Source organism: Phalacrocorax carbo, chromosome Z, assembly GCF_963921805.1.
Source record: "Phalacrocorax carbo chromosome Z, bPhaCar2.1, whole genome shotgun sequence".
In the NCBI taxonomy this organism is placed as follows: domain Eukaryota; kingdom Metazoa; phylum Chordata; class Aves; order Suliformes; family Phalacrocoracidae; genus Phalacrocorax; species Phalacrocorax carbo.
Genome location: NC_087548.1, coordinates 16,915,554 through 16,987,642, shown reverse-complemented (window position 1 = coordinate 16,987,642; position 72,089 = coordinate 16,915,554). Strand labels below are relative to the sequence as shown.

At 39.3% G+C, this 72,089-nt stretch overlaps 1 long non-coding RNA gene across 1 annotated transcript; it reads right to left on the bottom strand.

Moving 5' to 3' along the window:
• Positions 1–16,063: 16,063 nt before the first annotated feature.
• Positions 16,064–65,820, bottom strand: LOC135310595 (uncharacterized). Its single transcript, XR_010370672.1, has 3 exons — positions 65,699–65,820; positions 55,265–55,375; positions 16,064–16,313 (listed from the first exon to the last, which is right to left on the bottom strand). It is a non-coding gene; the product is annotated as an uncharacterized LOC135310595 (long non-coding RNA).
• Between the last annotated feature and the right edge of the window lie 6,269 nt (positions 65,821–72,089).

Genomic DNA, 72,089 nt, shown 5'->3' with positions numbered 1-72,089 from the left:
TCTGCAGACAGCAAGCCCCAAAATATCTGACATAATTTTACAGAAAATATATGGAATGTTTCAACCCCTCCCCCAGACCTCAAAATTTGTATCAGTTCACAAAGGAAGTCCACAAAATCTGGGACCCCTGCAATAGTAGTGAAGAATTCCCAAATTAAATATGCCCTGATAAACCTGTTGTACAGACCTTATTCTATACAATAGGCAAAGAGGAAAAAAGTGGAAGCAAACCCCAGATTCAATAATCCTTGCCTTTTGGACCTGGGGAAAACTTAGGAATTAAGAACAAATCTGATAACTGTTCTAAGCAGGATAAGCAGAGAAAAGTGAGCCAGGTTGCGAGGTATCTCAGCAGCACCATTACAAACACAAACATATCCCTCCCACTACCTCCAGGTACAGCCCCAGTTTTCCTACATGTCTGAACGGGAGAATCCCCTTCCTCCCTCTCTCCAGAGAAACATGTGAAGGGAATTTCTTCCAAAATCCAGATAGACAATCTCTGCCTATAGTGCTCTTGCACAAAGCTGCAAATGAGAGATGAAAATTTATCCCCCTACAAACTATATCAGAACAGTCTTAGGTGCCATCAGCTGGAAAAGACAAACAACAAACCTCTTTATGCTGAGTCACTGATTTAACATCTTCCATTTGCAAATACTTCTGTATTTTGGGTTAGTTTACAAGCATCAGCAGAAGTTTGCAAATAAACTCCCCAGTCATACTATCTGTACATATATGATGAGACCCAAATTTAAGAGACTAATTTATATAGATTTTATTTGGGTTTTTTTTTTTTTTCTTTCAACTGATATCTAACTAAAGTACAGTTGCAAAGAACTTACTGCAGGTTAACCTAAATATGATTAATTCCTTGTTCCTGTTCTACAAGTCATTATACTTATTTATTTGTTACAAAGGACAACCTAAAATGTTCCTGAACATTTGCATTTTAGTTGTATGCTGTCTACAGTACAGCTATGGTGTTGAGATTTTTCTCCCTCTAATTGTGCATTGAAGTAGCTCTGGGGGTTATAATAGAAAAACAAGTGGCATCAAATTGGTCTATCAAAACCAATGTTCCAGATTAAAGTCAACTTTTCATGCCTCACATGTCATTTACAATTCTCTCCAAGAATGCACTGAAACTTCTATCTATTTGGATGCTTTTTCAGTTTACTCTTAAAAAAACAATAACCAAATGAAACTTCACCCAGGAAACAAAAGAAGCTGTCAATGAGTGCATATGAGCATGTGGTTAATTCTGCACTAAAGCAGCTGCTAACACAGAGTTAGAAAAGTAATTAATTTAATGCACAGTGTAAGAATCTTACATGAAGTTTAGCATGGCCCAGATTAGAAGAGAGCTTTCATAATGTGAACTTATTTTTTTTCCAAGTGAAGAATTCACACCCTCTCTAATGAAGGACCAGGTCGGAGGGCTAATAAGCAGTCAACTGTGAAGAGTGGAAGAAGCAAGGGAAAAAGAAAGAACTGGGAAAAGGAATTCATACACATCTCTCTCCCTTCAGACAAGACTATAGGAGAAAATGGTTGCATCTGATGTGTAAAACATTCTGGATATTTCTTTCTTCTGGAGGGCACAAAAAAGTCCTGGGCACAAGCAAGACCCTGAAGAGTGGCAGAACATTGGAAGCACTAAGCAGTCACATCAACCTTTGTCACCAACTGCTTCAGTTTCAGTGAAGTAAAAGTCCACTTGTTTACTGGAATGAAGAAACAAATATGGAAAACCTGCATTACATTGTATTAATGGCATATTTCTTGATTTAAATATAGCCTCCTGGAGTAATCCTGCTTTGGGAAAATCAAAACATTTCATTTTAAAACAGATTCCAGACCAGCTTCTGCAAAGGAATTAATGTGTGAGCAATACCATGGAAGAAAAAAGAAAAACAGGGCCAACTATGATTTTTATTTTAATATTTGCTTGTTTCTTTTAAAGCCTGACTCATTTTTTTTCATGATGCAAGTCTGGTCCAGCATGTTCCTGTCTCTTGATTACTTTGCAGGTACGTAGCAAGGGTGGACAGAAAATACAATTTTCTCTTGGGAAAGAACAAAAACACAGCTGGGAAAATATGTCCAGGTAGAAAAACAAAACAAAACAAAATGAAACAAAACAAAACACACACACAAAAAAACCCAAAACCACAAACCTACAACCCAAACAAAAAAACCCAAAAAACCAAAAAAACCTACAACCAAAAATGGTGGCAGGAAGATTCTGAGAGAGTAAGAAATTCATTTATTGTGGCAGGAAGATTCTGAGAGAGTAAGAAATTAATTTATTGGCCTGCTTCCACATTATTTGACTCTGTACACAGCAAATAATCCAGGGTGTTTATGGGTAACTGAGCAACAGGAGATCAGACAGGGAAACTGGCCCTTCTGTTAGTTGGCGTGAATTGATGTGTAGATATTAATGTTCTCCAGAGTCTTTCAACAGAAAACAAGCCCATTAGAAAATATGTGACCCACTCTGCTACATAGTGAACAACTTTCTTTAGGAGCCTTGAAAACTAACCTAGACGAAAATCAGTTTATTAACTGGTAATAAGCAAAATTCATGGATCCACTCCAGTGTTTAAATGCAAGACATGTTCAACTCTTGACCCCAGTCAGGGTTTCTTCCCTCACAGATTATGCTCTCTGTCTGTATGTACACACGTGAGATGTTTGAGTATATAGCATAAGCTAAATTTCATGTGATTTTTAGAAGTTCATGTGCTTGTTAGAAGATATGTATGTATGTGTATACGTATATGTACATACGTACATAAGTATGTATCTACGTGTATATAGTATGTACATACCCATGTGTACATCATGTGGGTAACAATAGTTATCTCACAGCAACATTCACTGAAACCAAAACAATCCATCACCCAAGCAAAACAATAGGAAATGTTTAGAAGGTGATGATTTGACCACCCAGAGCAGACCAGGCTGCAGAGTATCCTAATGAAACTCCAAACAAATGGCCGGATCCTTGAAAAGCAGATCATATGGAGCAAAGTATGGACATCCTAGCAGACTTGGACACACCCTGAAGATATGATTCTCCTACTGCCCATCCCACAGGTTGTGTGTGGATCTCTACGCTGCATTACACTGTTTTCTGGTCTTTCCCCACACTGTAAGCTTCAATGTCCCAACCTCCAGCCTAGAATTAAGTAACCAAGGAAACTCTTCCTCATATAATAGAGTAGGAAGTGGTTGACAGTCCCATTCTGGTCAATAGGCTTTAGTTAGACACCTTCACAGGGTGTAGATAGCTGGGTCCACATTCTCCCACTGCCTGGGTGGATCTAATGCTGATAACCTCATGACGACTTTATTTGCCCCGCTATTGTGGCAGAACTGTGGCAGAACTGGGTTCCTCCTACCTGTTCTGTCGAACTTGTTCCTTCCTCCACCTAGAAAACCAATTTGTATTGAGCCAAAATAAAAAAAGAATTACTATATCACGGTTGTAAAGGCATTCATGTAAAGAAAAAATGGTTGGATTTGAATCCATAGTAAGAGGAGAAATGAGCAGTAGCTTGCAGCCAGGTATCCCATACCCTGGAGATCTGGCTAGCTTTCCTGCAAGTAGATGGTCCCTCAGCATCAGAGGTCTTCAGCACCTAGGTCTCTGGACAGAAAGAGCATTTGGAAGAGGAATAAAATAGCATCTAAGCAGAAATCACTGAACAGCCCTGCTGTAAAGAATGGAGGTGAGGAGTTTGCAAACACCGGCCAGCTACAAAGTGTAGGAGAAGTGGAATTTGTCAGCACTCCCTGTCAGCCCCAGAGATCCTGCATGTAGTTTTGGCTGAGAGTGTGGGAGACTATCCACTGTCACTTCTAAGACTTTTTCAGAGGCAGACCTTTCCAGGATCCTGTTCTCCATGAAATAAACAAATCATCAGCAGCTGTGAAGCTCCATATTGACTCCTGAGTGTATGATGGGTGGTACAAGTTGCTGCCTGGTTGTACACAATGCTCAACCTAGTCAAATTATCTGTAACATACTGTATTATGTACTCATGAAAGGATCTAGGTAAGGCTGAGGGAAAAATCTGGATCTTTTCCAGCCCTCACATGGTTCTTGGTGCTTCCCAAAACCTGTAATATTTATACACTTTCAAAGTTTCATGGTTGCTGAATGGTATTTTCCGAATCTAGATTTTTTTCCCTGGGCACCACAGGGACAAGTGGGTGTTAAAGCCTTTTGCGTAACCTACAAATACATGTTCATCAAATGCTGTCTTGTTCAGTCTGTAAGTACTTGCATAACCTGAAATGTTCCAGGCTAGGATCCATTACAAGTACCTGGATAAACAGAGCAGTCCTCTGGCTCTAACGAACCAGCAAACAACAGCATTAGAGATTATGGAACTGCCCCGTTGGTGCCAACCACAGTGTTGGAGGTTCATGCCCAATCTTGTACTTCATTTAATGCATTGATGAATGATTGGTCACAAGGGAAAGAAGAAACATTATGCTGTCCTTCAGCTGACAAAGACTAATGTAATGTTTCAGAAATAAGTGGTACACGTAGTAGGAACAATATATTCAACCAGATACACCGAAGCGTAAACCATTCTTTCCCCTTGTCCCTGCCAGTTCAGCTCTTTCCTGGTACAGTCTCTTCCAAATGACTGAAACACTTTCTGTGCATGGCAATATGGTGCATGTCTGCTGTAATTGGGATCAGTGAGCCATTGAGCTGGAGCAGTCCTTCTCCTTATATCTTTCTGTTAGATTTTTGCCTATTTTTAAACCATTCACTCAGGAAAGATTTTGGTTCAGATTAACCCTAAAGGTAATTTATACTTTATATCAGTGGGCTTGTAAGTAGAGAGCCCCTTTACAATGCCAAAGTGAAGCTCTCCTGATCTTGATGAGTCTCTTCAAACACAAGCATCAGTGCTTACAGACCTGCATGCAGCAGGGATCCTGCCATAAGGTTTCAGATGCCTGGGTAAATCTTCAGTTAGATTTGCCTAACTGCTAACACTGTGGCTAAGTTAATACCAGTAAATTAAGCAGAAAACTACAGGAGGTTCCCAGGCAGTGGAACTTATTACCCAGACAATTAAATAATTCTGGCACAGTTCTGGGAGAGGTAAAGGTTACCCTCTTAGATGATCCCCAGATACTGGTCAGTAGCTAATATAGAGTCTGACCCTATACACACAGTTTGGATGTAGGTACCATGTGCTGGAGTTTAGTAATACAGACAGAGTCTATGCAGTTGGTATTGATGCTAGACAAAAGTTCTGGATGTGTTTAATTTATTCATTTAGATGAGAGAAACAAGCCACAAAGAACGTATCTCTGTACTCTGCCTTATAAATTATTCTGTTCTCATCAAGTTCTTATGAGGCCCAGAGCTAACTGGCCACGTATACATCCAGGAGGGGCTGTCAATGCATTTGAGGACAGAATTAGAAAGCAAAACGACTTTGGTAAATTAGAGTAATATGTCCTGAGAAAATAAAATTGGATATAACAAACTTAAATATAAGACTTCCTTTGTCAAGGACAATCAACTGTACCAGGTCAAGGTGGAGTACAGTGGTCTAGAGAACAGTTTAGAAGAAAAGGGTCTGGGCCTTACAAAAGATCATAAACAGACATAAATCAACAATGTCATGCTTCTGTGAAAAAGGCAAACAGTGTCTCGATGAACAGGAAGACTGTAAGACTGACAAAGTAATTTTACTTGGATGTGGTAAAACTCCACCTCAAATATCTTCTCTGTATTGGGGAAATCGAGGGAATTTCCTTCTTCCTCCTGTTTCCTCCCCCTTTCAATCAACTGTGGAGCAAGTGAAGAGTCCAGAGAAGAAAAAAGTCTAGAAAAAACAAACATAAATCTAGAGATATGACCTATGTGCAGAAATTAAAAATGTCAAGAGTATTCCATCTAGAATTGAGAACACCAGAGGACTAAGTTATAATAGTATTCAGATATAGAAAAAGCCAGCAGGATGGGAATAATCTATTTTCCACATTGACTTTGGATAGGATCAAGCACCACAAACCCCTTGCAGTGCTGAAGCGTGTTATCTATGGAGGTTGAGGATGTGCTGAGGAGAGGAGGGTGCCCACATTATGAGCAGGTTGGACAGTAGCTGTAGGGAGCAGTATGAGCAAACTGGTTTGGGTTTGGAAGTGGTAACCTCTTGAGAGATCATGACTTAATTTCTATTATTTCCATAGGTACTTCCACCTCATTTGTGTATGCCTGGGATAATGCTAGAAATAACATCTGACACCCTGTAGTCCCACTTGGACCATCTCTCTACTCTGTGGTGATTTCTTAACAAAATTTTTTTGACACTTTCAGTTAGTTAATTCCTTGAACATTTAGTATTCACTTTTTCTGATACTGCATAGTGTGTGTTTCAAATCACACACATTACAAAACCTCTAGCATATAATATCCATTCAGTGACACCTCTGTTAGACATTTGGCTTCCCCAGATAGTGCAGTCAGGTCTACAGAAAAGATTCTTATTCTTTGATCCTTCAGTAATCAAAAGTTTTTCTTCCTCATGGCAGTTTAAAACTTGTTCTCTGCACAGTGCTTAGAAAGTTGCCTATGTATAGCATGGCCCTAATCCGCCAGGGATATATCAACTGCCATTGACAGGTAAAAAGGTTTCAAATAGGGTGAGAACATCCTGAATACTGAAGCGTAAGAATAGCAACAGCATGTTGGGCATTGTTGTAACCCTGTTATTTAACACAGTAAACCAAGACATTGTCATTCAAATACAGAGAACAATTCTTAACCCAGGATTTCTATTACATTTTCCCCAGAGGAGAGGTAAACCTGATGGGTTGTCCAGGCTCTTCACAGGTCTGGTTTCAATTTTAGTTTCATATAAAAGAATGGAAGGGACTGAGAATACAAGGTGGCGGGAGGGAAGGAGAGATGGAGGGAAAGGGAGAGAGGGAGGGAAGGAGTCAGGAGGGAGGGAGAGAGTTATATTATCTATAACTATATATCTATAAACATATACCTATAACTATATGTAACTATATATATATGTGACTACACATACATATGTATTTCATTAGAAATGGAGTCGTGAGCTGTCAGTTACAGACTGAGCTGCACAGACTTCAGCTGTTCCTCAGGAGGAAGCTCGTGTGCCCCTTGCTCTGAAATTTTTGTCAAGCACAGAACCGGTAAGTCGTGTGCTAGGGTCTTTGGAAACCACTGGGAAACAAGTGAACTCCAAATAACAACTTTTACTAACCATACCACATTTGGTCATACTTGTTGCTATTCTGACTGACACTGACAGCTTCTAAAAATAAACTGTTAGTATATAAACCGATAAAGCTGCAGAGTGCTCATATACAGACTAGCTGGCAGATAGAGATCTGATGTGGATCAGTCTCCGGTGCAGGAAACTCATTGCATATCAGATACAGTGGCTCACTTTGCATTTCCTTGCATCTCACTGCCCACTTTATGGCTTTCATGAGAAATTATGGTCTTTTTTCAAGAGCACTTTGTGCTATTACAGCCTGTTCCAAGTAAACTTTTTGCACTGAGGAAAAGCAGAATGAGTGATTTACGCCAAAGCACTGGGGACTGATAGCAAGGCTCTCAGAGCCTGCTTCTTGATCACTTTCAGATATGCTGTGTGAGTTTGGCTAGATCACATAATCTGTGATATATGTAAAACAGGAATATTATTAAATCTTTTGCCCAAGTGGATTTGTGGGGATAAATTTATTAGCATGATGAAGTTCTGAGACACAACAGGACTCATAATATTAAATAAATATCTAAACAGAAATTTTGCAACAGAAGCTGTCCGATTCCCCATGCAAATCTATTCTTGTATGAACTAAAGGGCAGAATCATCTTTTATGTTGCCATAGAAACAATGGCCTTTTAAGTCAAGCAGCAACAAAGTTCAAAGTTTTTGCTAACTTCTATTTCTTCCTTTATTCTCTCCAACTTCTAGGTCAGCCGACAAGTTTATCCACCTTTCTTTGGACTTGCTTTCAGAAACTAATTCTAGTGAAAAGGCGGGAAGTATTTTGCACAAAACAAAAATTTTCCTTTGTTAAGTGTGCTGTTAATTAGGCTAAAATAACAGCCTTGGTGTTCAGTCAGAAAGGAACTATTCTCAACAAAACCCACAAATCTCTGAAAACAACATTTTTTGGTCAGCGTGCCTGATTCCAGTATTATCTGATCAAAAATTACAGATGCAGGAAACCACAGGAAAGCTTTTAAAGTCATCTATCTTTACTTTGCAAGTACTTTCAGTATAAAAAAGAGAATTTTTACCGAGTCTCATCATCATCATATCACTGCTACTTTCTCTCATACCTTCTCCCAACAGAAGTCTCACTCACCACTTCCTTACACCTCCTTCAACATGTAAAGCAAAATGAGGGAGTATCAATCAATGGCTGAGGTATGCCTTTCTCAAAAGCAGCTTGACAACATTTAACAGTAGAAGAAGCTGGACTGATGTGAGGAATGCAACCCCAAGGTGGTTCCACTAAGCACTAAATGGGTCAAAGGGAGTTTTTGACAAAAGCCTAACAGGAACAGGATGGAGATTGCCAAGGTCACTTCATACAAGTCATTGCACAATCTACGTTGCACATGGTAGCTACTTCAAGTATATCCTCAATGTAATAGGAGAACATCAGACATCTGAGACTCTGATAAACAGATCTCACCACATCCTGATTTGTATCCAAACTCTAGAGTTAAGCTCTATTCATTGCTTTTTGCTGTGGTTCCTTTATATGGTTCTTGGAGGAAAAAAATGTTGTTCAACTGACCTGATATTTTGCAAGTCAAGCCCCCAAATTACAAGAAGTTGAGCAATGTTTTGGCACAGTTTTTGGCATTTTATTTCCTTCTTTCCTGCATTTATCTTAGGCCAAAGCAGATCTTCTCCATGATTTCCTTGTCTGCACAAACTACTGTTTTCTGAAGGAGTCTTCACCTTCTTTTAACCCTTCCTGAACTTTGCAGCTTGATTTTTGTTTATAGTCTCTCTTCTAGCCAATGCTTTTTTTTTTTTTTTTTTTTTTCCCCAATGATTTTCTGCTGCTTTTCTGGAGCTGTTTCCCCCCCCCCCCCCCCTTTTTTTTTTTTTCTCAATACCTGTCGCAGCTCCTCCATTCCTCTAAAGGCTTTAGCATTTATTTTTTTTATTCTTTTTCCTGCTTAGAGTGTCTCCTAAGACAGACTGTTCTAATAAGAAGACAAGCAAGTGTGGAGAAGACACTCCTAACTAAAACCAGAAACAAGATTCCAATTTTTTCATGTAAATAGTCTGTGTTTCTGTGTAGTTCTGAGAGTGCAAGAGGTGATTTCCATATCCACCATCCTTTGAGAATTACATCAGTGAACAGCAATCTGAATTCCTCAGAAACCCTGTGGGAGCAATGCTAATAGAGGCAGGAGTAAGAATATCAGTTATTCTCGTCCTGGCCAGTACAAGATAAAATGCTCTGGGGTGAATTCATGCCACGGAAAATGGAAGTCATTCAGTGACACCTGAGTATAAAGAACAGACCCACACACTGAGATCTCTTTTTCAGCATGTTTGGACAATGTGAATAATGACCAATGTTGAAAATCAAACTGAAAAGAAAAGAACACACTCACTTTTCCAAAGTAGCTAACGAGCTCTCTTCCATTTCCAGCAGGAAAGGAGTAACATCTGACATGCTGTTTGAAATAGAGAGCAAGCTGAAAGGGTTGGTAACCAGGTTTGTAGAAACGAAGCAGATATCTTTGTTTGAGATTAATGTCAAACAAAGTGCCACACTTCTGTAAGAATCATTTGTATGTGCAGATATGCACGTCCACACACACACTTTGGAACATATCTATCTTCAGCTGGATATCAGGAGTCTGGGCAACACTGCTCAGAAACTTGCTGGTATTTTGATAATCTGGCTTCATATCAAATATGCTTAACAAGAAGTTACTAGGCAGACTGCAATTGTTTTTTATTATATCAGGCAGACACATTGACTGCTAACATTTAGTTTGGCAAGATCATAAATCTTAGAGGTTTGATATGTTCCTTATACTTACCTTTAACCAGATGATATATGCTGAAACATCTGTTCTGTAGACTGGAGGCAGTTTAAACTGCCATTATTTCTGCATCACAACAATGGTTTTTGGTATAATGTAAAAAATCTTGATTAATTATTTCTCTAGACAGCTATTTACCTGTGATAGATTACAGATGATACTACTATAATTCAGTCTATTTATTCTTCTTCCAAGCCTTTGTGGTAAGTTTTAAAAACAAGACCATGACATGAGTAAACAATTCCAAGTGCTCTTATGTTATTTTGTTTAAAAATTTGACTTAATTTGACTATATGTGTTTTAAATATTCTTTCACTAGAAAATATGAAATCAAGTGTTTTCATTGTTTGTTGAATTTTCCATGGAAGCAACCCAAAATAGCGCTTGGAATAATCAGAAGTAGCAGTAAAATCAAAATCATGTGCTTTGACCTTATTGAAACAGTAAGTTTCAGCAATTTTTTTAAAAATACTTCTTCGAAACATTGCTATTTATACCCATTTGAATCAGGATGGAATTTCTTATTCCAAGATTTGGCTATTTGTTATCAGCCAGTACCCTACTAGCACCCTATAAATACTTAGAAATCCCATATTTCAAAAGCCTGTAGTACACAGCAGCTTGGATGATATGATTCAGGGGGAGTTCCATGGCTGTTTTACCCTTGCATTTATCTTCCTGAAATACAGTGCATCCTATGCAAGGCCTTAAAAAATGTCGCTAGGGATTTACACCAAATACAAATTTTTGATGGTACGTTCTGCACGTCAATACCTCATGGCTAAGAGCTGCAAGACGCACAGTGTAGCACACAGTGTACACCCTGAGGAATCAAAAAGGGAAGCACTGGTGGTGATGAGAATTGATAACAGTCCTCCTGGGTATTATACTACTAAGCCAGGGTTGGGCTAAATGGGAACAAAGGCATTTTAGCAGCCCTATTTACTTGGTTTTTTCCACAGCAAGGGGTATGGATTACATGATAGTCCCTGAGGAAGCACTGCCTCCTGATGCTTAAGGGTTTCCTAATACATAAAAATTGTATTTAATCTGCTTATAAGCCATAAACGTTGGCCCCAGTAAGTATGCTCTGACAGTGCCTATATCTACTTGTATGCACACACACAAATGTTCTGCCATGTGTGGAGTTGTAGAGTCTGAGTTATTAGGCAACAGGACTGAACAGCTACAGAAGAGCCCCAGGACTCATGAAAAGTCCTGATTTATGTCTGGAGTAGTGTTCAGCCAACAGGAGACTCCCCACAGAAAGTCTTTCTTACAAAAACCCATCAATACCCCTCTGTAAATCCACAGAGCTTGCTCTGTTTGCTGGAAGACAACAACTGCATGTTATTTGTCTCTGGGAGCTTCTCTTCACTTGTCATTAATATTTGTATATGGTATTTTAACCTACTACCTAGTAAACGAACTGAAAATCACAAACCACTTTACTGCAGGGCATTCTTTTCCCAGAGTGGAGAGACAAGAAGGACAGTGTGCCTGAGAAGTGTCACTGATCATCCCACCAGGTGATAGTTATAATCTCTTAATACACTGCCACTCAACAGAAAACATGACTATTCTTTTAACCTAACCTCAGTTCTAACATGCAGTCTGACTGCCATGCAATATCCTTTCTAAAGCTCAGAGTCTGTCACGTAACAAAAGCAGTCTTTATCATCAATACCTGTTGTTCAAACATGTGCAGAGAGAAAAAAAGGAACATTCTCATAATGAGATATAAATTCGTAGAAGAAAAAGGTGATATAGTTTGCTGCTTGCTTTTTTTTTTTATCTTTACCCCCTGAATCTCAGTTCTGTTAGCTCTTTTCCTTGCCAAAGATTGGACATAAGATACCAAGAGAAATTACCCAGCCTGCATAATGCATTAACTGATTACAGATCCTTTTCTTTTATACATATATATATATATATGTTTTTTATGCTTTGCTGCTATGCCTGCTTGGAGTCTGGGGAAAACCTTCAGCTGGAAAATCGCATACCTTTGCTTTTAGAGTGAAAGGCTACTTTTTTCCTTCTGCCTCTGCACCTTAGGAGAAGTATCTACACTGGCTAGAAGTATCACTGCATCATGCCTCCTCACCTTTTACTTTTTTCCAGAGTAACAGGTTGGTTGAAACAAGCACCAGCACAGAAGGCAATACTATCCAAAGTATAGAGTGTAAAGAAATGATCCTTAACAAGCCCACACAGAGCAAGCCTGGATTCTACTTATCCTTACAGCTTCAACATCCCTCAACAAACAACAAAAGAAAGAGCAAGAGGCCATGGTTACAAATGGCAGCATGGGAAATTCCAACCAGGTATAAGGAAAAAATATTTCACAGTAAAAGGGATTCAGCACTGGAACCAGCTTCCCACAGAAAGTTGCAGACACTCTATACCCTGAGATTTTCAAAACTAAACAGGGCCCTAAACAGACCCATTTGACTGAAGTGGGCTCTGCTCTGAACAACAGGTTGGATTAGAGCCCTCCAGAGCCCTCCTTTCCCACCTGAATTACTCTTTGATCTATTATTTCAGAACAAATCTGTGCAGGTGAACAGAATGGATTGCAGAGCTAAAGCAAGGACTGAGTGAGAACAGGTATGCAAAAACAGGGCAGGTATGGTCAAGACATGACAACTGCTACTGTAGCGTGAGAGGTAGTATTGCAAAAGAGACTTGAGACTGGAGAGAGTTTGGGGTGGGGGAAGGTGGATGGAGAAAAGAAGAAAGCAAATAGTCTTCCTACCACTTTGTCTAAATCTCCAGGGCAACAGACCCCAGCATGGGGAAAGCAAGACGAATGCCAATAGAGATCCACACCACTGCAGGAACCATCATGCATACTAATTACATGTATACACTAATTACATGTATAAAGCTAGCTCTATCTCAAGACCTCTAGAGCTTGGTGGTTTCTTGACAAAATTAAGCATGGAAGTGCAAACTACCAATCACAGAGAAAATATGGGAAGCATAGTAAGAGACCATCTCTCTACCTAATGCTCAGGATAAAGAATACATCAGCATACAGTATGTAGAAAAACCAGAGGACGTATTTCAAGAAATAGTTCAAGCATGTGAGGATACCATCAAGCACAAGCTATTTAAAGGGCCAGTAGGAAATTTCTGTGATCAGTGTAATCATTTTTGGTAAGAAGAAAGTCAGAAGGGAAAGCTAACAACAGTGAACACAACAAAGGCCAGTGTATATTGTGCCTTCAGTAAGAAGACTGACAGGGTAAGAAAGCTGATACAATTAAGATGAGTGACTAAGGGTGAAAAAGTCAGCCTGGATCAGGAAAAGAAGATGCTGTTTATATGGGCTACATGCTTGAACTGGGGTGGGTGGGAGTGAAATCATCTCAGGGCACTCAGGGAACATTTTATGACTGGGTAAAGTTCCACATGATGGAAAAGAGCAAATGAATGGCCGGTTTTCAAAAATGGGATGGGAGCAGCTAGGAGACTGGTGACTGGTCAGTCTAACCTAAATTCTTTGTAAACGCTAAAATAAAAAAATCAACCCCTTATAAGTATCCCAAAGATAACACAGAAATAAATAACAGCTAGTGCTGATCTGTCAAGAACAGCCAAGCAGACCTTATTTGTATCTATGACAAAATAACAGCTTTTTAGAAAAGGAGAAGTGTGCACCACACTAACTTGTAGAGGACCTCTTCTGTCCACACCACCTACATTAGTAAAAAGCTTAGATTCAATATTTGTTAGGCAAGGGGTGGTGTTATCTGGAAAGCCCAGAGCTTAGTTATTGAGGACTTACTGTCACACTGTGTAGTTTTAGATGATGTAGGATTTGAAGAGTCTGTCTGGGATTTAATACCAGCCAGTGTTTCTGTTACTTTGAGAATCAGGATTCAAAATAAACATGTTTTCTGAAAAATGGATAGATGTGACTAAGTTAAAAAATACTATGCTTCAGTAGAAATAATTGGAAATTAATGGTAAGCTGCAGGTTTTTCAGCAAGACACTGGTTGTTAAAACTAATCATAAATTGTGCACAAAGCAGAAAAAAAAAAAGCCCAGACTTACTGACATGTCCAAACAGAAGTTTCGTATTTAAGGCAGAGGGAATAATCCTTTCACTTCATGGGCTGCAGGCAATTTCTCAGCTGTTTCCCAAGAGAAATGCAGATGAAGTGGAGAGAGTGTGGAGGAGAGCTACAAATGGGTCAGAGGTCTACAGAACATGACCCGTGAGGAAAGAACAGTATTTGTTTATCCTTAAAGAGAAGAAAGACTGTGGGGAGACATGATAACAGCCTTCAAATATGCAAAAGGCTGTTGCAAAAGGGGAGGTAATAATGTCTACTGTGCATAAAGCAAAAAATAATGGGCTTAAATTGCCAGCTAGTACATCTAAGTTAGACAGAAAGACACATTCTGAAACAGTGAAGAAACAGGTTATCTCAGGAGTTTGCCAAACTTCTCTGTCAACAACTGTAAGAATAGAGCCATGGATGTTTTACGACTACATCAGGAATGGTTTAGAAATAGCTGATCCTGCCTAAGGACAGAAAGATGACCTCTTGAAATCTTCCTCAGCCCTCTCTTCACACCTTTGCTTTCTCTTACTCTATGAGAATCATACAATTAGTGATAAACATCTTGAACAGACACTTTGATTTGTTAAACAGATAATAATGAGAGGGAACAAAGGCAGGTGATTATTTGTCTGAGGCCTGAGTCTGTAAAAAAATGAAATGCAAAAGGCTTTACTTGCCTAAAATACTAGAATATCTTTCAGGAATTATCTCTTCTTGGGTAATCCCTCAATCTCTTGTAATTGTGAGATGAGTCATATGTCTGGGTATACCCTACATTTATGAGCAGCTGTCAGATTTTGTATAGCCAAGGATATGATCATTTATTCATGACACAGTTAACCCCCTTTATTGTATTGTCAGGTATCAGAAAAGAGATAATCATCTGGCCAGTTTGTCCTTGTACAAGTTGCTTCATTTCTCTGAGTGTCTTTTCACCCAACTTATCAGCAGGGATATTATGCTTAATGCCTCCAAAATTTGTGTCATCAGCTAAAAGATAGAAATATTGCTTTCACCTCTAAGAAGAAGAAATAAGAGAGTTCTTAGAAGCTGTGTAGCCTTTGGTCTGAGGAAATATTAAAACCCTAGTCACCTTCCTTCTACAGTAGAAAGTTACCCTGTAAACACTGTTGTTTTGTTTCAAAAGGGTAATTTTAAAAGTAAATACCTTCAGATTTACAGCTGAACACAGTGGGTAACAAACTGTGTCTTTAATGAGTTCACTTAATAGGGGCTTCTCTACCATGGAAAAATACCCTGCATGTCTGTGTTGAACTATTAAAACTGTAATTTAAAATCAAATAACTGACTGCTTGCAGGGTTATCTTTGAGCACAATATCAAGGCTTTTCCTGAGCCCACTTGTGTGCATACTGATAAGCATATCTTGCAAACACTTGCAGAATTGTGGCCAATGTAAGGAAACATGATTGTTAGGTGTAGCATAGAGATTGTCAGAGTTTAGAAGGATGTATTTGATAATAAGTACTGGTTAACACAAAAACCGCTGTCAACTCTGCAAGTATTTTCTGGGTCAGTAATTCATTGATACGAACCGTGGTCTGTGGTTTTTACTGATTTTTTTTAAAATTGTGCAGAGATCTCATTTTGCAGGCAAGAGAAATAAGAGACATCCTGTTTTCTCTGACAGTTTTGAAAGTAGAAGGCAACTTAGCTCAGTTTGTAAGGCCGAAAAACAATCAATACCATAGAAATAAAGCCTGTCGTTTTAAGAGTGGGACTTTATGAGTCTGCTATGTTGTAGTGGAGTAATTGTTGAAGACAGTAAATTGGTGCCTTCAAATGTCTCCCCCAGCCACAGCTTTAGTTAGTAACTGAATTGCAGTTAGTATAAATAATAGCTGGTTAGAGACCTATGGAAGGAGGAGTTGGAGCTGTGTCCTGGCCTTCCTCCACAAAGGAAGGCACCTGCAGACAGAGAAAAACATGTACCTTTTGGGAGAATGAGCAAAGACAAGCAACGGGTCTAAGTATCTCCTTCCTCCTGCAGCCTTGAGCACACACCTTCTGCAAAGCCTGAGAGGACAGGCGATTAGCCTAAGGGCTACAGTCACTGTTCTGTTGAAGCCAAAAGGAAATGCTCATGGACATCAAAGAGAGAAGGCTGAGCCCTATAAATAAACAAATAAACAGACATTGTCTTTTTTTTTTTTTTCTTTTTTTTTTTTTTGTGATAGAAGTGTTTACACTTTATATAAATGGGATTACTGGGGGGACGACCATGTAGGTTGAAGGAATTACCAGATAGCCGGGGTCCATACTTCGGAGGAAACCTCCTTAATGGTTTTAGAAATAAACATTTTTTTAAAGTTTTCCTTAAAAATAAATTAAATAATAATTACATAATTTTCAACTGCTATCTGATTACTCCTTTTGAAGAACTTTTCCTAGATGAGCAGACAGGTGGAAGTTTTCTTGGAGTGGGAGAAAGTGAAAGAAGAATCCAGTTCTCTTCTTGGTAGGGCTATACCAAGATCATACAGCTTTTAGTCTGGGGTTTCACTGAGTCCTACAGCACTTACCAGCAGTTCTACTCTCTCCCTGTGTTGCTCTACATAGAACGTGGTCTATTGTTACTCCAGGACAGTTCAACCTTTGTAGTAGCTTAGGTCTGGAGGTCCCACTCCAAACCCCAGAACACTGGCCAATGTAACGGTTGTTTCATACAAAGAAACCTTCTGACTAATTCAATGTGTAATGCCAAGATGCAAGAAACCTACTATTCACAAGTAATGTGCTGCAAGCAGTGCCCTTCAGCGCGCCAGAGAAACTGCTCTGATTGCTATTGTCATCACTTTCAAGGAGGACCCTGCTAATTTGAACACCTCTTTGCAAAGCAGCTACAGCAAGGGGAGGTAGAGAGCTTCAATTTTTTATCCCTTTCATTTCCAAGTCTGTCACCTGTGCTTGAAGAGGGCACCTGGCCCTTTTAACAAGGAAACATTTTAAAATGTGACGTGTTACTATTTAAAGTAAGACCCTGTTAAACACTGCAGCAACTGTTCTGAAAAATGTTACTCTGTTTAGTTCTGAGGTTTGATTAACTTTGCAGGTGAGTGTTTACAAACTTTCATTATATCAAAACCAGAGCAGAAGCAGGCAAAGAATGTTTCCTGACTCATCCTCGTATATAGAATCCTTTGCCCTTCTAAAGTTTCTCCTTTCTCAGTGTCTCAGAGCATTTTATAAACAAGTATTAATATATCTTTAACGCAGCTCCTGTATTAGTTATGTAAGCTCTTTACATTATCCTGTGTAATCACACTACAAGAAGAAATAAATGTTCTTCAGCACTGAGTATATGCATTAAAGATGGAAACTCTCTGCTAAGAAGCTGCTAAGCCATCTAGTTCATTGCCTTGGCCCAAAAGCATCTATTCCTCAAACATAGTATAGTTTCTAGTTGCAACCTAGCCCAATTTTCCACAGCTCTGTGAGTAACACTGCCATTGTATCATCTGTGACACTCTACAAACAAACTCCCAATTTTTTGTTTCACAAATTTCTACTAAAATACTTTGTAGTAGAAGTCATTTCCTGTTCGAGTACAGTTTTTCTTTTGTCAGGAGCTGAACTTCCCAGGCTTTGTCACTGAGGCCTCCTGGAAGAAAATGGTTTTGTGGCCACCTGACTAGGCTATTTCTGCATTATCATATACATCAGAATGACATGGGTAAGTAAATGAAAGAACAAGCAGTGAAAAAAAAAGCTGGTTTAGTACAGAAAAGGGGTGTAGTTTTCTACTTAAGTAATAATTTATTAATTAAAAACATTGAAAACATCAACAGGAGCCTCGAACTGCAGCTATTACTGATGTTTTTCAGCATATGTGTGATAAGGCAGTGGACAGCTCAGCTCTCTTTACATGGTATTTTGCTCAATAACCAAATCCCTGTCACCAACTGCTGATGTGAATACCTGAGCTGTATCACACTGAACAAGCTATTACGTCTTCCTCAATAGAGAAAATCAAATTTGTAGGCAAAATATTTTAAACCAGCTTCTAGGCAGATGTTAAAGTTGAATTCTAAAAAATTAAGGTGCTTGACTTATGTGAGTATTGTGTTATCTGTGGAATCACAGAATCACAGAATCACAGAATCTCAGGTTGGATCTAGTCTAACCTTTCTGGGAAGAGCACAGCCTAAACAAGATGGCCCAGCACCCTGTCCAGATTGCTCTTAAACTTGTCCAATGTGGCCGAGACAACCACTTCCCTGGGGAGATTATTCCAATGGTTGACTGTCCTCACTGTGAAAAATTTCCCTCTGGTGTCCAATTGGAATCTCCCCAAGAGCAACTTGTGTCCATTCCCCATTGTCCTCTCCATGGGACTCCTTGTAAAAAGGGACTCTCCGTCTTCTTTGTAGCTACCCCTTAAGTACTGGTACATGGTGATGAGATCCCCTCTGAGCCTCCTTTTCTCAAGGCTGAACAAACCCAGTTCTCCCAGCCTATCCTCATACGACAGGTTTCCCAGTGCTTTGATCATCTTGGTGGCCCTTCTCTGGACCCCTTCCAGCCTGTCCACATCTCTTTTGTACAGCGGGGACCAGAACTGTACACAGGACTCCAGGTGTGGCCTGACAAGCACTGAATAGAATGGGATGATGACTTCTTTCTCTCTGCTGGCGATGCCCTTTTTGATGCAACCCAGCACCCCGTTGGCCTTCTTGGCCGCAGCAGCACACTGTACGCTCATGTTGAGCTTTCTGTCCACCAGGACCCCCAGGTCCCTCTCAACAGAGCTGCTCTCCAGCCAGGGAGATCCCAGTCTGTGCTGCACTCCTGGATTATGTTTTCTCAGGTGCAAGACCTTACACTTGCCCTTGATGAACTTCATAAGGTTCTTGTTGGCCCACTCCTCCAGTCTGTCCAGACCTCCCTGCAGAGCAGCTCTCCCTTCTGGAGTGCCTACTTCCCCACTCAATTTGGTGTCATCAGCAAACTTCATCAGGCTACACTTGATGCCATTATACAGATCACTTATAAAGATATTGAATGACATTGGGCCCAATATCGATCCCTGGTTTAATGTACACACTAAAGAGTTCAAACTATATAAACCCCAGAAATATTAAAAATAATCAGTCATATAATATGTCTTTATTTAGTTCAATGGGACTTTGACATTATCTAGTGTTATTATTTAATTATCTCGGAAGACAGTGGCAATTTGAAATATATTTAATGAATTAATATTACTGTGCTATGAACAGATTACAAACATGTCCTCTGATACTTCTGCTGTAACACACACAATATTCCCCTCTATTTTCAGATTCTCCCAAGATCTGTGAAAGAGCTGTTTCTACATCAGTTTTCTGATGTAGAAACAGCTCAGGTCAAGGCAATCATTCTGGCTGGGTTGCATACACATTCTGCCTGTCAGCTACAATGTGACAGCACATGTAAAGACTTCAAAGAAAAGCTAATACTAGTTTTACCTTTCTTTCTAAACATCAAGGATGTTAACAAAATGACAAGGCTGCAAAAAGGACTAAAAAATGTTTCTGCTAGAAAAGCATCAGGGCAGGTTTTGTTCTATGAAACCATGATTTTCTGACATCTAAGCCATCGTTTTAAATTCCTTTGGTTCTGGAAACTTCAGTCAAAAGTATACTGGAAGAAATTCTTGGCAATAACTGCTATTAAGAAAACAGCACATGATAATAACAACTAATTCAGTTCTGCTGATTTTACAAATCATGAAGTTAAAGGGAAAATAAAACTGAAAAAGATTTCATTTGAAATATGTATCTCACAAGAACAGAAATAAAATCATTTGGAACTGCAATGATAAGATCTTCCCATTGTAGACATATTAAACATACTTTTTTGTTTCATTTAAGAACATCTTGTGCTAGTAGCAGTTGTTATGTTGAAGATAATAACTTTCCTTTTCCCAGTCCCATAGCGAAAGGCAGAAACATTGTGTTTCCTGATTTCAACCATGGGGGCACAGAGGCTACTCTGCTAAGAGAGATTTTTCCCAAAACCCACCCTAATTCTAAAAACATTTTAATGTCTTATGGTAAATCAGACTGCTTTGATGATTGGCACATTGCTTGTAGACTGATTGCCTTCTACTTGGTTCTCTGACTTGTCACTTCACAGGACTTTTTTTTCTTGTAAGGTAACTAAATAGATGTCTGGCTAGTGAAAAAAATTGACTGTTAGGATAATGCCAGATTATGTTGAAGTTGTCATGCTGAGGGTTATATCTTGCACCCTGCTTGCTGCTATTTAATCCATGGATCACTGTTTGCTTCAAAAACTTTGGATCCTCTTTGTTTAACAACTTGCCTAATAACAAGGTGCTTGTTCAAGATTTTAGTAAACAAGCACGAGTATTAATACCAAAATTAACAACAAACATGATGTAAGGAAGTAAATGTTTTAATGAGGTTTCACATAAGAACATTAAAAACAAGAGCAAGAAAAATGTCCAGCATCTGTCCCCTCTTCTTAGTTTACCTTGTTCTCCTTTCCTTTCTTTTTTACATTCTGCAGACATCTGCAACGTCAAATTAATCTGGCTTCCAAGTTCCTTTTTTTCCCCCCTGCATTTTAAGCAGTCAGTTTATATCATATATTAAAATGCATAATGTGGGAATCTTTACTTCATGTGCTAACTGAAGAACTTGAAATTAGATCTCATAAGTAAACCTTCATAATTTTGGGGGAGCAAGGGTAAACAAAATATAAACCTGCTAATTCCTAAAACAACAAAAGGTTTCTACCATGGCCTGGATCAACAATGTTTAATTTAAAATTTTCTAGTATGTATTTTCTTTTCTGATGTTAATAAGTACGACTTAATAAGTACTTAATAAGTACTTAATAAGTACGACCAGGTATGCATAACTTTATTGCTTTTTTACAAATCCTCTAATGGAAAGCAAAATCACCTCACCTAAGCTCTAAATCTTGTTGTGAGATGCCAAGGTGTGATATGCTGTGCTGAGCTCCTATGACATCTGCTGAGCAGGCAGTCCTTGTCCAGAACAGTTTATGGTCTATGTATACCAAGAGGTTCACGGTCAGGTAAGAAGTGGTATTGGAGTAAGGGGATTGCAAGAACACACCTAGATTTTGTGATCATCTAGACAAAATTGTCTGGTCAAAAAAGGCGGGAAGCTACTGCAATGCCCACATTTCTCTTCAAGGCTGTTTTCAGAGTGGCTCCTACTTACTGGTGACTCTGGCTGTTTCTGGTAGACTTTCTTTCAGGGAATGTCAGGCTGAACATGTATTTGGTCTTTGTACCCATTGAATAAGAGTGACTGGATCTCCTGGACATTTATGGACTCAGGAAAACCGTACAGCACTCAGGAATGTTCCCCAGCATTACAGATTATCTCAAAGTAAACACAATTTTCAACCACAAATTATCAGCTAATTTAAGCTATCTCCTTATTTGCATGCTTGTATCAGAAGGCAAGTTTTAGATTTTTGTCTTAGAATAACCTCTGACTCCTTTTTCTTAACACTCTTTGTTTCACCTCTTCTCCTTTAGCTCCCAGACTATGTGGCACAATGTTTACACCTCACCCAGTCACCTAAATAATTTATGCTCTTTTGAACTCACTTGCCTTACATTTCCTCATCTATTTCACAGGGTTATATTTGTGAACAGGAATCTTGCCACCACCAATCAGACCATTTATTTGTGCCACCTGGGATCAATTTAGTGTATTATTCTGAAATGGCCAAAGTCCATTACTACTAGCAAAATATCATATGAAAGACTTATTCTGGAAGGACTGTAATCAAATACATTTTCTGACAAGCAAATACTATATTAAGATGACTCCATGGAGATATTTAATCTCTTTATTAAATAGTTCTTCGACAGTGATATAATTTGAAATAAATGATGGGTTATTTTTCATTGCCCAGTCTAACAGGAACATTTGTCAAAAGCTTTGCACAGCCTGGGACAATGGACGAGAATTTAATGTCTGTATCTTCAAGTAGATATAAATGCTTTCAGAATAAAGCATTGTGACCCTGATGATATATTTTTTTTTCACACCACCAATACACATTTCTGTAAGTCATGCCTTACAATGCCAAATTCTTAAGGGATTTCCCTTTTGCCCCAAGGAGAAGCCACTCCCTGGCACTATGAGGGGCTTTACACAAAGCTTGGAAAGAATGTCAAAATGTTCATCATGATGGCTGTTGTGGGGGTCAGGGAGCTTCTTGAGATCTGTTCAGATTGATTACATTCTGCCCAGGGTCTGCACAGAGGAAAGGCACTATGTCTCTGCAGGGCTTTGGCACCTCACTCCTGCCTGGGTATCCCTCAGTCCTTCACCTTTTCCTGGAAATGGATGCCTTCCTTAATTGCTACACAGAAACCACTCTCTTCATTGAATTCAGATGTGACAAGAAAGGTGGTGATTAGGATAGTCAGTTTAATGAAGCTCTAAGAAAATTTGGTTTAACTTTGTACTTTTAATTAATGTGCCTCTAGCTGTAGCTCCTCCTGCTAAATCTCCTTGCTCAGAGGGTGCACTCCAGCTCCAAGCAATGAGGGCTGAGAGATGGGCTTACTTATCCATCCAGCTGTGAGAGACTGGGACTTAGGCTTCTAATGCTAAGGGACTTAGCTTCTAATGCTTGCCAGGCAAGCATTTTGACTCAGCAGTTATTATACTACATACGGCCAGTCACATTACTACTGCCTCTTGACAAAGGGTGAGTCCAGCCCAGGTCTTTCAAAAGTATTTACAGGAGTAAGAAAAAAATCACAAAAGCTTACCCTCTGGGATGAGCTGTAGACAAAAATCCTAATGGACGTCATAGCCTCTATTATAGCAATGGTTCAGAGAGCATACTCTGAAATGTGGGAGATGCTTTAGATGTATTTCCTGCTATCTCCCTGTAACTGGATGCCTTCACAGCATTGGATTTCTTACATTACTTCGTTAGGCTGTCCCATCATATTTAGGCACTCTTTATAGAGCCAAATCTCCCAGATGTTGAGTTTTATATTCTCTGTTTGGAGTCCAGGTTTGTAAAATATGTGCACTGCAGCACCCACAATTGTATGAGGACATGCTGTCACGACGCTTTGCCATGGGGTCTTAAAGTCTGAACCAGCTCTGGCTAGACATAACAACAAGTTATGTCACCATGGCATCATGTCCAGGAAATCTAGCTTTCTTTAGAAATGCATATATTCACCTGGGAACAGCAGTGCTGCAGCTTTTGGCACCAGCAAATATCTTTGCTGATTTAGTTGTATGCTGTATATATTGGCCTTGAACCTTAATCAAAGTTGTGCAAGGGGTAAAGGCACAAAGAACATTCAAAGGACAGTCTAGGGTTGCTCCACAGGCCCTCTATGTAGGAGCTTTTATCTACCATAGGTAAGACCCCTTACCATGGTTTTAGTGTAGGTGACAGTGTTTGCTTCTTCCTACTACAATTCCTTCCCAGACAACACTGAAAGACACAGTGTGCCAGCTGCATTCAACAAAAGCGTCTGCCTTCTAAGCAGTCTTACTGGTATTTAGAAGCAAAGTAGCTTCTACTTGTTTGGAAATGCCTATAGCCTCTTAGGGAAGACAGGTGAGAAAAAAAACCCATCTGGATATTACGTTGTGCTGATCGTATACAGAGGGAGTGATCTGGGGACCCAGTGTTGTGCTTCTCACAGGATGTGTTTCTGCTGATGTTGAGCAAAGCTCTCCCTGCATTGAGACTGCAAGGCAAGTGGAGGCAGCGGGGTTGGCTTTCCAGACCCTTAGGGAAGGGTGACATGTGCTCCTGGTGAATTGGCACAGTCATATTGCAGGAGGTAATGGCCAGTTTGCAAATATTGCCACTCTTCCTTGCCTTGGAGACAAATTAAGGCTGGGTCATGGGACAGCAGTGGAGCAGAAAGCCTGGAAGCCTTGGCTGTTCAGTGCTCTAGTTCCCTCTTTTGGGAGGTGAAACCAAATATATGCATAGGAACATTTGTGTTCAATGGCAACTGTAGTTTAGGTCATACATAGTAGACAGCATCTTCGAAGGAATAGAGCCTACATGTATCAGCAAGATTTCTGTGAATCACTCATCCAGTATACTCAACTCCAAGTATTGAGAAAAACGTTTGATTTAAAAAACAACAGTGTATTTAAGGACTGTCATTTTGTGAACTTTTATTTTGAACATTTGGAGTGCAGACAGTTTGAGGTCTCAGAGAAAGAGATGGAAACACTTCAGCAAACAAGCAATTCTCTCATGACCACCTGACTACAGATGTGTATTAAGAAAAATCCCCACTAAACTATGTCTTAAGCTGAGCCCCCTCCATTAATCAGAGCTGACTACCCTGTCACAGTGTCTATAAATAGCAGATCTTTCTGCCAAACTTGCACTCTAAACACTTCTTGCAAAATGCAGTGTACTATAAGCACTGCCCTAGCAGTGCTGTTTCTTCTCTCCAGTTGTTATTAGAGAACATTTTTGTTTAAGTTTGAAAATAAATTAGCTGATTCTGCTGTTCCCTATTGACTCCCTTGTATGCTAGGACTCGCTGGAGGGCAAGAGAGAGAAGTTTTACAACAGCTAAAATATTTAGACAACAACAACAACAACAACAACAACAAAGAGCAAAGAAATCTGCATATGAAGAGCTAAGTATAACCTTCTATTTGTCTTCTCTGTCTTCAGAATATATCAACTCCTTTTAATTTCTAAATGTTAGGGAACAGGAAAGTTTCAAGCTTAATTTTCCACAGTTTGATATGTACAATTCATCACAATAAGAGCTCCCAAGAAGTCACTTATCACCTCTGACACCTACTGCTTTTCTCAGATTCGTTGTAGTGTTAACAGTGAGAAGAGATTGTACTCTCTTTAAAAGCTCAAAAAGAAAGGCATGTAGCATAACAAATATGATACAAGATATTATTTTACTCACTAATGAAACATGAATGAAAAAAACAAGCATTAACATGTATTGAACTGTTTGCCAAGTTATCAACCCAATTGGACAAATACACGCAGACTTGGATATTAACAGAATATTCCTGTGAAGTTTTATACCCAAAATCTTTGGATAAAGTATTGGCAGAATGTCTTTCAGAAACACCACAGACTGCACAGCAAAATCAAGTAGCTAGTTTTGAACTCATTTCCTGCTTCCAGCCAGGAGGGAACCCAGAAGTGAATTGCTGTGTATAGGACAAAACCAGTGAGAAGGCATTCTGGGATGCAACCTGGCTCTGAGCCTGACATGATCTTGACCCACCAAAGGCAATTAAGACCAGGGAATTGTCTGTGTGACCGCTTTTCATGATTGCTTCCTGAAATAATTATACAGAAATAGAATTCAGACATAGACTTCCCAACTTAACATTTTTAGAGCTGAACATAAAAGGCCTCACCCTATATGAATTTGCTTTCCCTCCTACTGAAATAGTCTCACTGCCCACAGAGCAAGTTCATGAGAGTGCAAGCATGCCAGGCAGCACACTAATCCAAAGGCTATGCACAAGTAAGTAACAGGCAGTATGGTTTGCAACCAACTCCAATCACTTCTGCAAACATGTCTCAATATATCCATCTGTCTAAGGCTGTAGGAGCAATACTACAGAAGGCAGCACTAACCCTCTAGGGATCATCTTAAATCTTAAATGAAGTGACTACAGGCCAGAATCCACCCACTTCATACTTCCAGAGCAACATAAGCCCTCAAATCTCTCTCTTATGATTTTAGAGGATAGCAGCTTTATCTAGAAACACAAGCCCACCACTTTTTGACACTCCAAAACTTTCTACAGTTGTCTTCGGGATTATTCACCATAAGCTCATGTAAACCCAACATGACTAAAGAAAATAGTCTCTATCGCTCACTGCAGACTACCAAGAAACTTGAGAGCTGTCCATTTCTACATCTTAACTGTCCAGCCAAGAGCACACTTCTACTATCAGTAACTTCACAAAGTCTCAGGAGTTCTTCAGTAATGACTCAGACATGGGGCTTGTATTGCTCCCACATCCCAGCCCCCATCTGAATCAGCATCAGCTTCTCTAAACCAGCCTGGCTCAGTACCAATTTCTAAGTGTCCTGATTGCTGGGAGATTTCTGCATTTCCTCACAGGTCTGCTTTTCCTTCCACAAGGAGCTGAGAGATTCAAATGCTGGTGTTTAAGTAGGGATATAAACCCAAGAACTTTCCAGCATCAGTGTAATTGCCAGCACAAACATGTTATTGTATCTAAGTGGAAAAGTTAGAGATATCTGGTATTAATATATAAAACAATCACATTTGGTGGCAATTGAGTTGTTGACCTTGATCTGTAGCTCTTCAGGTTCTTTGTAGCTTAGCTATTTGAGAAATGACTTTGCCTTTTTTAGGTACCACAGCAACTATGGTTAGTCAGATGTTCTCGGGGTAGAGCCTGTGCAGTGAGCTATGTGCAGCTGGGAAGCAAAGGACTGACAGCAGCTTTCCCTTAACCTGGTATCACTGGAGCCAAAATCGGAAAAAGCCAAAATTTACAAATTATCTGGTTATGGTGCAACACTTGACTATTGGCTCAGGTTTCTGTCTAGGGCTGAGTAGGACTTAGTTGTCTCGACAGTTGTTTTTAATCTCTCTGCATATTTTTAGAGTGGGTACTGAGGGTCCAAAGCAAAAAAGCTCAATGCGTTGCCTTCCCAGAGTCTTTTCCTTTTCTTTACTCTCTCCTTAATTGATTGTAGGCTTGCCACATCTGAGACTATCCTTATCTCACAACGGAAAAGAAAAGGCTCTTTGTTAATGTATTACAGGAAAGAACACTGAAAATAAATCAGTAAATCAATAAGGCTAAAATGTCTCAGTATCTTTCAGACCACAGCAAAATAAAAGGCCTGGGATGCTCAACAAAAATCTGCTTCTGAAATAGGACGTGGAAGATGTATCCTAGGTCTCAGTGTGGATTACCTCAATACTTTATGAGATTTTATGAGTTAAAAGGAATAATTCCTTTCTGTAGTCTCTAAAATTCACAAACTCAGAGACTGGCGCCTGTGAAAATCCCTTTGGGATTTAAAAAAGTTTGGAGGTTGTCCTTTTTTATTACTATTATTTTTGTATTTTGTCCAGAGTGTTTTGAAAGTTTTAGTTTTATGTTTTTTGGGGTTGGGGTGGGTGTAGAGATAAAGTAAGTTTGGCATGTGGAGGACATCAGCATGCCAAAAAATTTCTCCAGAGGCATTTTCCCTAAAGAGAGCCCTGACAGTCACAGAAGACAAAAAAATCTTTACCCAGCAGCTTGTTGTTATATCTCTCCTCCTCACCTCTGCTTGGTGTTAGCATAGCTCAGCAGAGATTTAATCTAGATTAGCAGCAAGGTGTTGACAAAAATCTAATCACAGTCTCTAGGAGTTCTGGTCTTGATTCTTGGATCTGCCATGGCCATACATAGTCAGGAAAGTAATTTAGGGAGAGGTTTTCTGAAGCAGGTACAGAAAATGAATATTCAGGTTTCATTGGCTTTCATTGACATTTGGAGAAATAGCTATTCTTTGCACCTCTGAAAAACTGATTATACCTCCGTCTACTTCTCTGTTTCAAAGATAAATATGATAATTATTCTAATATCCACGTCTTTTAACTTCACTTTTAAGATCTCTTCATTTTCAACACTGAAAAGCATAGTGCCTCCTCTTGCGCTCCACAGTTTTCCCTTGTATCACCGAGACGATCTCAATGCTACTGCAAAAAAGTTTAAAATAACTATTGGTGTCTTAGATTTAGTGCTTTCTCTGTAGAGATTATACATGGCATCAAGCTTGAAGGTAATGCAGAATTAAAGAATGGTAGGGATTGGAAGGGAACTCTGGAGATCATCTTGTCCAACCCCCCTGCTTGAGCAGGCACACCCAGAGCAGGGGGCACAGGAACACATCCAGGTGGGTTTTGAATGTCTCCAGGGAAGGGACTCCACAGCCTCCCTGGGCAGCCTGTGCCACTGCTCTGGCACCCGCACAGGAAGGAGTTTTTTCTCGTGTTTAGCTGGAACTTCCTGTGTTCCAACTTGTGCCCATTGCCCCTGGTCCTGTCGTTGGGCACCACTGAAAAGAGCCTGGCCCCATCATCCTGACGCCCACCCTTCAGCTATTTATAGGTATTGATGAAATCCCCCCTCAGCCTTCTCTCCCCTAGGCTGAACAAAGCCAAGTCTCTCAGCCTTTCCTCATAAGGGAGATGCTCCAGTCCCTTGATTATCTTGGTAGCTCTCCGCTGGACTTGCTCAAGCAGTTCCACATCCTTCTTAGACTGGGCGGCCCAAAACTGGACACAGTACTCCCAGTGTGGCCTCACTAGGGCAGAGCAGAGAGGAAGGATAACCTCCCTCAACCTGCTGGCCACCCTCCTTTTAATGCACCCCAGGACACCATTGGCCTTCTTGCCCACAAGGGCACACTGATGGCTCATTGTCAACTTGCTGGCCACCAGCACTCCTAAGTCCTTCTCAGCGGAACCACTTTCCAGTAGTTCAGTCCCCAACCTGTACTGGTGCCCGGGGTTGTTCCTCCCCAGGTGCAGGACCTGGCACTTGCTCTTGTTGAACTTTGTGAATTTCCCCTCGGCCCAGTCCCCAGCCTGTCCAGGTCTCACTGGATGGCCGCACAGCCTTCTGGTGTATCAGCCACTGCTCCCAATCTGGTCATTAGCAAACTTGCTGAGGTTACACTCGGTCCATTTGTCCAGGTCACTGATGAATATGTTGAACAGGACTGGACCTAGCACAGACCCCTGGGGAGCACCACTGGTGACAGGCCTCCATCCAGACTCTGGTCCATTGATCACAACCCCCTGAGCTCTGTTGTTCAGACAGTTGTCTGTCCACCTCACTGTCCACTCATCTAACCAACACTTCCTAGCCTTACTTATGAGGATGTTATGGGAGACAGTGTCAAATGCCTTACTGAAGTCAAGGTAAAGAACATCCCCTGCCCTCCCTTCCTCTAGCCAGCCAGTCACACCATCATAGAAGGCTATCAGGTTGGTCAAGCATGACCTCACCTTGGTGAGTCCGTGTTGACTACTTCTAATAACCTTCTTGTCCTCTACATGCCTGGAGATGACGTCCAGAATGAACTGTTCCATCACCTTTCTGGGGATGGAGTTGAGCCTGAATGGCCTATAGTTTCCCAGGTCCTCCTCCTTGCCCGTTTTGAAGACTGGAGTGACATTTGATTTCCCCCAGTCCTCGGGCACCTCTCCTGCCCTCCACGACCTTTCAAAGATGATGGAGAGTGGCTTAGCAACAGCACCTGCCAGCTCCCTCAGCTCTTGTGGGTGCATCTCATCGGGGCCCATGGATTTGTGAGGATCCAGTTTGCCTAGGTGATTTCTGACCCAGTCCTCCCCAACCAAGCGGAAGTCCTCCTTTCTCCAGATTTTTCTTCTCTTCTTTGGGGGCTGGGATGCCTGAGGCCATCCTCAGCAGTGAAGACTGAAGCAAAGAAGGCATTCAGTAACTCTGCCTTCTCTGCATCCTGTGTCAGCAGGGCTCCCACCTCATTCAGCAGCGGGCCCACAGTTTCTCCAGTCTTTCTTTTACTGCTGCTAACATTTAAGAATAGCTCAGATCACAACAAAAAATGAGCGTCTCACCAGATAAGTACTACAAAATTTTCACTTGCAATTCAAACTGCTTAGGAGACAAAATCTATGGTGACATCACTAGTAGAAAACTGTTAATGGAATTTTTAAGCCAATGCACTAATCTTTTTGCTGCAATGATTTGCTGCATCTTTTTGCTGCAAATGTCATTCTTGATTTGAGGAGGCTGAACAAGAAGGATAGGCTTATAAACACAACTTTTATAGGCAGCAGGGTAAAACAAATGCATGCCCTGTGAAACTGTTTATTTAAAGGGATCGTTGAGCACATGACAGGGAACACCATGCTGCTCAATGGTTCTGTTCATTGCCTGAAGCTTTATTCCTATGCAGCCCCACTGACGTCTGCTTCTGGAGTAAGATGTTGATTGGTGTGAATAAAGTACAGGATCTGATCCTTCTTGATTAAGATACATAAGGAGGAGACAGAGAATCTTCCCCTCATGCCACACCCATTTTCAATGTCTCAGTTTCTGTGTCATTGGGCACAAATCTGTTAGCAACTCAGCAATGGTGTGTCTGGCCAGCCGTGAGGACTGGTACTCATCGGATGGTTCTTTTCTCCCCCGCATATCCTCATTCTGGGAATTCAGTTAGTCAGTCAGAGGTTATAGAGAAAACAACCTAAGCCCTTATGATCTGTCAGGTATACAATTTAATTCTCTGTTAATACATCTCTGTACATTTCTAACTTTCCCTGCTGCCTTTCTCCCTTTGTATTATTTCGTGTGTGAGTTTTATAAAATCCACCATAGGAGCTTTGAACCTTCTCTACCAATTAGAAATTCTGCCTTTCACTTGAGTTAAGCACTTTCTAGCAGAGATTTCCTTATTATTTCATTTATTTCCTCATTCATTCATTTATGCCTTATGTTGGCAACTTTTGCGACTTAAGAGACCATAAAAATTCTACAACCATTTAAGCATGATTCCCTGCTTATCTCACATATAAACATCATGTTTCATTGCTTTTTAGATAAACACTGCTAATTCAAACAAAGTCTTTATTGGATCCATGCATCAAAGCATCATTTACAACAATAAACAACTACAGCATTATTTTTGTTCATGGACACTACCAGCACAATCTGGCCTTATCATAATTACCTAGGCTTTTTGTGGTTTTCCTTCACTCCTCCAAAATGCAGGTAAGGGGGTTCAAAGACTGCCAATCCACTGCAGTCTTCCTCCATGGGAAGGAAAAGACATTTCTATGCCTTCAACTATACCTCCCCATTCTCATTCCTATCTTGGCTTGTTTCCCAGCCCTGCGGTTGAAAGAATTGCTAATTGACAGTTTTATTGTCATAAAGACAGGCGACTTTCAGTGGTGTGGGTAACAGGGAAATTTTTCACTTTGCTGCTTAACAGTATGCTACAGCAAATACGTCAAGGGAAGTGCCCAAGTATTTAGAAGTTTACTTTGACTCATCTCTTAGCTAGTCAGCTAAAAGCTAACACTAAACAAGATAGTCTTCTGTTCCACTCCCCATCTGCAATCTTGATAACCTCAAGGATTGGTTCTTATCTGTTTTCCATACAGAAACAACTTCAGGGATTTCAAAGGGATCAGGTCTGGTTTGTTTCCGTGGAAAGATCCGATCAACACATACATAAAGTAACACTGGACACTACCTTGATCCTTTAAAATCTAAAAGTGATTCAGAAAGCTACAAACCCAAATACTATATTGCTTACTGTGAAAGAGAAAATTAAGTTAATGTTGCCTACACTAGAACAATCCCAAGGACAGTGTGTAGTGTAAGGTTTACTCTAAAAATGCTGCATTGGTGTTTCTTAAGGCAATTTTCCACTGGTTTGTCATAACAGTGTCTTTAACAGGGACAAAGCAGGAAGTATCTATCTAATTTTTCAGGCAAGAGTTAAATTAAGTGGTTTCAAGGTATCAAAATATATAATCTAAAATTATTGTCAAATTTAATGCTACATTAGTTTAATTACAATCAACAGCACACTGAAATAGGTTAAACGGTTAAAAAAGATGCTTTACTGTGGTTTTTTACACCCACTTTTCAAACCACAGTTGTCGTATTACCATCAGAGTTCCCTAAAATGAGATAAAGCAAATTAATCATCTACTATCAATAAAAAGCTAAGGCCCTGTTCTTGCCTTTTATACTTGATTTCTGGCCAGAAAAACCACCAGACCAAGTAAAACTCTGGCTTTGGGGTACATTGTACTATAGTCACTATAATATGACAGAAAGTTTGAAGCTGATTTCCCAAAGTATGCTTGCAAATTGCAGCTGTGCGTAGAGTTCACTGCTCCCTTTGGTTGCAGGAGGAGAGGATATGGTCTCAAGAAGGCAGTTTTTCTTCCCCAACCAGAAAAATGTTTGTTGGTCAATTCTGCAGGTAGGGTACCTGCCTGCAGTTTTAATCTGTTAGGCATACAGGCTGATGTGCCAATATTGCACATGTACAGCCCAGCATGGCTCCTCAGCTCCTCCTTTTTTGCATTTTTGCCATTAAAAGGAGAAAAAAGCACACAGAAAGTGGTTAGAAGGTGTTAGAGGGAAGATAATGCTCTTAAAATGTCAATAGAAAGAAAAGAAAATGTTTCTGTGTAAAATGCTTGATGAGTTCAGAGCCTGGGGTGTTTGGCGCCAAGCTTGAAAAACAGAAGTGGACACTGGTGAGGATCTATAACATTCTTGTCTTGCACTCCTGGCTGTTCAGCACAAATTACATTGTGTTGACTAGTGTCTGAATACTTCAGAAATTAAAAATAATTTCTAATATATCTTCAAACCAGAGAAATGCTAGTCTTGGATAATTTTACAGATGCTATAGTCTCAGGAAGAACTCTGAATGCTCTGGTTTGCATTGTTCACAGTTTTGTTTGCACTCAGGAATATAAAGCATTAACCACAAAGTCCAAATACGAAATGTATGCTCAGAGGGTAAAAATCAAGTCTGGCTATTAGCTGTAATTTTGGGGGAAAGGCTAAGGAAGGAGAAGGCAGTTTGCATACTTGCTTGTAAATAAATTATGTTTATTATACTCTTAGATCCATGAATTATCAGTAAGTCTATGCCTTCATCCAGGAGGGCTGATCAGTTCACTGTGAGAAAAATCAGCTAAATATTCATAACATTGGTTATGAAATTCTTACAGAAGTAAATTTAGCAAATTAGCAATTGATTTGCTCTTCTCAGTAATCTACTCACTCTGGGGAACTGCTGGGCTCATCCAATACTCAACTGATTAATGTATTAGTAGCTGCCAAATATCTTTTCTCAAAGCACTGGGGCTTTCTGTATATGTACCCAGTCTGGAACGGACATGTACAGGAGCTTAGCCTCTCAGCTTCAGTAACGAGAAGAAAATTCTGGGAAAGAAACCAGCTTTGTTCTTATCTGTTCTGAAGATTTAATATACCCCTCCATGATTTTGAGAATTTACTCATAGGAATTTACCAACTGCAGTAAATACATGGCTAGGTATACACATCTGGAAATGCATCAGACCATGATTAGAAAATAAAGCTATTGATTTATTGACATGTTGTCTGTAGTAGTCATCAAATGGACACACATTTGATATGAAAATGCTGTCCTTTCAGGATAAATCTTAGCAATATTAGACCGTATCTGTGAAGATAATAAATCCAATCATGCTTTCATGTTTTCATCACAAAAAGGGGCTGTTATGTGATGATGACAGACTTGGGAAGTAATAAAGAAATTAAGAAAGGAAACATTTTTCTAAGACCATCTAGCTGGGTCAATGTTCTATTCCATTTACACAGCTGAAAAATCTTAAAACCAATGTTAGGTACCATGAAAATAACAGATTTCATTACTGTTTCCCCTCCTCATTCCTCCTTTTAAGGATGTTAAAGAATAAGGATATAGGATTTACTTTCCAAATTTAATTTTAGTTTAAACAAAACAAAAGTGTAGATGAAAACCTTTCCTTTTACCTGGTTATAGTCCTTCGTAAACTTCCTCAAACTTTTTACAAAGTTACATTTTTAAAAAAATTCCCACCCTGGCAGATTTTTCCAGGCTATGGTCTTTGTTAAAAAGACATCCTGCAGTAGAAGGAAAATGGATAAACCTGCATTCCTACACCATTACCACCTTTCCTCTGATACCAACTTAAAAATCCCTTTGTATATTTTTAACTTATGTTTTCATCTCTTTTGGGATTTTGTTCCACCCACTGCACTGGTTAGTTTATATGTCAGAGTTTCTGTGTTATCTAAAAGATCTAAACATCTGTGCTTTTTTTTTTTTCTTCAACTCTATACTGGAAAGAAGTTCTTAACTGAACTAAATGTTATCTTGCCAAATGCTTATATGAGACCTGAATGGTCTGTCTTCACTCTTCCCCTGAACAAAATGTTTGTAATTATTCCAAAATAACTGTCATTAGACATTTGGAAAGAGCAGAGTAAATGTATACACTTCTCCTTTCCCACTCGGCACTCTGATTGCATCTGTCTGAGGAGCTCTGCAGTTTGCAGTCCTTAAATACAAAAGCAGCACCAGAAAACACAATACACTGTGGTGAGACCAAGAGAAACTGTATGCCATACGTCAGCCAGGACTGAACAGCTGAATTATTAATACTTTGAGAAGTATTCACACAAGTTCAACTCTGGTGGCAGAAAAACAAAAGAAAGAGAGAAACATTAAAAATAGTGTTTCTTTTACATAACTTTCATTGTTAATATTTTATGTTACCTTCCATCTACAAAGCAACTTTCATTCATATTTCCTTTTCCTTATCTTGAATTATGAACTCCTTAATGCATTTGAAAATTAAAAAGTCATCTCTCAACAGGGAGAGACAGCATGCACTAAGTCACCAGCTGGAAGAAACATCTGGCTTAGGTCTATATAAGAAAAGGCCTTGTGTCAGCTACTCAAACCCTGAGTATACAAGTCCATTCACAGCTTTACAATCCTCACCTGCCCTCTGTAGTTTGTAATGAAGTTTCACACTGCAGTAGGCTGAGTTGCATGAGATGTAAATTTGCAAGCAGGTTTGAATGACTGTGGAGAGGCTGTTCTGCAATTTGGAGCAGAAATATATCACCTGCTAGTCCTCAGTTTATAAACAAATGCCTGTCATTATATGAAAATACAAATACATTTTCAGGCAAGAAAAACTGATGATAAAATTTGGCATATTTATCTTTGATGTGTATGGGCCACTGGAATGTATATTATTTCTTATGGATAATGAATAGGGAAAGTTTTAGGCAACTGACAGATAAAAGAATATAATCAATTCTAAGTCTGAGACAGGCTCACAGGAGCTCTGCTGCAAACTCTTATGAACATCATCTGCCTCACTACAAACTCCTTCCTAGAATAATTTGCAAGCAGAAGGATCTATATGTGTCAGGTCATTTATTCTTAATAAATAGTAATAGTTCAGCTTGCTCCCATTCATTTCCACTGCTAGTGAGATCTTTTGGCTTTCCATGCTCTTTTGGTCTATGTTAAGTATTATTTACCACTCACATATCTGAATGTATCTCTGTGCTTTCTCTAGGTCACTTATGAGTTTTCATGTGGTTATGACATTTTTCAGCATATGAGTCACTGCAAGAAGTACAGTGTGTGCACTGGAGTCAAATCAGGAATGGACAGCTGTGACATACAAGAGGAAGATACCAATTCTCATGACACTAAATGAACTAATATGGGGACTGTTTGGTTAATTACATCAAGATAAACAAAAAACAGCCATCATATGCAAAGATTAAGGCATCAGGCATCCTCATCTGTCACTGCTCCATCTCACTGAAAACAGGGTTACCATGGCTCTGTCCGGGATTTCCAACACTTGTTGGGAGTTGAGGCCTGTCAGGAGGACTCTGTGTACTGACAGAAAACACGTTCAGTGCTTGAGCTGCAGAGCCAGTGTTTTCTGGAAGCATCCAACTCACTCCAATTTTATTTAAGCTGAATTGCCAAACTAATGTGGATATATATGAAAATTGCAGCCATTTTTCAAGTAGGGAAAAGTTACTGCTCTGTCACAACCACTGTGAACTTCAGTATCTAAGTGAAAATTTCAAAGTCTTTCAGAGAAAAAGGTCTTGGGAAACTCATGTGACATGTGACAACACTACTTGGGAAAAGAGTAATCCTGTGTGAAGGAAGCAGTGTTACAGGAAAGAGTGTACAGAGCGCTTTCCCCTTTTTCAATACCTATGATTTGTCTGCTGCAACGCAAGTCACTTTGGATATATCTATGCTGGTCAACCAGAGGTGATATCAAACACTGAGCCTTGCTTGTCCATGCTGATTAGCTAGTAGTGTTTTTTGTTCTCTCCCTTGTAAAGCCTGGAAAGGTTTCTGATAACAGCTCACCCAAAGGACCGTTTTTCAAGGCTACATGGAGACTGTGAGATTGGCTCCCTCTAGCACACTATCCACACTCCTTCAACTCTATCTGTGCAGACTTTGAGCCCTCAAAGCTCCCATGTTCCCTTATGCCACAGACCAGAGGTATGCAATACGTGTCGTCATTTTTTGTGCAGTAACACCACTCTCTGGAGCTGCAACAGAAGGTGTTATCCCTAAACTGCATGGATACGTCAGCTGCACCACTCGGCCTCAGGGTCAGGAACTGCTTCCTGGCACCCTTTATTTAGCAGGATCCTTTGGTCAGGGATATACACCTTTATATTCTTAGAGTTCATCTACACTAGCAAACTATTTCTGAATAAACCACCATTCCAGACAGCACGTGAGAGTTGGTGAGTTGGTGAGAATAACATCATTGCGTTGCTTGTGCTCTGATGCTGTGGAGATTGCCATGTAGCCTGTGAGGGTATTTAGCAAGCCAGTGCAGGTGTTCTGCTAGGTAGAAGCCAGCAAATCCTGTGTGCCCGGTCTTTTTCAAAGCCAGCTAGTAGTTTCTATTCTATCCGCAGGCAGATGTGGGTGTGCAAATTGATTAAGCTAAAAAATTTCATTGAGCCTTTATCTCTGCCAGCGATGGGATATGTGCAAAACACTTGCCAGAGCAAATTAGAGCTCTAATTCAGTCAGTCATTGTCTACTAATAAAAAATTTGGAGAATTTACAATTGGAAAATCATCTGGAATGTGTTGGTTTGTACTTGCTTGTTTTTAAATTTTACTTTGAATGGCTAATGACTAATGTAATCTGTGCAGTGGAGTGCCACACAGATTTCACTATGTGACCGCACGAAGCTATCTCTGAGCCGGGGATATGCTCTCGAAACATGATAGAAAATAAATATAACCTCCCAACTTAAAATTTAAAATACAGTGTGCAGATTCTGAACACTGAAAAATGAACTTCAGTCACATTAACCAAATAAAATAGAGAAAATGCAAGAACATAGCAAAGTAAGGTGAGATCCTGTTTTACTTTCTGCAACTATCTCAGCATATGTTCAGGGCATTTGAACAGTCCTACTAACAATCAATGAAGCAGTTTTAAAATTTGAGACAGAAAAATACAAAGACATAGAGCAGGAAAGGGGCCATAGGAAAACATACAGGATGTATTTTGTGGTATTTTGCAAGAAAATAATAATCATTTACTAAACTAGCTACCCTGCCTACATAACATTGATAAAAAAACTTCACCTGAGTTATCTTTGTATTAGATAGATAAATACAAAATCCCTCTTCATCAATGTACCATATATCACTAGTAATCATAACAACCGTGTAAACTCTAGGAGTTATAAATATTGCTATTATAATGATTTACTTGGTTCATTTGGCTTTGGGCCATTCAGGTGACAGCCATTTCTATATGATCCATAACCTAACAATTTTCAGTATTTCTTATGGAATTGTTGTTTTTATATATTCTTCCCAATATTTTTCACAGAAAAACTGCTACATGTTTATGCCATTGTATCTCAGAATAAAATCTGTCCTGATCTTGCTATGGTTCTAAAAATAAGTGTCTCTGACAGACCTAATCACAGTGCATCCATCCATTTTTATATTTTCTCATTTTATATTGGATTAAGCATAAGTGGCATTTCCCTACATGATAATAATTAATCACTCAAGTTATGAATGATGTGGTAAATTTAGAAAATGTTCTGGATATTATAATTATTCATACAAAGTCTTTTATAAATAGATGCTCATCGATATTCCTTATAGAAAGGGATCTGATGTAATTTATTTACCATGCAAGGTTTAGTTCTCAATTAGCTTGCTTATTAGGATACCATTCCATGCTAAAAATTCTTTGGAATCGGAATTAATGTACAGTCTTGTCTTTTCTTCCATTCTCTTTCCCAGTTCAGTCATATTAATTGAACAGTTTTCTTGGCCATATTCTGAACCAGAAATGCTCTAGTTCAAAATCACACAACTTTCTGGAGTAATTTTTTGGAAAAATTTAATTGGTCTGAGATGAATACACAGCAGTAGATTTAAATCATTCCTGATTTAGAGTGGAAGCACTGTACCTGTTTTTTGCTCTAGGGGGCACAGGCCAATAAAAAAGGTGTTGTCCCTCTCTCTGTATTTGTATTGTTGTTAGCTGGATAATGAGAGACCGGTCTTTAAAAGTTCACATAATGTGTACACTAGAGAAACAATTACTGATGACCTTATTCTTCAGCACATTGTGCAATGGGAACTTTGGTATGGACAGGAGTGGGGACAAGACTTGGCTGGAGGGATGACCGTGTCACTCTGTTAACAGTTAACAGGAGAGAGACACACTCAGAAACTCAGGTCTACTTCCTCTGTGCATGATGACAGAAACATTGATTACATGACAGGATAAATAAAACAGAGAATCCTTTCATTTTCTAGAATCTGTATTTTCTAAACAGCCACCACTGAGGGAGGACAAAAAATGTTGTCCTCTGTGTTCAGGATTTTTCCTATTTTGTTGAGGAGCAGCTGTGTTTTCCTAATTCCATGCATAAATCAACAGTTATTTTCTTCATATTCCCACCCCATTTGAGTTCCTCAGAATTAATCTCCGGTCTTTTAAGGTATTTGTAATGTAATATTAGCATTGAGACATGGTCTCAGATTTACTCAGCAGATATGGGGTTCCCTAGCATGGGGGCTGCTCTGGTCCAAATCTCACCTCTATCTGCAGAGACTTACACCCACTTCCCAGACTTGCAGAGTTCAGCCCTTTTGAAAAGAGAACTTTCTGTTACTTAACTTGCCTGTCAGTACTTGAATTAGGTCTTATTCTAACAATTAACAAAATCACTAATTTTTAAAAAAGTATCCTCTTAAACAATCTCATTAGTTGTCACAAAAGACAAGTCACTATTTTCCTATCACCATCATTAGGTTTTGTCTACTTTTAAAAAGAAAATGCATAGGGTTTTGGTTTTAATTTGGGGTTTTTCCCCCTAAAATTTATACTGTTGCCAAAATATTCTGTCCTAATTAGGAAATATTTCTTCAGTACATTTGCACTAAAGATGGCGTCTTCCAGACACTGTTTTCTGTATCTTGAAATAACAGCCAACAGAAAACAAAACTACCATGAAATAAATTAAGAAACTGAAGAATATTTTTAAAGGCATGTATTTTTGCAGAAGAATGCAAAACCATCAACCAATCTTCATACTCTGTATAAAAGGATACTAAGTTTTAATCTAAACTAGTTCAAAAGTTATAAATACACTATATAGTCCTATTTTATTAACCTTTAACTATACAATACATATCTATGTTAATATTTTAGAAGAAAAGACTAAAATCCTTTTTCAGCATGGCCATTGTTCCTGAAGAGAATAGATTGACATAAATGACTGTAGATGCAGCCCTGGTGCCAGATGAGTCACACAGAGAGCATCTGTGGAGGAGGTGAAACAAGCTTCACCCACTTGGCATCTTCCCAGGCTGAAGAGAGCTCCAGCCAACCTGTGTCTACTTGCATGAGTGCCACAGGGAGAAACACCCCAATGGTGCCACACAGGCATGTTTCTCCTATGGCTTCCTAGAGGCCACCAGAAGCATTTATGGAAGACAGCGCCTACCAGTGGACCATTAGTCATCTAGTGTTGTCCAGATTTACCATCATTTTTCACCAAACAGGGTTACTAAAGTGAAAAAAGACATCCATGAAACATCCCCTCTACTCCCAAGAAAAACAAACAACAAAACCAAAACTCAGAAGGGAGTCACAGTAATTCCTGGATTGTAGAACTGGATTTTCTCCTCAAAGCCAATGAGAAAATGATCATAACCACCTTCCACTGATATGAAACAAAATATTTCCTTAAGAAATAATGTGCTTTCCTCAAGACCAGATGTAAATCCCTCTTAAACATCTTGATTTGGGATCCATTAAAATGAGACCAACACCAACGTCTTCCACATTCACCACTCTTCCCCTGTATGCCCCATCCTTTATTAAACTATTGGTAAAATGCTGGAGGTGTATCCATATGAATTACAGACCTGGAATCCTTCCCTTACTCCTAGTCTAACATAGCTTGTGGTATACTCTGGGCTTCTCACTTGTAAGTCAGCCTATGACTGAGTTGTCTTCTTGTAAATCTAGTGTCATTCCATTCCTAGGGCTATGTAAAACTAAATAAAATAATTTTCAAGCACTATATTTTATTACAGAGTGATAATGGGAACAGGGATCAGTCTATCAATAGGAGACATTACAGTTAATGTTCAGATGTCAATAAGTTAAAGGTGACTTGCTAAAAGAATATTGAAAATATGTGACATAGCCAGTTTGGTTTGAGCGTTCTTCCTTCCAGCAAAATGCTAAAGTATTGACAGAAAGGTCAGAAATGCTGAAGATGCTCATCTCTGAGACAGGACAATGTCTGCTTCTGTCACCACAATCTCAGGAAGGTTTTCAAAAGTGGAGAGCGGCACACCTCAGAGCATTCCCTCATGATTTTTTGTTTTGGATTATTACACAGTTTTGTCCTACTCTTGATTCTCTTTAGAATTATGTCTGAGGTGAAGCCTCACTGCGAATTCAAATAATATTGAGTTAACATTCTGCAAAGCGGGTCTGTGAGAGGAGGAATGGAGCAGACAAGGAATAGATAAAAATGTAGGAAGTAGGGGGTGAGGTAAGTAAAGAAAAAATTAAGACATAGAAAGGAAAGGATGGAAGCAGAGACAAAGCCTCAGCAACGTCTGGGCTGCAACTGGCAGTCCCTTGTGGACAACTCTGGCATTGCCAGTTACATAGATAAGGTTCAGAGTGTCTATTTAGCTTGTTTTTCCCTTGTGTCCAATACTATCCAGGTTCTCAGTAGACCTTATTGCCTCCAGCACTGGGCCACACTAACCTTGTGATGCTGCTTCTAAATGGAAACCAGCTCATTTTCAATTGCATCACAGAGTGAGCAGTTGAAACTTCAGCCTGTCCAAATGGGTGACAAACCCATAACTAATATCCTGGTTTTATCCTGTATTTAGTTTAAACTAAATTAGTTCATATTCACTCAGCCCAAGATTCCTAGGACAAGATAACGTTTTCTTTTCTTACCTAAACCAAGTATAAGTGAACAGGTTGTTCCAATGAGTACTTATGCCAAGGTTACGGTTTTGATCCCTCCATGAATCTGAGGAGTATCTTGAGCCATCTTTCTGAGTCCAGAGACATTTATTCCAGTAGAAATTCTTTTACTTCCCTGCTAAAGCAATTCTGACTGATTCAGTTTTACCTGCTTTTTCTCCCTTCATAACCCTAGCTGCCAATATTATTCCACCAGTTTGACCATTTTTTCTGTATCTCCTGAAAAGCGCATCCACTTCAATATCAGTGTATAAGGCATTACTGGCATTTTGCCGCTTTATTTTGCAAGTCAGTCATGGCTCTACCTGAGCTTGGCTGCATAGTTCCACAGAAAACAAAACAAAACAAAACAAACAATAATCAGGCATTTCTTTCCTCAGACAAAATGCATAAAAGCATTTATTATACAGTACATTTCAGACCAGAGACAGACAGTCACAGTTTTACAATCTAAAGTTCTCCAGAACACAGGGTTCTGAAAAATGTCTTGAAAGTATCTTCAACACTTCTCTGAATTTAGTGTCATCCTGGCTTGGATGAATTTTCTGGCTGTGTTTACATTGTACCAAAGAGAGTGGATATGTTTTAGTAAGTAATTGAAATTACGATGCCTAAAGGTTATTTTAAGCTTTCTAATCTGACTAACTGCTACACAATTAGATGTGGTTAACAAGCAAATGTTGATTAATAATCCCACAAACATAGTAATATAAGCACTTTCTGAAAATAAATTGGTTTGTTTCTTTGCTTTCCCCCCAAGACCCTCTTGTAATTTTCAGACATGCTCAGTAGCAGAAGACAGGCCATGAAAACTCGTTTCAACAGCAGAAACCCTCTTCTGGATGTGACTGCCCAACTTGAATGGATCATTGTGGTGGAATATTTTAGTCAGCAGAGAAATAGGAAAACAGGAAAAATGCAACCCAGCGTACCACAGAGAGGGCATTCAGTATCTCGTATTGAATGAAACGATTTTAGAAACCTGGTGGTTCTCTGTTTTCACTCAGAACTCAGAAAACCTGTCTCAGGTCAGGTGGCATCCTCCTGTTAACAAACTGGCCTGCGATGAACAGCCACAGCTGCTCCATGAGTGGGTTCATAAATTCAGCTGAAAAATCGCAAACTTTGGATTGAGGGAGACAGAACTGTACCACTGTTGTTCCCTAGGTCTTAAGCTAACTTACAGACCTTTGCCCAGGTGTTGATCTAAACCTCTTACCTTCATTTCTCCAGTTATTATTTATCAGCTAATTTTACACATGCACACACTTTCAAATGCATCTGAAATGAAGGACTCACTCAGATACATAATCTAACAAGTGAGATATTATATTACAGTTCAGAATTGTACAGTGGTCTGGCTACAGCTCCTAGTTCGAGTATTTCAGTGAATATGATCATTAGAAAAACTGAATTTATGAAGAAATATTATGAAAAGATTAATTTTGTCTAGCGGCATTACACTTTAACAGAGAAAGCAAATTTTCTTATTTTTCTTTCAGCAGCTTTCAGATTTCTGTGTATTCATATAGATGTCATCTTTACAGATGTTTTCTACTTTGAATCATTCTCCAATTTGAAAACACATGCAGTGCTTTTAATACATATTTTCTGCCAGCTGTACCAAATTCTTCAATGATTTTATTTTTATCGTTGAAAAATATTTAATAGGATCAACAATGCAGTTCCTCCACACCAAATGGTGGAGAAAATGTGGCTTCACCGGCACCTCTACTACCCAAATAAAGTAGTGTTCAAGAGACAATAAGCAAGTCAAAATAGTGCAGGTGCTGCTAAATAAACCTTATGATGTGCCCTGAAATCAGCCTCTGTATTTGATTTTCTCAGTTTTCCATTCTATGTTTGGGAAGACCTGTACTGAGCTCAGGAGATGATGTTAGGTGTTCAGTTTCCTAATCTCTGTTTGGCTCCTTCTGGTGCTCTAAGCACTTCCATGCTCTGCTTTTTCAGAAGTGCTTGGAATAAATATGCAAGATATTTACCCCAGAAGATTGTTGGTAGATGTAAATGTGCCAGGGCAAACTCACCCCCTCACATCAGCCTGAAGTGGCTAGTTAAAAAATGGCTATGCTTCACTGTGTCCAAGAAAAATGTCACTTTAAGGTTGGAGTGCTTGAGCTTCTCTCAAGTCCTTCTTGGATGGATTTTCTGGAGGACAAGACTGGTAATTTTCTAGCTTGGCATATTTACATTGGCAACCAAAATGCCTTGTCGCTCAAGACAAAACAAGGAAAAAGATGTAAAGTTCAGTAAAGCTCCAGGACTGTGATTTCACCACAGATTCTGGTTCTGGCTTTGCCACTTCATCTCTCTGCCATTGTTTTAAGCATCTAGTGTAAACGATTCATAGCTGAATAATTGGCAGTATACTAAATATAAAGTTTTCTCGTTCCACCTTTAAAGTATGTGCATTTCCATAGCAGCACTCTACAAGCAGAATAAGACAGTGGGCGACATTATGGATAAGATAAATTCAGTGCAGGATCTAAGAAGCATGCCTGTTGACTGAGGTTTTAAATCATATTAGGTATTACTGTCTGTACAACATTGACACAAATTAGAATATCTTACAAGTCCTACTTTAATACTTTTTATTACAATGTAGTAATCCAGTCTGTAAACTGCTGTTATAAATAATCCCTACTTGAAAGAACAAACAGTACCAATAGGTGTAGCAAACTTTATTTAAAAAAAAGAAGGCTCTGATGCAAGCAAAAATATTTTGTAAAATTAATTTTCTATGGAAAATTATGAATTCTCAAGCATATTAATACATTAACTTTTTCTTTTTTAGACTTATTTCATCAAGATCAAGACTGAATAATTAATGTATTCTGTCTTCACATAAGCAAAGCAAATATCTGAATGAAAAGATCAGAAACAGGGAAATGATTGGTGAAATTGGGCTGCGTATGGCTATCTGGCACTAAAATGTGATCCAGGTTTCATGCATGACTTCAATCACTACCATGTAATATGGGACATGAACCAAAATATACAGGCTGTCAAACAGTAAATAACCACAGAATCACAGAATCATAGAATCACAGAATGGCAGAGGTTGGAAGGGAACTCTGGAGATCATCTTGTCCAACCCCCCTGCTTGAGCAGGCACACCCAGAGCAGGGGGCACAGGAACACATCCAGGTGGGTTTTGAATGTCTCCAGGGAAGGGACTCCACAGCTTCCCTGGGCAGCCTGTGCCACTGCTCTGGCACCCTCACAGGGAAGGAGTTTTTTCTCATATTGAGGTGGAACTTCCTGTGTTCCAACTGTGCCCATTGCCCCTGGTCCTGTCGTTGGGCACCACTGAAAAGAGCCTGGCCCCATCATCCTGACACCCACCCTTCAGCTATTTATAGGTATTGATGAAACCCCCCCTCAGCCTTCTCTCCCCTAGGCTGAACAAAGCCAAGTCTCTCAGCCTTTCCTCATAAGGGAGATGCTCCAGTCCCTTGATTATCTTGGTAGCTCTCCGCTGGACTTGCTCAAGCAGTTCCACATCCTTCTTAGACTGGGCGGCCCAAAACTGGACACAGTACTCCCAGTGTGGCCTCACTAGGGCAGAGCAGAGAGGAAGGATAACCTCCCTCAACCTGCTGGCCACCCTCCTTTTAATGCACCCCAGGACACCATTGGCCTTCTTGCCCACAAGGGCACACTGATGGCTCATTGTCAACTTGCTGGCCACCAGCACTCCTAAGTCCTTCTCAGCGGAACCACTTTCCAGTAGTTCAGTCCCCAACCTGTACTGGTGCCCGGGGTTGTTCCTCCCCAGGTGCAGGACCTGGTACTTGCTCTTGTTGAACTTTGTGAATTTCCCCTCGGCCCAGTCCCCAGCCTGTCCAGGTCTCACTGGATGGCCGCACAGCCTTCTGGTGTATCAGCCACTGCTCCCAATCTGGTCATTAGCAAACTTGCTGAGGTTACACTCGGTCCATTTGTCCAGGTCACTGATGAATATGTTGAACAGGACTGGACCTAGCACAGACCCCTGGGGAGCACCACTGGTGACAGGCCTCCATCCAGACTCTGGTCCATTGATCACAACCCCCTGAGCTCTGTTGTTCAGACAGTTGTCTGTCCACCTCACTGTCCACTCATCTAACCAACACTTCCTAGCCTTACCTATGAGGATGTTATGGGAGACAGTGTCAAATGCCTTACTGAAGTCAAGGTAAAGAACATCCCCTGCCCTCCCTTCCTCTAGCCAGCCAGTCACACCATCACAGAAGGCTATCAGGTTGGTCAAGCATGACCTCACCTTGGTGAGTCCGTGTTGACTACTTCTAATAACCTTCTTGTCCTCTACATGCCTGGAGATGACCTCCAGAATGAACTGTTCCATCACCTTTCCGGGGATGGAGTTGAGCCTGAATGGCCTATAGTTTCCCAGGTCCTCCTCCTTGCCCGTTTTGAAGACTGGAGTGACATTTGCTTTCCTCCACTCCTTGAGCACCTCTCCTGCCCTCCATGACCTTTCAAAGATGATGGAGAGTGGCTTAGCAACAGCACCTGCCAGCTCCCTCAGCTCTTGTGGGTGCATCTCATCGGGGCCCATGGATTTGTGAGGATCCAGTTTGCCTAGGTGATTTCTGACCCAGTCCTCCCCAACCAAGCAGAAGTCCTCCTTTCTCCAGATTTTTCTTCTCTTCTTTGGGGGCTGGGATGCCTGAGGCCATCCTCAGCAGTGAAGACTGAAGCAAAGAAGGCATTCAGTAACTCTGCCTTCTCTGCATCCTGTGTCAGCAGGGCTCCCACCTCATTCAGCAGCAGGCCCACAGTTTCTCCAGTCTTTCTTTTACTGCTGATGTGTTCTTGTTAGCTTTGACTTCCTTTCCCAGATTTAGTTCCAAATGGGCCTTGGTTTTCCTTCTTTCATCTCTGCATACTCTGACAACATTCCTAGATTCCTCCCTAGTGGCCAGTCCCTTTTTCCACATACTGTGAACTTTCGCCTTCCATTTCAGTTTCTCAAGAATATCTTTGCTCATCCTTGTGTGTCTCCTGGCTCCTCTGCCTGGTGTCCTTCTAGGGATGCACCAATCTTGAGCTTGGACAAAGTGGTCCTTGGATACTGTCCATCTGTCTTTGATGCCCCTGCCTTCTAGAGCCCTTGACTATGGGATTCCTGCAAGTGAGTCTTTGAAGAGGCGAAAGTTGGCGCTCTTGGAGTCCAGGGTTGCAGTCCAACTTGTTGCCCTGCTTCTACCACGCAAGATCCTGAACTTGACCATCTCCTGGTCACTGCAGCCAAGCCTACCCTCAACTCTCACATCCTCAACCAGTCCTTCCTCGTTTGTTAAGATAAGGTTGAGAATCACATCTTGCCTTGTTGGCTTCTGCACCACCTGCATAAAAAGTTATTCTCAATGCTCTTCAGAAAGATTCTGTATCATGCATGGCTTGCCATGTTCCTTTTCCAGCAAATATTAGGGTGGTTGCTGTTCATCATGAGGACCAGGGCCTGCAACTGTTAGGCTACTTCCAGCTGTCTGTAGAAGGCTTCGTCAACTTCCTCTTCTTGGTCAGGTGGCCTGTAGCAAACACCCACAACAGTGTTGCCCATAGTTTTCTGTCCCTTAATTTTTACCCACAAGCTCTCAGTTTGTTCTCCTTCCACTCCAAAGCAAAGCTCGATGCATTCCAGTTGCTCCCTCACATAAAGACCAACTCCTCCACCTTGCCTTGCTGGTCTGTCTTTCCTGAAAAGCCTGTAGCCACCTATGACCACATTCCAGTCATGCAAGCTATCCCACCATGTCTCTGTGATTTCAATGAGATCATGGCCCTGTGACTGCACACAGACCTCTAGTTCCTCCTGTTTTTTTCCATGCTCCATGCATTGGTGTACAGACATTTCAGAAAGGTTCTTGAGCACACAGGTTTTCCCGGAGCGGTGTACAAGGACCCACTATAGCCATGCAGACCTTTAATGTGTTTGGTCTCCTGGTTGCCATTGCATGAAGCCACTACAGCACCTTTATCACTGCTCAGGTTGTCCTGTCTTATTCCTCCATTGTGTGTGATGGCATTAGTATTGCCAGTTTTTCTGCCTCCCCCCGGGTTCTTCAGTTTAAAGCCCTCCTCACCAAGTTTGCCAGCCTGCTGCCAAAGATTCCCTTGCCCCTTCCTGACAGGTGAAGTCCATCCTTCCCTAGCAGCCTATGGTTGTTGAAGAATGTTTCATTGTCATAATATTGAGGGTTTAAAAACCAGATCCAAATTCATCAGGGCAATTTCTGTTTGAGTCACAGTAGTTTTAATATACTAATGAAATTAATTTACTGATGGAATGTAGGTAATTTGATACATTTCCTTTGCTACTGATATCTTTTCTGTGTGCCTATTCCTTTCGCAGCAATACCAGCAGGGAATTCGAGGTAAACACTCATTACCACAGCAAAGTGCCAAGACAAACTGAGAAAATAATTAGTATCAGGCAAAACACAGATAATTTTCAGACCCTGTACATTCAAAGAACAGCCTCCAGCTTTGTATTAATTATTTCAGGATTAAAACAAATACTTGTTCCAATAGAAATAAAGAACACAACAAGGAATGAGGTTACAAATCCCTACATAAAACCAGCACCTGCTCCCAACTTCTGGAGTGCAAGAAACAGGAAAAGTATGTTTATTTAAATCTCTATAATGAGACCGAATTGTGGCTAAGTTTCTAGATGTTATTCTAATGACTTAATAAGATTCTCTTCATCAAGCTGTCTTGTATGATCAGGAACAATACATTCAGTTATTCTCCCTGCCTTCTGTGGAGGCATTTAAAAACAATGAAAAGACTGGAATGCAAAGAAACTGGCTTAGCTCAGCTGCACTGGATATTGAAATGGCTAGATGGTCATCCCCGTGCACCCTGGTTTCCCTGAAGCACAACAGCCTTTTACTGAGCCATGCTCTGATGTAGCAGTCTGTTTGCAGTGATAGCCACGTGGCTGCACAAACACCTAGAACAATAAAACCTGAACACAAGCCAGCAGTGAGCCCAGGCGGCCAAGAAGGCCAACAGCATCCTGGCTTGTATCAGGAATAGTGTGGCCAGCAGGAGGAGAGAGGTGATCGTGCCCCTGAACTCAACACTGGTGAGGCTGCACCATGAATGCTGTGTTCAGTTTTGGGCCCTTCACTACAAGAAGGACATTGAGGTGCTGGAGCGTGTCCAGAGAAGGGCAACAAAGCTGGTGAAGGGTCTGGAGAAAAAGTCTTATGAGGAGCGGCTGAAGGAACTGGGGTTGTTTAGCCTGGAGGAGGCTGAGGGGAGACTTTATCACTCTTTACAACTACCTGAAAGGAGGTTGTAGTGAGATGGCTGTTGATTTCTTCTCCCAGGTAACTAGTGATAGGACAAGAGGAAATGGCACCAAGTTACATCAGGGAAGGTTTAGACTGGATATTAGGAAAAATTTCTTTACTGAAAGAGTGGTCAGGCATTGGAACAGGCTGCCCAGAGAGGTGGTGGAGTCACTATCCCTGAAGATGTTCAAAAAACTTGTAGGCATGGCACTTGAGGACATGTTTTAGGAGGCATGGTTGTGTTGGGTTGATGGTTGGACTGGATGATCTTAGAGGTCTTTTTCAACCTTAATGTTTCTATGAATCTATTATAAGAGTTCTCCTGCTTTGAGAGCCTAAATTCCAGCCTGTAGGCATTTTTCCTTTATAGGTTATGAATGCTGATCAAGATTTAACTGGTTATGTTGAAGCGGTTGTTTACCAACCTAACAAATATGTCCTGGTATATATATTTGACACTCTTAAAATTTTTCCTTCCTATTTGCCACCAGATCATTACTTCTCACATAATTTCCTCCAGAATTAATCCTTTCAGTAATTTCCAAAATATTGGCATAATTGCACGTCAATTGCGTTGGCATCAAGATTAGGTGCTTTAAAGCAATGAACAAGTGCCTTTTTGGCTCTTAATCTTGGTATGCACTTCCATGGCAATTTCTGGACCAATAGCCAATATTCCTGAAATACAGATGTCTAATTCCAGGAATCTTCTTCAGTAGCTATCCAGCTCCTTTTATTGGACTGTGGATATTGCAACATAGTTGTTCTGATTAATAATCGAATATGACTTTCCCCAGCATGTGACTTCCTTGAATTCAAGAGAGGTTCATTTTCACCATCTGACCACCTTTACAATCCTGTAGTGGTTCTAACAGTTTTTAAAGAGCCTGTCTATCTAATTACCAAGTACTAAATAGAAATTTCCATCTTGTGTGACCATTATGAAGAGAAACTATAGCATTACTTCCCTCATACTCTCTATAAAATCTTACATCCTTGCTAAAGGGAACATATTCCGAGGAATAAAATGGCAAATATGGTAAGGAACTATTCTACTCATTGTAGTATGCATTACAAAGATTATTTTATTCTATTTTACAGAGCCAGTACATAATAGAGAATACAATGTGAAATGGAAGTAAAAAAATAACCTGACTTGCCTAAAATACCAGCCTCCAAAAATACAATCCAGCTCCAAGGGAAGTATCCAAGAAAAGAGTAACAACATTTTTAATTTAGCAGATTATGAATCTCCTAAATAGAAATCTTGCAGTCCCCAAAAATCAGGCAAAATATCCTACAACTATTGAAAGTTTTGGCTCCAGCGTCTGGTTTGTAATGGGTTTACAGAGGCAGGGCATATCAAAAACAACAGGTATGGCCAGCCACACACCTGCTTTCCATACACCATGAGTTATTTGAACACAAGCTGGAAAGACAGAGTGATTAAACCCAAAGAGGAGGGGTGACCATCTGCCCTCTGATTTGATTCAAAGCCCAAATTAAAGTATGAGCAGCAACAGCAGCTCAAGAAAGCTACAGAGAAGTACATTGACTACCACCATGCTCAACTATCAGTCTTGATGCTCTTGCTACAGCTGCTGCTGCTGAAACATGCAAGTTGACATTATCCTTCTTCAGTCTTACAGCTAGCAAGCTTGAGCTTTGATTTACTCTGCTGTCTCATGTCTTCATTCTTTTTATTGTATATGTCCTTTAAAAGTGACTTCTGTATCAAAATCTGTCTCTGACTGGGCCTTGTATTTTTTTCTAGGAGGCTGAAGAGATAGACTGAGAACAGAGAAGGAGAAAGGCCTCGGTACATTGGTCATTCCCAAGGTTAGGAAAAACTACCCCTATAGTTTGGAATCAAGAATTATGGATGGAGGCAAAGAACGGAACAGCCCTGCAGAGATTGTGTGGTCCTGTCCATGGTATCTGGCCAGGTCTCTGCCAATCTGGTTCTTAAAAAACTTCGATCACGGAAACTCTGCAGTTTCCCTGCAAAAAGCTTGCCACTGCTTTGCTCTGTTCTCCAAAAGCTTTTGCCAGTGTGTAATATGAATCTTTGCTGCAGTTTAGGTCTATCACATCCAAACGTGTCCCCCAGGCTACTTGAAACAGTCTATTTCCTCTCCCTTCCTGCCCCCCGAAATCCTACATAATTCATAACACTTATATTTTTTTCTCAGTCTTCTCTTTCCTACATTAAACAATGCCAATTCCTTCCATTTTTTCCTCATACTTCTTTTTTTTAATAACTCAAATGAAGTGAGGGTGATCTCCTTGGGAGTCTCCTTGTTTTTCACACCAATTTTTTAAAAGCAAAGCCCAAATGGGAATGCAACACTCTGGCTGAGGTCCTGAAATGGTTCCCTGTTCTCATTAGCTTTCAGATGAAAAATAAAAACAATGGTTTTGTAGGGCTAAAGGGCACACTTCTCTGGGATTTCAGGAGATTGGCTGTGCTAACCCAGTCACCCCATGTCTTTTCTCCACTCTTTTCTTCCATTCAAGATGTATTCTGGTTTGTGAACTGCCGCTTTTGTGAATTGCTGTTTATGTATTCCCAATTTTAAAATAAGATAATTAGTTGAGTTTTGAAAGGTAGACCACTGTTGGTGCTTTCTTAACTTTCCTGCAGAAATCCACAACCTTGACCAAGAAATATAACCAGAAGAGTTTCAGCCTAAGACATGTGTTAAAAGGTAACAATAAAAAGCCTGTGAAAAGACTGTTAAATACCCTGCTTTGGAGTGTTGCTCCTTTTGGCAGCATCTGCAGCAGGGCACGCATGCTAGTGAATTTTCCAGTTACTTTCTGCTATGTACAGATGATCAGAAATTCAATGAAATGGTTTCTCCCCATAGGAAAGTGCAGATTCATTGAAAATGAAACATATCACTTGAACATGCTGATTTATACTTTCAATCTAACCATATCACAATAATGTTGCTGTTTCAGTAAAGGAAAATGTATCAGTCTGACAATATAAGTATTTCAGGCTGACTATTCATTAATATTTTTATTGCCTTAATATTGCAAAAAACCCACAGCATATAATTTAATTCTTCTGAACAATGAACATGAACAACTTTTATCCTCGTGAAACTTCATTGTTCATCATCATCATCTGCTATTCTTAGCTTCAAATGCTCTGTGTTATAAACTTTAAAGTTTGAAAGGTTTTGCTTCACTGGAAAGCTTTGTTTTTTGTTACAATTTGAATTGGAACAGATATTTTTGTTGTGTCTAAACTATACACAGAATGGAAATTCTAGTTTCCAATTATCTCAAGTACTGCACTTGTGTAAGAAAGCATCTCATTAGAAACTCTTTATATTGCCTCTTGAATGTCCACTGTCATGTATAGTATACATTTTTTCCCAATCACTGTGCATTATTAATTCCAGGTACATTCAAATATATTTCTACATTCTGAAACTCAAATTTTTATCTCTGCAGATGATAATGATGCTATGAGTATCTGTTATTTCAACCACGTTTGTCACTGAAGCTATTGCCATCACGGAACAGCATAAACCAAGCTAAACCTGGGCTGCCATATGGCCGCACCCTCCTTGCATGTCAGCAGCAACATTCATGCAGTTGCAACATAAACAAAGTTGAGGTGTTGATTTGATTCCCTTTTCATTGTCGTTGGGCTACTTTTCACCTACCTGAACTACCTGAACAAGCTGACTGTATAGTTGCATGACACTATACCTATATATATGATAGTAATGGTGTTACTATTTGTGTGTTTACTATTCCTATCATATACATCCAGTCTTTCACGTAAGCTCTTCCCCCATGAAACTATTGAGCCAATGCCCCAGAAATCAAATGTGTCCTAAATACCAGGGAAGCTAGTCAAGATTTGTTTTCATTAAAATTTGCTGTAAATTTATTTTATGGAAATAAAACTATAAATATACTTTCCTTTTCAACACAGTCTATCTTAATGAAATGCAGATAAAAAGTGAGTTGTCAGCACTCCCTTATCCATCACAGTTGTGGCTGTCAATCTCTTTCCTGCCCATCAGTCAGACCATTTGTACTTTGTCATGCACACAGACATCATGTATTCAGACACAAGTAACTCCACATTTACATTCACAATTCACATTGCATGGTTGTGCCAATATTTTCCCAGTCTCTTCCCCAGCATTCATCCATTCTTCAGATCTACATTCAGTCCTGCTCTACATTAGTGAAATCTTAACATATTTCCTTTCCACTCATGGATTTTCTTCCTGATGGTTCCTGTCTTTCTTCATAACCATAGTATGATCCAAGTTGCCTGAGCTCTGTGGATGCTCTGTCCTGCTTGTCAGGATGGTTAAGAAGTAAATGAGCCTACTTCTTAGCTTGACTGTAGGCACATAGCTGAAACAAGTCCAGAGAGCTTAGCAGCTCTCAGGGCAGTCCCTTCAGCACTACCATTGATATCTAATAAGCTTGTTGCATATCAGTAATTGTGGAGGGCAATAAATGAGGGGGCTCCTTCTTGTAGCCATCATGTATCAAACCTTGCCTGAAAGCTACTGCAGGGAATCCAAGCATGCAAGGCAGCACAGTACTGAAAGCCTTTGCATCAGTAATGCAAACTGTTCCAACACCCATTTGCGATTATCCAACTTTTTAATATAATGGAACAGAGGAACATAGATATTGATTCTTTCCCCTATAACCAGAGGGAAAATGATGGAACATTTACTATAGTAATTTATGCCAGTCATGTATGTATTTAAACCAATAAAATATCCTGCCAAATACTCATCCAAAGCCAAAGTAGTGTTCTTAAGAAGGGATGAAAGATTGTTTTAAACATATATATAATACATATTTTTTAAACAAAGCCTCTGTTTAGTAATCCAGATATTCCTTTTGATGTTTTATAATGCCTAAGAGTCAAATATAATGATACCTGGCTCTGCAAGTGTTTGTTATTATGTCCCTTACCAAAGACTTCTAACTTGACCGAATTTACATTGGACCAGAGCCTGATACAACATATCAGCTCAAATGTAAAGACCTTGTTTGGGTTTGGTGGTGGGTGGGGGAAGGGTGTCTTGAAAACAGAGTTTTGTAAAAGTTGTTTTTAATCAGGATTAATTAACATTTAGGCTGTTTGGAATTTTTTCATTCTAAAGGAGAATCAAACATGATACCTATCTCAATTCTCTAACATTCTGCTTTTAACTCAATGCTAGTATTTAGTGCCTGCTGTTTCTTAAAACATATCTGACATCAGAGAAGTCTCACCACTGAAAAGAATGTAAAATAAAATGTTAAAAGCAGATTGACAGCTTGAGCATTTCTCCTTTAAGAAATATGTCCTACTTTGCCCTATATTGGGCAAAATTCGAAGTGTTTACATTTGTCATTGTTTGATTCTCCTATAATTTATGGCACATAAATTGTTAGCAGAACTAGTGTTTTCTGGTAGCTTTTCTTTGTTTTGACAGTTCTCATTGTGCAGGATCAAAAGAACATTTGTTACTGTGACTCAGCATCTAAGGGCTAAATCTATTCCAACATACAAAATACAAGTAAACAAGCCCAACACAGGAAGCCTTCCCTCTAACCTAGGGCAAGAAACATTTTTCTTCATTGCTTGCATAGAAGTGACCCATGAATTAATTTCCTACAAAAAGAATTTCACCATTGAGTCTCTTCTCTGAGGTTTTCCTATTCCCAAAGTCTCCACCATGCTTTTGTGATGGTTGCCATCATGGCTGACATCCTAGGAACAGGGCTGGAAATCTCCAGAGTTCACAGAACCAGCTGCTTGGATGGAGCCCATGCTTCAGGATATTCTCATCTGCTGGTTCGGTTTTTTGGTTTTTTGGGGTTTTTTTTTGAGTGGAGAGGGACCTTATAAAGCTTTCAGAGTTTTTCTATTTTAGGTAATTTATACATAGTCACTCACCTGCCACTTCTATCAATATTATTTGCTCATGTTTACGCACTTTACCTGCTTTATCAGAAAAATCCTTACTTACATAGAAAAACTCAGTTATCACTTATGTATGATAGGCAAGGAGGAGGTGTAGTTTTATATACTACCACTATGAATTATTATTTATATTAACTTCTCGCTGCACCTAGGTAAATATTTTGGTGTACTATGTCATGTGCCCAGGGACTCTCCCCTCTCATCACCTGTACAGGCACCTTTCCAATGCACCCCATACTCTCTCATTTGATGTACAAGAAAAGGCTGAGAGAAAAGGCTGGGTTTGTTCAGCCTGAGCTAATCTAATTTCTGTCTTCAGCTACCTAATCAGTCATTATAGAGAAGACTGAGTCAGACTTCTTAGATGTGCATGGTGAAAGGATGGGAAATGGACAGATGTTGCAGCATGGGACATTCCCTTTAGGTGTATTTGGAAAAAACCTCTTCACTGAGGGTGATCAAATGCTGCAAATTAATATTTTCTAGTAATAATTTGCTGTATTTTTATCATTAGCACATTAATTCTGTTAGGGTAGAAGATGTTGATAGACTTCATTAAACATGCCTTTGCCTGAGAAGGCTCAGGTAGGTAATTTCCTAGTAACACAGCTATAAAACAACAGAACCTATGATCCATACCTCTGTCTTTGAGGAGACAAGCTGCAAATTTTCTTGATTAGATGGAGCTTCTTACAGGAAGCTGGAAGCTCTTATTGTAGTGCATCACAACGGCTGCTCTGTAGCCAAGATCTGATGGAAGCAAGAATAAATGAGGAAATGTCACTGAGCACCAGAATGGGTCATTGTCTATCCAAGGAAGGACGGCATATCACTCTGCTCATTGATAGAGTTATACAAGGACTACGTGCCAGAGAATTTGTGATACCTGGGCTAAACAGACCAAGCAGGGACAAGCACTTCCACCAAAGGGTATTGCTATGTGGCTGTGAATTCTTCTCTGTTTTCCCTTCCCACTCCACCAATGTAATGCAATTTGCTCAGGCTCAGCTCACCCAGCTTATTTACATTCATGAAATGATTTTAACAATGCAGTAAAGACAGCTGTGTGATAGGATGAGCTACGCAGTGACTATAATCACTACATAATAGATCACATAGTTGCTTTTTTATTTTAAACAATCAAATAGATCCTTAACAGAAAAATACTTTCACAGATTTGTTAGCAAAAAGCACATTTGCGTGTTTCTCTCAGTGACTATTTTGCTTACTTAATGAAAACAGAATCTGAACTTTTGTTTCTAATCAGGTATCTCTTTGATTTAGTTGCAAAAATGAGCTTCAAGGTTCAATTTTAGAGTAATCATTTCAAGAAAAGACAAGAAACTGCCTTCAAGATTCAGCTTTATACGAGACCTGGCATTTGGTGACATGTCCTCCAGTTTTCCTTTGATCATAGTAACTGCCAAAAGGAGAACTCAGAGTGCTTTGGATAAGCACGTTAACACATTCGTAAATTATTTGAGATAACTTCTTTAAATTGTCCCTTAGGGGAAAACTGCTTCTACAAAAAAATTTAAGTTCTTCTGTCATCCAGCAACTTCTAAATTTATAACAGTAATTTAAAAACTAAAATTGATGTTGTCTTGATCGATGATATACAATAATATCCTACACTGCAATATGGAACACATATAATATAGAGAGATATAAGCACTAAGCAGACCATATCTAAACTACTGTATCCAAGTATTATACATTTCTTGTTTCCATTGGGTTTAGAATGAGCTGGTGCTCCAAAGGCATGTCAGAAGTGATAGAACATTACAAAACCAATAGTAGCAACAGCAGAAACTCACAGAACTCAAATACATCCAAAAGGATGGACAAGGCATACCCTGCGAACTACTTAGCTGTGACTTCCCTTTAATGGATATGAACTTGGAAGAGCTAACAACAAAAGCTGCTCTTGTTGACTTTTTCTACGGTCAAAGGAAACGTACCCCAGCTTCATCCTGGGCATTCCTCTACAGCATTTGAAACGATTTGTCATCTACTCCTGACATAAGCTATGCACCTTAGCTTTGCTTTTCCTGGTTTGTAATGGGAAATGAGGAATTATACTCTTCTACTTTCTCCCAGACCATTAGATAATGTTTCCCATGTTCTGCATCATGATGTCAAGGCTGACCTCACAGCTCAAATATGGCCAGATATGAGTTCATGAGAAGCAAAGACCAAGTATGGAGAATTACACCTTGAATTAGAATGTTTTGGAATGTTATCAGCATGCATGTTTTTTGATCATGCTTGCAGAAACACCCTTGAAAAGTGATATGAAGAGTATATTTACTGTTTATCTATTAATATCTTGGGTCCTATTTTGGGAACAACATGGAGATATCTGCAGAATGCTTACACTCCTTTTAAACGTAGGATGTAGAAATGTAGGAACATTTTTAATACATTTTATTACTATAATTTTGCACTTCACTAAAGCACACCTTAATGCAGAAATATTTCAGGACACAAGAGCAGACACAGTATATGAACATTTCTGCTGCAATGGAGACCCATTCATGAACAACAATGTTTTACCATTCCCTGAAAACAAGTTGCATGGTTTGATCTTCTGCAAAGGGTTGCATGGGAATGGAATTAGGTTCTGAAAATGAAGAAGAGCTCAAGAAACTGAAGGGCCAGACTCTGCTCCAGGGAGAAAGCAGAAGGTAATCCTCTAAGAGTGTAATTTGTTACTATCCTGCATATTTGTGGAATAGTGTTTTGGCCTCATGGTGTTTTGGACTGCATTCAGGCTGTAAACTGTAGGGTGCCTGTTGGTAATATCTCTTATGCTCTGGACCATAACAGGTCCCCCTACCCACCCAGATGACAAGAATATGCTCTAGTAGCTGGGAAGAAAGCCTCCTAGCTTAGACACCTTCCAGTCTGCTGCCCAGCAACCTCCCTAAAGTGTTGTGTACCACACACACACAAGTGGTATCATCTATTGCATACGTTAAAGAATCTCTTATGATATTCCACAGCTCATTTTATATTCTTACACCCCTCATACTTCTACTGTTTTTACAGTCTCTGTCCCGACTCACATATGCCTCAGAAACAACCCAGTCAATATCAAAATGTCGTGCTCTGCTTAGTAGTACAATCTGTTACTACTGCTGTGAACCATGCAGAGATTTTCCCCTATCCTCTTGTGCTTGCCTGGAATGGCTGCATTGTTATCTCCTGATCAGAGGTATAAACTGGGTACAGCAGAAGGCTAAGTTTGAAAACTACTCTCAAGCCTTAATTTATGTAGAGTGCTCTGCAAGGTCATTGTTTCCAAGCCAAAATGCAATGCCCTGATAGAAAGTAATTTATTAGGCTGTTCAGATATAATGAAAGAACTGTTTTCAAAAAGTCAAAGGTTACATTTAATGCTTATTTTCTCAGCATGGGTATAGCTAGTATTAAGTCTTACATGTTATAACATTTTGTTTAAAAAGCTAACATTTGTATGACAGTAGTGAGTTGATAGAGGACAAAGAGATTGTAAAAAGATGTACCAGTGGAAATTGTCTTTTTTTTGGTGGTTATTTGTTGCAACTGTGTTAAGCCTGCTGGATTCTACAGATTCAGCCATGCAGAATATTGCAGGGGAGAGAAATACCAAATCAGTCAGTTCGTATTTTCTTTGGAAGCTCTAGTTTGAAATGCATGAATTTCCTTTGCCACCCCAAAATGCCTCCTGTGAATCTTTATCAAAGTGCTCCAAAGGGATATCAAAAACATCCTTGGAAGATTCTAAAGCCAGTAATATTCAGCACTCCCTTGAAAAAACCTTTGGTGGGGTAGGGAAAGGAAGTGGATATCAAGTTTCTTTGTATAGAGTCAATAAGTAGTGGTTGAACTGTCTAGAATAAAATTTGGGACATTTGGGTGATCAGATCTGATGAATCACCTGATAGAGCCCATTTGGATCTGGTACATACTCAGGAAACCAAGGAATCCTCTTCTTAACTTGCTTCTCTAAGTTAGACACTGTATGTTCCCCTTACAGTGCATTCCCCTTACTGGTTATGAATGTGTCTCTTCACTACTTCCAAACCCCCATGAACACCAGTCTCATGCTGTCTCTTCAGCACCTCTTCCCACCAAGTGTGGAGAGAATGTTTGTTCAGAGGGTTGAGGTAAAATATATCTGTGATTTAGCTGGCAGCTGACCACAAAACAGAAAACTGATGGCAGAAAGAGCTACTTTTCATGCCTGGGAACTTTTATGAATATGGAAATCAAGATATTTGCATATTTCTTCCCCAGAACATTCTATAGGATGGAAACAGAACTGCTGACTTGCTAAACTTAGCAAAATGTATTCTTGTTTTAAACCTAGGACATTATAAGGTAGGAGAACAGTTTGATTTCTCTTTTCACTACCTGAGTGTTTATTCTGCAGAGCAAATATGAAATCCTAGGGTATTGCTGCAGTTCTTTAACAACTTCATTTGACAGAAATGCATTTGAACAACATTCTCAATGATTAATATAGCCACATTATGCCTCTTCCACCTTAGAGGATGCTGATACATTTTAATTAGGTCAACACATTACGAAGGGGCTAGATCTGTAATATATCACTTTGTGATTTTTATGTTAAGTAGCATTCAGTTATTTTTAGAGGTTAGAAAAATTTTATAGAGGTTTTTACTACAGTAGAAGTTTTCTGAGGGTGAAAGGGAATATAATTCATTCTCCAAGAACACAGTGTAAATTCCATTTTGTCCCAGGCCCCAATACTGTGAAAAAAAACTAGGTTCAAAACGTTACGTACTGGACTCATAAATATGTGACACAGCCAACGGATTACATCAGCAAAATACATTTATTTTCAAGTACTGCCAAGAGATCATCTACCTTAGTTTTCTGTCTTCAGATAGCCAGGAAAGGACAAGCGCATTTTGGCATGTAAGCATTAATATTCAGAAATGCAGCTCCCATTTATCTTAGTGTGATCAGGAGGCTCTCAGCACTTTGAACATGAGTACCCTTATGAAAAAGTCAAAACAGAGATGAGAATGTGTGTCTAACTTTAGAACCCTGCATACGCAGTTTGGCCTTCATTTAGCCAACAGCTTGCAGCAGTTTTAGATGGTATCACCATTTACATTTCAGTTCCTCCCCTTAAAATAAAAGGTCAACGCCTTTTTGAGGCTTATGCTTGATGAAAAAAAAAAAAACACAGTAAAAGAATCTATCCAAAATAACACCTCAATGCAGAAAGATTTCCCTCCACCATGGCAATTTGTATTTCCATATATAAAGCCAAGTTCTGCTATTTTTAATGCACTGCTAGTTAGCCATACTAGGCATTAAGCAGGCAAGCACCATAGTTCCATGAGCCATATGTTTACATTAGTGTGGATCTGTCAAAACAAGGCTGAATCTATCACTCCAGCAGAAATGCCATTTCCGAAACATGGCCCAAGAAAGGCTGTAATTGAGTGTCTGATTCCTCTTTGGCAAACTCATCCTGCCTCTTGTGAATGTCATAACATGCTACTTTATGTGAGAGAAAACAATATTTATTTAATATTGAGCAACAGTCAATTTGCCAAAACTTATTTTAAAGATGATTTAGAGCATGTTAGCATATAACATTATAAATAAATATGTCTAAATTTCTACTTTTCTGTTTTTTCTATAGTGCACATCTGTCGTAAGTGATGGATCTTTGAGGACTGGTTGGAGTTGAGCTATTTATCAACAATCAAAAGTGGGGAAAAAAATAGCATTAACTCAGCACATGCTACTCCGTTCTACCACTGTGAATGGTGTACAAGAACACAACACCCAAGCTGCTTATGGTGACCCACCTTATTCTGGACTTTCATATATTTATGTGACATGAAGATCTGTTAATCCTTCAAGGCACGTTTGAGATTATAGTTACGGAAATGCTTTTCTGAAAAGATTTCTTTAAATTCTGGTTCACACTTTGTGTTTTCCAAAGTCATAAAAATCTAAACTGTGATTCATCTAAAGTCATCTGAAGATGCAAAAAATATTAATCCCTTTTTAAAGATGTTGTTATTATATCTCTTTATAAAATGAAATTAAATTTCCCCACAGTGCTCAGCTCTCGTTGGTTTATATTTTTATATAAGAATATCAGCTTAAGAATGTTTTCCTAGATATATATAGTTTGGAGGTAATCAGAAACTATCAGGCTATATTATGACTGTGAGAGATTTTCATCCTACTTTACACTGTGGGAGATCATTGTCTTGAAGGCAAAATCTGGTTTCACTGAAGTCAGTGCGGGTCTGAACACAAGAACAGATGTTTTAAAAGGGCTGCACTCCTGCTATTCTGTAAGTCAGTATGGACAGCCAGAGGGGAAAATGTTCACGACTGCATAGCTGCCTCATTGACTAGACTGCTTGTTAGGTTGTGAACCGTTTCAGTTTGACTTCCAGTATTAGGAGTTTCAAAGGCCAGTTTGACAGTCACAGATGCTCAAGGTATCATGGCCAGGGCTCTGCTTGAGTAGGGTGCACCCCATCACTGCTGTATAAATACAGCATTTTTTCTCATGTGACTCTTTGGGCATCGTGTAGGGGATTTCTGTAATATTGTTATAAACTTTTAAGCAATTGAAAGAAATGTCAAGGAAAAAAAATCAGATTGCTCTGTTACTTAGGAAGGTAAATTTGTATAGGTTGTGTGATGCACACCCAAGGTAGGTACCTGTGCTTGATCTGCAGCTGGAATTACTGCAAGCGTACACAGCACAAACCCCTTGTTTCTTTCTGAGAAATATCTAACCCATTTCAGTACTTTCACTCCTTAACCTTCTTGTGGTGTGAGATTCAGGACACATGCTGTCAGTTATCCCCATTCTTGATTATTTTTGTGACTTTGAACAAAATCTCTGTTTCTCTTCTCTCCTCTTCCCCCACTTAAAAAAAAATACGGGATGAGCTTTATTTGCCATCTGCCTTTATGAAATATGTTGGCTTCTGCAGGTAGATTACCATGATTGGAAAATCACAGAGACATAGAACGTTTAGGTTGGAAGGGACCTTTATAGGTCATCTAGTCCAACCCCCCCTGCAGTGAGCAGGGACATCTTCAACCAGATGAAGTTGCTCAGAGCCCTGCCCTGCCTGATCTTGACTGTTCCTAGGGATGGGAGATCTACTGCCTCTCTGGGCAGCCTGTTCAAGTGTTTCACCACCCTCATAATAAAAAATTCCTTTCTTATATCTAGTCTGAATTTACCCTCTTTTAATGTAAAGCCATCACCCCTTTCCCTATTGTTACAAAAACTGTGAATGGACTTTGAAAACTGAGAAATCCTTGAGGTTCTGATACTGAAACTATCAAATTGTTTTGTAGGCAGCACCAGCATCCTTATTTGGTGAAGACTCAACGTTTAATAGAATAGAATAGTTTAAAAGATGTAATTAAATTAAGGCTTGTCATGGAAAAGTGCTCAACACAGCAACAACTCATTGGAAGTGGGCAATTGTTTTGAAAAAGGCACTCACCAGCAAGACAACTCTCTTCCACATTCTCCACTTAGCCTTGGATCGTATCACATGACATTTTGACCTTATTGAAGTAGTTCCAGATTTGTGCTAGGGAAAAACTTAACTGACAGGCAAGCTTGAAGGTCTTGACTTGTTATGCCCACATTCCTTCTACTGCATTTGATCCCTTTTGCAATGATGACAAAAAGCGTTAAGACCCAATGTTTGGCTCTGCAGCCACTAGTTTTGGTACTTTTCTTTGGCATCTGAATTCTCTGTGGGCTTTATTGTGGCTGTGCTCCACTTCACAAAGTTGAAAGAGATTTTCTACTTCTTAAAGAAAGAAAAACACTAAACAAATACAAGTTTCTTGCCAGACAGATTTTTCCCTGCTGAGTTCCCACAGCTCTAATTTTGAATACTGCAAAAATGTTATGGATTATTCTATTAAACCAATTCAAAAGTGATTATGAAGGTTGCTCTGTGCAGCCACCCTCACCACCCTGTATAGAATTTTGCACTGCCATCATCTATCTCCCTCCTGCAATAACTTTTTGGCTGCAGCATGCTGTGACAGGAATAAAATCCCCTGGCTTTTTCCTTTCATTCTGTGCTTCAAAAGTCATGCAGACTTAGCAGCTTTTCTAACACGAACAATGGATGTGAACTCTGGCTTTTCACCATGTAGACTGCCCTGGTTTACAGCAGTCTATCACAAACATAAGGTCCTATCCATAAACCTTCGTTACGGCAACAGCACTTTTCGAAACTGAAACTGATGGCCTAAACCACTTGGCTTGAGCCTAATGAACATGCTAATCTACTTCTAGACTCCAAAACTAAAGAGTTTATTTTTCCAAGCACTATGGAGGTCAAAGGGAAAATTAACTAATCCTGGGAGAGCTAACCCCTAAAAGACTTCTACTGCTTTTCTTTAACCTTCCCCTCCCCTACTCCAGAAAAACCCACAAGTATCCTGTCTTCAGTAGGACAGCCATATAAATGCTCACTATCCAAGCAGGCACTGGGTGAATTGTCAAAAACTAAGGCAGATGAATATTTTTGTGCTGCTGCTGCAGCCTCAAAGAGCAGTGGCTTCTTCAAGCAAAACAAATCATCTTCGGTTGCAGTGAACGTAAGGCTAGGCCATGGGAAAGTTTAACTGCCTGGAAAGTAGACAAACTAAACTTCTTGGAACCAATCAAACTCCTGTTAAAAATATAAAAAAAATCTATAGTATAGAAAAAACTTTTGCAAGTCTGGGAAGTACAGTAAAGGCAGTAAACCCTCCTCCCCCATCCTGGGGCTCTCCTGCAGTGCCCTGGGTTCCCAGACAGACCCCTCATGTCTCCAAAAGGCTGTCTTATAAGTCTGCATGGATCTGTCTAATACTACCTGGTTTTTGCAATGTTCAGCTGATCCTTTGGGCCTTTTTAAAAATGTAATAGTAGGCATCAGATTCGAATACTCAGTCAAGGAGATTTTACCTGCTTGTGCTTTGGCATATTCTGCCCACAAACCCTGAGAGGTCCAAATGCCAATGTTCCCTAAACACAACACTGGATTGCAAACCAGGAATAGACATGCTCCTTTTAAACCATAGATCCTGAAGAATGATCCTTCCTGCCCATATTTCCCCACCAAGAACAGAGAGAGAACACTAGATCTGCTGTGAGAAAGAGCTGTGAGCATCATTTCAGTCACCATTCTCCACAGAACTGATCACAGTTTCCATCTGGCTGCCTAGTAAGAGCTGGAGACTCCTGTTTCCCTGTTAGAGAATAAACTATTTCCTTTTTAGATTAAAAACACCAGAAGGTATGACTCTAAATGGCATAATCTCAAAAGAAGATTTCAGAGTACCAGAGGTATCTGGGTATATCTATGCTCTCAAGAGAGTGATAGGTGTTGGTATCCATGATGGCAGTTGCTTGTTGCCTCAGCAATGAAGAATAGGATATTTCCTATATAGACTATTTAGCCATGCACACCTGGGCTTTAAATTTATTCATTAATTTATTGATTATTCATTGTCTGATCTTGGAAGCTTATGATAATATGTTTTGGCTCAGGATTTGGAAATAATACTTCCTTCCTGAAGGACCCTCCGACAAGACATACATATTATATTTGTATGAACATGTATATATTTAGAATACAACCTCAGGCAAAGTCCCACACTTCTATCATAAACCTGAAGTAGAGACAAAGTAAGGCTTTGAAAATAAACTGGGATAAGTTAGAGTTACTTGAAATCTGTTAGCAGAGGAAATCATAATGGAATTTATGTAGGCAAAGACAATCTGGAATCTTAATACTAGAGAAAAAAAGCTGTAAAATCTAGGACAATGTTTTCCAAAGCTGGACACAAACCAGATGCTCAGGAAAAAATTGTGGACGGATGTTTGGCCTACATTTTTTTTCAACCCCTTAGGACAATGTCCATTCTATTTTTAAAAGCTCAGACAAGACCTTTATATAGACACAGGATAGTCTGGCTACTTGAATAACCATCAACTGTATCAGAAGGTAGCACCTCATACTCAGAAACCTTATGTTACCTCTACCATCTTTCAAAGACAGTTATGGGTAAAGATCATAAGCAAAACTGATAACTCTTTTCAGCCCTCTGGAGCCTTTTCACCACTCCAAAAGACTCTAATTGCCTTCCATCCCTGTAAAAAGTATATCTGATCACTAAGACAGTAGGGATCATTTTCATCTTTATTTTGGCAACAGATTGCGTTTTCAACTGTAATATATTCAACAAGCCACTAACAAAGATATGCATCCTTGTCTTATATAATGCAGGCAGAGAGGGTTGAAACCTGGTATATGACCTAAATATCAGCCTAGTTTCTTGGTCACAACGGTAGGGTGCTATGTTCAGCAGAAACATTTATACATCTTTATTAGCAACTGTGCAGGCAGTTTGACTGACTACCATACTGAAATATGTTACTGATCTCACAGGAAGGTCCATGAAGTTTGGAATTATGCTATCCATTTGTATAACTTTGACAAAATCAGCTTTCTGATACTGAATACAATGCAGTTTCAGAATAAGATGAGCACCTTGAAAATGTTGAAATTGCACTATACAATGAAAACATGATTCTGCAGTTGGGTCTCTCTGTTCCTTGTTGAATTTTTTTTACATCACATGAATACTACATAAAGTCAAACTTCTTTAGGACTTCCGTTGATGTTGTGGGAAAGATAAGTATATAATTTTGTCTACATTTTATGTCTGCTCTTTGGTTAAGTGGCAGACAGAAGGTAACACTAGACCACCATTTGAAAACCACTACTGTGGAGTGATTGGTCTGATCCCATAATTTTAACACTGGCAGTGGTTGCAAATAGGGTTTTATATAAAAGGCACACATAGTATTTCTAAACAGTTCTTTTTTACTGCTGTTCTCTGTGGTATTGCAAAGCAAAAATTCATTGTAAACAAGGAGAGAAGGAAATAACCTGTACTTTAGAGAAAACTGGCTTTAAACAGGCTAGGGCTGTAACCCACTTCCCCCCACCCTAAAGGAGGTTTTTTGCCTCCTTCTATTCCATAGATTCTTACCTGTCTCATTACCATTCTCATGTTTCAGTACTGTTCACCCTTTGCATCTCTTCATTCTCACGGATCTATCCTTAATTATTTTGCCACGTGGAGGAGCCTGCCTACCTCTACAAACCTGTTTACCTTTTCAGACCTGCCCATTGCACTGGTTTGGTTGCTGCCTGTATCAGTAAGGTGATCTAGCACCTTTTTAGAAATTTGACAGTTCAAACACCTCCATATATGCACAGAGCACCCCTCTGGTGCATAAGCTGTGAGGTTCAGTGAGGACCATGTCAGTCACTCTGTCCGCAACACCGATATCAGCTGTACTGAAATCACAAAGAGACTGTCTTGGAGAGTACCTATGAACAAAAATGACTAGAAGTGTTGATAAAAAGAGAAGGAAAATTCCACATGAGTTTTTGTTGAAATTTCATTTTCAGCTATTATTTAGAAATGTAGTAAAAAAATAATTGCACAGGCACAGTATGCATAAACTTTGAGCCAATTCTAAACAGGTTCTCACAGGACTGGTATTTGCCTTATACCTGCAGGAAATACTTGTGTTGTAAGTGTGTTTCTATGTACTTTGCCTATGGGGTAGAACTAAAAATAGTTATCAGAGACAGTTTGTTAAGATAAAATTGATTGCTTCAGCCTTATCCCCAAGTATTCACATGCAGCAGAATTAACCCTTTTTTGCTCTTCCTTTCCCAATAGAAGTCATTTGGTTACCTCTTCCCTGTTAATTCACTATAAAATTCTATATTAAAAAAAAAAACTTTTTGAAGAGACCTCATCTACTAGATCTTGATCTTTCAGGTGAAGCTTTACAATGACATGAAGAAGCTGAAGAGATGCATTTGTACAAGAGCACATAAACTTTCAACTAAAACCTTAAACTATCATTCTGCCTGAAAATGGAGGGTACCGCTTATCCATTGACAAGAACATTGTCTGGAGTCACCAAAGGCAGTATTAAAAATGTTTGTACAGATAGCAAACTCAGCCTATTTTCAACAAAAGGTTCATCTGGGGCAAGGTTATAAATGAGTCAGCACTGAACTCCATATTCTTGCCGTGAGCTTGCTTCATTCACAAGGATCTGCCAAAAAAACATTTTACATACAATACAGTGCAATTAGCTGAGATTACCTTAATGTAAACAATTTTCATGTGACCATGATTTCCTCTCATGTTACTCCTTTTTTCTTCTGCCTTGATATTCAGCATTGACACAGAATCAAAGCATGAAATGTTCTCACTGGTGTAAATGTATAGTCAGTGGCACTTCAAACAACCATAATTTCCTACTTCCAAGACCCCCAGATTTCAAGACCTCTATTTTCTAATGGAAGATCTCCAAACACTTTCCCATTCAATAAAACATGCTTCAACAAAGAATGGACCACAGCCTGAGCCAGCTTTCCATCAGTTTTACTTGTAATTGTTTAAGAAATTATCATGTGGTAAATATTAAGCATCCACTTTTGCTCTTAAAATCAAACCAAATCATCTTGAAGACATTTTCTTGGCTCAAGAAAGTTTAGGCCACCAAGGCTGTTCCGGGTTAGAAGCACAGGCTATAAAATGGCCTTTAATTTGTCAGGGACAGTAAAGGCCAACACCATTAAACAGTACAGCCCATCAAGCATTTTCCTTATATTAATTTTCTGGCAAAAGAGCAACTGTATTACTCAGAACTGAACTAATCCTGTGTTTATTAGGTTTGGTTTCAGACTCAGGTGTACATTAATAGGGAAACTTCACTGAAGAACTTAATTTTACAGACATTTATGGATATATTATCTGGAATCAATACAAAAATACTGAGGAAACACACTTGGAAAAGAATGTGATTTCAGTTGTCCTGGAACTGTTTCAAAAATTACAAAGTATTTTTCATGTGAAAATGGAAGCATAATCCTCCACATCGACCTTTTACAAGGTGAGAGACATAGGTTCATATGTCTCAACTAAGGACAGAGCAGGGAAGGTAGTCCCTGCTTCAACTGGTCAAAATTAAATGAGCTCCTTAGTTCATTCACTTTCTTATTGGAAGTTGGATCTCTTCCATTCAAATAAAATATTTTTTCCTAATAAATGTTTAAAGGAGATAATGTGGCTTTCTGGCTTTGCCATTTTTGTAGCTTTCTTGCTAGTTTCTAGAATATTTGAAAGAACACTGTGATAGTGAGAAGGACTTAAAAAAAGGGAGGGCTAATATAGTAGGCAAATACGGATGCAAGCCAAAGGGCAGGGCAACATGATTAAACTCAGTATGATTGGCAATCACATTTATGGAAGAATAATAACAGAAGTAACCTTTGCATTTATCTGAAATCTGAGTTTCACAAGTGGACAAGGAGATATAACAAATTTGCCCAGCCTCAACATGGACAACATTGTTAGAAGACCTTTCCCTCCATAATTTTATGTGGAAAAAAATAAAGAGTTTTAATTTTTCAAATTCTTTTTGATCTTTCTTATTTCAGGAAGTATATTCTTGCAGATAACCATCTGCAAAGTATCTTAATAAAACAGGGAAACTGAGATATCAAATAAAAACTTGCACCCTCCTACAAAGTAATTGCCACAGCCTGATTTTTAAGTTCCTATCCCATACAGACAACTACAGTCTTGATTCAATTCCCATCATAAGAAAAATCTTATTGTGTCAGATCAACAGTCCATTTACATCCATCATTCTCCCTCTGACAGTGACAATAGGAGATGCTATTTAGGAACAACATGTGAACCTAATGGCTGCCAGTGGTCCATTCTGTCATACTTCCCCAGTAGTATGATTAGGGATGTTAGAGGGAACATTCTTTTTCGACCTACTGTCCAGGATTTTCTCTTATCTATTTATAGACTTAAAAAACCAAATCTCTTCTAGTGACAGGCTCTATAATGCATGTGTCATTACAGAGCTCTTTTTAGACAACCTTACACACTTATGTATATACATATATTTTTATATATCTATACATATGCTTAAATATACAGTACATCCTGAAGGGACCTCCACCGCATCCACATATCAAGGAATGATATATTAGAAAAACAAGTAATTTGTTCTTTGGCCATTTTCCTTGGTAAGTACCATCCTATTTAAAGCAGAGGCAGCAGGAATGGTTTAAAAAGCACATAACATTTCACAGGTACTGTTGCCTCCAGCAACATATCAATCACTTTTAGGATAATAAAAGGGCATGTGTCACAACTGGCAGTCTTTCATTTGAATGTCTTTGAAATAAGATCTGAAACCCTGCTGCTGCTTAGTGGTTGCAATTCCCAACTTGACAAGGCAGCTGAAAATAAACCCTCAAAGAGCAGTGATTAATACCTGTATTCTTTTTATCAAGGTATTTTCAAGGTCACTCAAATGTTTACAAGTTTGCTTTTCTTATTTCTTGAAGTGAAAAATCCATCTCCAAAGCTATCCCCCACACTTAAAGGATTCTGTCTGAGGAAACATATAAAGAGGAAAGAAAATGTTAAGTGGTGAATTAAGAGAGATACACAGTTTCTATGTCTGACAGATTTTGCCTGGGAGCATGTAAAATCTGTTGCTGATTTTCTTTTACTTTGCATGAATATTCTTGTTTCAAAATGAAAAGATGCCTTGGCAATGCAAGGTGTTTCCTTAGACTTCCCTATTTAGTACCTACAAATCTTTTCTTTTTCAGTAGCACTATCTTTTAATGGGAACAAGTGCTAATTACCCTACAGAAAGTTGCTCTTGCAATAGTTTTACTATCTACATAGCTACCATGAAAGCTATGTATAGAAAGAGAACAAGAAAAGAAAAAAAGAAAAGAAAACCATTGAAAAACTACAGAGAAGCTGCTCAGGAGCAATACAAGCAGGTTCACTGAGAAATGTACATGAACAAGCAGAAGAAGCATCAGAAGGCTCATTTAAAATGGAGAAAATTCAGAAGGAGCCAGAAAATCCCCAGAGCCCCAAATTACCAAAGTTCATATTACCTTATTACAGGCAAGCATTAAGGGTTTATCATCTTACTATTCTGTTCAAGTCAAATGACTTGTGCTTCTCAAGGTGGATTTAGCTATTAAAACTGAATCTAATAGCTTTCTACCACAAAACCCAGAAAGTTCGTTTTCTTATCACTTTTACCACAACCCCATAGTTCAAGCCAAATATTCCTGCTCCCTGCTTGGCACCCACTCCTGCCCTGGTCAGCCCCCGTGGTGAGCCAGTTCAACTTGCTAATGTGTCAGAAAATTAATCCAATGCAAAGGGAAAGAAGTGTTTTCTTCTGGTTTAGCAAGCTAAATCAGCTCACAGTGTGGCCAACTATGTGCCAAAGTCTGTGCAGACAGGGACAGGGCTGTACAGCTGGAGTGAGGAGAATGAGAAAGAGGGAAGGGCTTTTGCCTCTTAGCAGCAATGAGCCGTGAGGTTGGCCCAGCTGTTAACACCTAATCACCTCCCCAGGGGCTTTAACTCTGGAGTTGCATATTTCAGTAAGGCCAGACCAAAGCTTATAAAAGTCATATATCACTTCCTGTACCATTACCTAAAATCACAATCTAGGCTGAAAAATAGATTTTAAAATCATGCATTCTTTTATTGGCCTTCTGAGAACGTGCCTTTCATTCTACCAGTTGGGTTTTTTCTACCAACATAAGGAATGAGCTAATAAAAACACAAAACAAAACAAAGGCAAGATTTTCATAAGCCTTGAGAAGCCAGATATTTTGTTGGCTTTTTTTTTTTCTCTAGGCTCAAGATAAATATCATAAGATCTATGATAATATGTACAGTTCACAAGAATGGTCTTTCTGCTTTGCATTGTTTTCCATCAGATGAAGCAAGTCAAATGTTTTTTTGGTGCTGCCCTTACCCAATTACATCAGTCTGAAGAAAGTTTTACCTCATATTATAATTTGGCCAGAAAGATGCTTCTGTAGAAAACAGTTCAAAAGAGCAGGGATAAGGGCTTCAGTTTTTCTCTTTCTTGCTTTTAATTTTTCCTCTCCTGCACAGCCAGCCTTACACAAGTCATATTAGTATACAGTCATATATTAATATACAATTATAATAAATATACAGTAGAATTGCTGCTGATTTATAGCAAACAAATGAAAATGAAGGCCATATATTTCAGTGGAAATCAAATACCAGTATGTTTTTCTTTTTAGATTACCTTTTTTTATAGCCTAGCCTCCAGATGGTGAATGATTGTTCGCTAGGCTATACTGATGTTAGAAAACAGCACTAGTTTTTAATTACATCTTTGAACACACAGTGTATTGAAGTGGAGGAAATGAGTTAAAGCTAAAAATTATTTAATGGATGAAGCATTTAGTATGAGACTGCAGACAATTACAAGTATGTCTGCTTCTGGACTGAAACACAGAATTGCTCCATTAGCTCAGTGGCAGAGAGATGGTCTGAGAAAAGAGACAGCAGCAGTTGTCTCTCACAGCATGCTTTTCTCTTTAATTAGTGAGATATCAAACACAATTGAAGTGTGACATTTCAGTGATGTTACCCTAAGTGAAGTCTTGGTGCTAGCAGTTAAGGAACTTTACCACTGAATACAACACATCTTGCATTGTAATTTACTAAATGGAAAGTGTATTTTAGAGCCAATGATTTAATAACCTTGGAGTTCCTAGATTAAGTTTCATGTAGACACTCAGAAAGATAGTGAAACTGAAAATTCATTATATTTTTATGGTTTTCTGCATGTAAAATCTAGTTTTTAAAGTGCTTTTTTTTTCAAATTCACAGATTTGAATTTCTGTGTTTGTAATGACTTGAACACATCTAGTTTTCAAAATCTGAGGCTGATGCAAGTTAGATTCAGGAATGCAAGATAAGAAGGGATCTTTGTAGTTGCAGTAGTAATACTAGGCTATGTCATTCATACAGTTGTTAAAGCTTCACTTCAAACTGGTAAATAAATTATCCTCACTTCTTTGTAGAAGGCTATTTTAGACACAATGTCTAAAATCACTAATTTCCTGGCCACATTTATTCACAACCAGTTCATAAATTACATAATTGAAGTTTAGATTTATTTTCCTAATTCCATTTCATAAGTAGTGAAGATGCACAAGCACATACACAAAGCAAATGTCAATAGCACTAGAGGCAAAAGCTTAAAGAACCAGGAACAGCCCTTAAAGAACAAAATATACACTTGAAGAATCAATATACAAGCAGTTAACAATTCAGTCATGAATTCCATTCTTCTTCCAACTATTCATAGTAATTTTAGGAATGACTGAGTGAAACTAATCTTATTTATTAGATGAATCTCTTTAAATTAATGTAAAGGTGAGCCAATTAACTTTCTTATAGAAAAATACAGTCTTAAATACTTCTCCTGATATATTTTAGATATATCGCTTGTAGATACATATGTGTAGAG